This window comes from Pithys albifrons, chromosome 11 (assembly GCF_047495875.1).
Source record: "Pithys albifrons albifrons isolate INPA30051 chromosome 11, PitAlb_v1, whole genome shotgun sequence".
NCBI classification, from domain to species: domain Eukaryota; kingdom Metazoa; phylum Chordata; class Aves; order Passeriformes; family Thamnophilidae; genus Pithys; species Pithys albifrons.
Genome location: NC_092468.1, coordinates 12,681,951 through 12,754,039, shown reverse-complemented (window position 1 = coordinate 12,754,039; position 72,089 = coordinate 12,681,951). Strand labels below are relative to the sequence as shown.

Genomic DNA, 72,089 nt, shown 5'->3' with positions numbered 1-72,089 from the left:
GTCTACCATTTAATATTTAAAATAATGTTGCAAATAGTTACTGAAGCAAATTTAGTGTCATTTCGGTTTGCGGACTAGTTTTTCACATGGCCCAGAAAACTGGACCTAACTTTAGGAAACATACTGTTGACATAGGACTAAGCTGTGCTTCAGAACAAAAGAATGTAGTTTGCTTAATTTTCATTAGAGCAGTTTCCTGATATGTGGCAGGAGCAATTGATTCACTCTCTTGGCTAAAAACCAGAGTGGTGTGTGTGTGTGTGTGTGTGTCTGTGTGTGGTAGATATCTCCCAGCACCATTAAAGCATTGAATTTTTCAGTCAGGTTCAGGAGTTCATGGCTGTGCTACTGAAGAAGGACTTTCTGATAGTCTGATTGCCTTGTGGTACAAACACTTGCATTCAATAATCACATTAATTCAAATAACATAGTCTGAAGCTTTCAAATGGACCTATCCTGAAATGGGTTTGGGAATATTATGAATGACAGCTTTCATGATGTTGTTTTAATTTTATATTAAACAAGGTGAAGTCTGTGGATGAGACGTGTACTGTTGGGAGGATTTCTAAACAGTGGACTGGGTTTGTGAAAGAAGCCTTTACAGATGCAGATAACTTTGGAATCACATTCCCAATGGACCTCGATGTGAAAATGAAAGCTGTCATGATTGGAGCTTGCTTCCTTATTGTAAGTCTGTCATTCACTAATACTTTAATAGGAACTAAGTTTCTCATCTTCTTGTTTAAATTGTGCTGGTAAAGGATTTGATTCTGAGCTCCTTGAAGTGGATGACAGCTTCTGAACTTCTGTGTGTAAAACTGATCACAAAAGGCAACAAAGAATTATTTTAGATACTGTTTGTTTTAGACTAGTGAAGTTCTAATTTTATTTAAGAAGAGCTTTGTATGTAGTATGACTGAAAAAAGTTATAAAGGGAAGACTCCTTACAGACTCATTAGCAGAGGGAAGCAAGTTTATATGGATGGTGAAACCAGAAAAGTACAGATCAGCAATAGCCAAGAAACCCATCCAAAGCCAAAGCAGCCTGCTGAGCTGGTGGACAGCTGGATGGTGCAGCCAGTTCATCCCAGCTCTCTTTGAAAGTATGTGAAGAACTGAGCTGAGCAGGATTAAATGCTCTCAGAGGTGTAATTTCCAAATGGAGTAACTACTGTGGAGTCTAAGCACACTGAACTTCTTGGTGCACTTATCTGTTCTCAGACTCTGCTGTGTCAATAATGCTGTGCAGTTATTTTTGCTTTTTGAAAACAGTGTGCAACACACTTGTGTTTCCACTTACCTGTGCAATTCTGCATCAGTGCAATTTCAAAATGTGCCCTGCTTCTGTGCTGGCAGGGCTGCCAAGGGGGAGGAATAGGGGCATGTGAAGCACCTTGGGTTTGGGAAGGTCTCACCAGTCTCTAACAGCCCCATGGATGAGCCAGGCTTTGTGTGTGTTCCTGTGCATGAAGTACAGTGTTAGCAAGTGTGAGCAGCCCAGAGCTCCACGCACAGAAAATGGGGCCTTCACATGTAAACTAAAGATAATCGTTATTACAATGGACTTGTAATATCGAGGTAAAATGAAAGGGACTTAGATTGAACAAAGCCAGGGCAGGAATCCTGAGTACAGGAAGCACAGCTTTGGCTAGTGATAAATTAAAAGCTTCCATGTTGGTCTTTCACCATCTCTGATCTGTGCGTGTCCCATTCTGAGGGACCAAGGTGATGGGGGCACAGCAAAAGGCACTCCCACCTTCTTATCATTTGAGGTTTCAGAGGGGGAGGTGAACACCTTGCAAAGCAGCCAGCAGATCTCTGAAATAAGAACCACATTAACAAGTATTTGTTTTGTTTGCTTTTTTTTACCCCATAAGGACTTCATGTTTTTTGAGCATGGTGGTGATAGAAACCAGCGAACAGGCGTTTGGTCATGAAATTTAGAAGTTTTGTATAGAAGAGAGAAGAACATGGATCTCCCAAGTTCCCAGTGAATTGCAGAGCTGCAGTAAGAATGTGAGAAATGTACATATTATAGTTACATACATCTATATTCAATTCTAATGTTAGCAGTGAGCCTAATAAAGAGGTGCTTATCTTTTCCTGTGTATCCTTTGGTAGTTTTGCCTTGGTGTTCACATTCTGTGGTTTCTAACTTCTTGTCACATATATCAAATACATACGCTCTAAACAAAGTGATGCATATGAACAGAACAGAAATCACTGTAGAAGTCTATTAATCTAGTGTATTGGGTATGGCTTCATTTTCCTATAGCAGCCCTCCCAGTGCTATGCTTTGCATTGGTATCTGGAAGGATGTTGGTAACACACCAGTGTTTTGGCTACTGCTGAGCAGACCTGGCACAGCATCAGCACTGTCTCTCAACATTCCACCTCCCCCCAACAGGCAGGCCAGCTGACCCAAACTGGTCAAAGAGATATTCAATACCATATGATATCACCTCATATATAAAAGCTAAGAAAAGGAGGAGAAAGAGGGACATTACTTTCGTACAGCATTTGCCTTCTGTACCGATGCTGAAACTGTACTTCCTAGGAAGTGGCCAGACATCATTTGCTGATGGGAAGTAGAGAATAATTTTTTTTATTTTGTGTGCATACAAACATTCAATTTTCCTATAGTAAAGTGCCTTATCTCAACCTTCGTGTCGTTTTTCATCAGATTTTCTCTCCTCTGTCCAGCTGAGAAGGGGGAGTAATAGAGCAGCTTGGTGGGCAACTGGCATCCAGCCAAGGCCAACCCACTGCATTTAGTGATAAATGTGTTGTTAAATATGACTCTTCCTAAGTGTAACTTAATTTCCTGATTTGGATTGGTTTGAAACTTTTATTTTCACCGACTAAAGTTTAGAGGAGGTAGGAAATACAAATGTCTGTGTTTGCTTCTAATAATCCTTTAGTAATTGCTTTGTGCATGAGTGTGTCCAGAGGCAGGGAAAAACTAGTTAGTTACTTTTCAGTTTCCCCACTTCACTTTCTAGTCCATAGTTTTCATGGACTGTAACTCTCTCTGTTGGTGTCAGGGTGCAGGAATAATAAACAGAACAATTTCACTTCAAAAGCAGATGCGTGAGATGGCACATCTATTTCTTAGCATTTGTAGCTTTATTTATATGTCCAAGCAATGGATAAAGTTCCTCTTTCTTACCTCAGCACACAGGCATGTTTATTTAACAGTTCTTGAGATCCAGCTATGGGGAGAAGATCTTGGCAATATTTTCAATTGTATTCTAGTTCTAAAAATTCTTTTAGTTCAATATTTTCAATTTATTGATTGCTCCTGGCCAGTCAAAAAGCTGAGAAAAAGAGAAATACCATTGCTGCTATGTACTTGGACTCTTTGGTGCTGGAAAAATTGTACAGACTTGGGACAAAAATGCAGACTGTTCTGAAAGCCTTTAAAACGTTTATTGTGCTTTTAAAGTCAGCTTCTGCTGCTAAAGTTCCATGTACATGGAGTTGCTGCAGGTGTATTTTTGCTTGATGAACACTTTCATACGGAATGAATTTATTATTATTATTTTGAAAAAATTTTGTACTTTATTGACCAGGTGTTAATGAGGTACCAGAAATTCAATCTTGCTAAAATCAGCAAAACGTTTATGATTGCTTGAGAAAGGAATAGAAGTTACATATATTAGAAACTGAAGTGAAAGACTCAGGACCAGACCTGTGCTCTAGGGATTCATATGGCTAAGTCCACCATTATCACCCCTGCAAGGGGGTGACACACAGCTTAAGTTCTGCCTGTAGCTCTGAAGTCCCAGGCTCAAGCACATTCGATAGCTGACTTCAGCAGGTAGCAGAGTTATTCAAAGAACTATTCCATAAACATTGTTTTGGAGATACTTGAAAATACCTATTTACTTCCATGGCAAGTGCTGCATAGAATTGACAATTTGCATTAGAGTGAGCCCTATGACTGTTTGAGGAATGGATGGAATAATATTTTGCAAGTATGCAAAACAGGGATCCCTTTGCCTTTGGTGGAAAGGATCTTGGCATCATTAATTCATCCACTGACAATAAATTGGGGAGTGTATGCAAATTGAAGTAAGGTGTTAGGACCTTGGGCTCATATGGCATAACCAGGAGACTTTATTTTTATTCCTTCAAGTAATTCAAATGTTTTTGTTCAGTGTAGTTTTTAGGTGTTCACTGTAAGTCCTGGAAGCACATTGTCTCAGCAATCTTGCACTCAAAATTACAAAGAAAAATTCATGTATGTCTCTGTAGAGCAGTAAGGGAAGAATATGAGAACGCAAATGGTTAAGAATGATCAACTTTACATCAAGATGTGTAGGAAAAATTGTTGCAAGTCTTCTGTGTTGAGAATTGCTGTTCTAAGCAGTAACAATTCTGTGAAGTGTAACCAAAGCAAAATATCTGTGCTTACAAACAGGTTTCTCACATACAGTGAAACCCAACAATGAAGCTGGGCTGTTGCCATTTAGATTTTTGGGTTTTATGCTGCTCAAGTCTAGTGGTCAAATTACTACAGTGTATTTCTTTACCACATATTTAGGAAAATTAGTAAATAAGGTGAAGAATTAGATAACCCAAGAGAATAAGTATGTGAATCCAGCTAAGGAGTAAGAAGTGGAAGCTGAGTATCTTATATTTGCCAGAATTGTGGTAAGAACAGGAAAGAAGTTCTGCAACGTCAGATCATAAAATGACAGAGAGAGAATTGGACTAGAGGTACTTTCCATTGATTGGGTAACTGGGTAACTCTGATACTGGTTACACAGCTCACAAATTTTTGTCTTGTGAAACACTTCACAGTCTCTTATGAAGGTAAAACTATTGCATGGGAAGTCCTAACTAAAACTATCAAGGAGTGACTCTTCAGTTAACCAAATGGTATCGTACCACCTTTGTAATCTTACTTATTTCTATTGCTATTTAATTGAAAAAATGCTTAGTCCTTAAATTTTTCAAGAGATTCTGGAGATTTTCTCATTTCTGAAATTGATTGTGCTAAATTCAGAATGAATAATTCTTTGAGCTGTCTTTCTTTATTTTGAGAGAACTCACAACAGCATCCATATTTAATAAATCACCAGGCTAGAAGTCTCCACTCTTCATCCATCAGACTATAAGCAATAAGAGTGATTTACCCCCTTATCCATAAATCCAGGCTTTGGAAAGCTTTAGAAGACTTTCAGCATGCTGCCTGTTATTCAATAGCATCTCAGTGAGATTGAGCTGTTACATAAAACCTTTACAGAGTGAGATTTGCAGATGGAGTTCTCTAGTCCTGTTAATGACCTTTCCATCTGTATCATCCCTGTAAGTTTTTCTTCCAGCTGAACAGGAGATGCAGTCACTTAATGAAACCCTAGGGTCTATATAGCATAGAAAGACATAATTTATATGATGTTTCTCAGTAGAAAAGGAAAGTTAATTCTAGTTTCCAGAAACTAAAATTTTAAGTGTAAAAAAAAAGTGGTTTGCTCCTTTAGTCATAAACAAGATTGTCTTTTTGCTAAGTGAAAAGAGAGAATAATCTTGCTAATTGAAAAAGAAGCATTGTTTTAAAGTACACTGTGTAACAGCTGGCCATTTAAAACCATTTTAATTTATATTTGCAAAGATCATAAAAAGGTCTCTTTGAGCATTTTTGTTGACCCAAAGGCAGCCCTTACATGCCTCATGTACCTCATGTTGGTTTTACTAACAAGAATGTCTTTCACCTGAAGCTGACAGTGGGAGCAGAACTGCACAAAAAAAGATGACTCAGGGAAGAAGAAAGTAGCTGTTTTACCTGAACTGAATTTAGCTCATTTACTGTAGTGTGGTCGTTTTGGCATTAGTTTCAGTCTAGGCCTTATTTAGGCCTCAGTTTTAGCAGGCCTCAAAGGATGGACATAGATTAGAAGGGACAAACATCACCTGACTTAAGCAACCAAAGAGGTATTTCATATGATCTGACATCATCAAGAAGTGTCAAGGGGTATAAAAAGAGAGAGGAGGAATTTCTGTCTCTTTCGGTCTCTGCCTCAGCCCCAGGAAAACGCCTTGCTCTGACTCCTGAGATTAGGCCTTACCACCATCTGCGCTGTTGTTTATCTAGGGAGGTGAACATTTTCTTGTTAATTTCTCTTCTCTCTTGCTGGGAGGTTTCTTGGGAAGAGGGTTTTTTGGAGGTTTTCTGGGGTTTGGGTGGTTGGAATCTGTGTTATTTGGGCGACTTGGTGGAGGTGTTAATTTCTTTTCACATTTGTATATATATGTGTTATATTCTGTTTTAAATTTTCTTTTCTTCTGTATAAATATAAAAACCTTTCCATTTCAAAGCTCCTTTTCTAAGTTTTTTTTCCCCTTTCCCTGAGAGGGGGACTCTTTGATTCTGTATTGGGCATTTGGCATTTTGCCAAGCTAAACCATAACATGTAAGTATAGAGTAACTCGTTGGAATGTGAGTAATAATAAAAATCAAATCTTTGTTCAAGGGAATTTATTGAAAAATAAAGTGTTTCACTACTAATGGGCATTGTGTGGTGTGAATATTTATAATTTGTGATAGGAATACTTACAAAAGTGTTAAATGATAAAGGTAAAAGCATTATACAGGGATGAAGCTGTGGAACCAGAGAAACTTGCAAATAAGGGAACCTCTCATTACGAGGACAAGGAAGAAGCCATGTCAAGCAAAATGCAATTATGTGATTTGATCTTAAAATCAGGAGGTAAAAACAGGTATAAGAGCCCCACTGAAAACAGGAAGAGGTCATAGGGAGAGGACAACAAAGAAAAAAGTGCAGCTCTCCCAGGGTGGGGAGAAGAGCCCAGCTAGTGGAGAACCTGTTGGGTTAGATCAGGGCTCTATATATACTTTCATGATGTATATGCTTTTATGTGTTATGCTTACCTACTGAATCAGATTGCTCTAGGGTTCTAGGAACTCCCTGTCGCCATTCACAGGGAGACTTCCATACATTACTGATTTTGTATTGGAGAGAAGTTATCTCTGTTCTATAGATATATTTCACCTGTCCCTTATTTACATTATTTATCTGATAACACTATGTTATTAAAGACTGCAGTGATGAGAAAGTGTATGTGAGAGCATTGCAGCATACCAGAGGGAGAAGAAATGAAAATGGGGATATACGATGACTGTGTCTTCTGTTTATCAATGGGTGGCAGTGTTAGCACAGAAATTATTTTTTTCACTGCTTAAAACCTGGTCCTGAGATCACAGGCGGTTTGCTTAGATGTCATTCTGATTTTCTCAGTGGAAGAATTTCAGATTACACTATCTCCAAAGTATGTATTCCCTACATGAGTGTGGAAAGCCAAGTGTGTCTTTCCCACCTAAGCAGCAAAATCCTAAGCTTCAAATGCAATTATGCACCACTAGGAAAATTAAAAAATGTGCATGAAAGTATGTTAAACCATGGTTGATTTAGAATACTTAGACAAAATACTGTGTAATGTCCTTAAAGTTGCATTAGACTTGGTAAATGGTATAATTTTGAATTGGACTATGATTTCTGACAGAATTTACTACCGAAAGCAAAAAGTTATTAATATATCACAGCAGGGTACATCAAAGCAAACAGACTGATTTCATTGCTGCTTTAATGCCACTGATTTATATCTGAGGTGCATGTAGCCCCCTAGGCATGAGTTGGGCTCATTGTGCATGGCTGTGACGTGGACCGCCAGCACTGCGGGGCAGGGGAAGAGAGAGCGAGGCAACCTGTGTCAAGGGGTCCTGGGAATCTGCTCCAGGATTCCATTCAGGTTTTGGTTGTGTTTTTCTCCTTTTTTTTTTTTTTTGTGTTTAAATTTAAGCTTACTGCTCATGCCTCAGCTGGTTTAATCTTTAGGTGACCTAGCTATTGACCCAGGACCGCTGGTAGCATCTGTGGAAGTCAATATTTCTCCTTTATTGCTTGCCTTTTACTGAGGAGCAAACAGACACACAGACACTGGTGGGAGGCTGAGCCGCACAGAGGGGAGCTCCCGTGGGTGCTGTATGCACCAGGACCCTCAAAACTCTGGTGTCCCTGCTCCTGATGCACAGCCACTCTGGTGTCCCTGCTCCTGATGCACAGCCACCATCAGTCCCTGAGGGCAAATGCCTGCCACATAAAAGAGGGGAGTGAGCTAGTGGAGTGCAGGTACTGCTGGTCTGGTTGCCTTCTGGCCAGGAGCCTCTTCTTCCTTGATTCAAGTGCTACAGAGAGGGAGTAACATGGAAATGTTCAGCAAGAGGAAAACTCCAGTGCAACTCTACGTCACAACTTCAAGGAGCATGGGTAAAGGTGGATTCCAAAGGTAAGTGTTCAAATATTGCCATGCTGCCATAGCACTGTGTGCAAAGCTGGGAGTCGGCACTGGCACTATGGGGGTGCAGGGAGCTGGCACAGGAGCAGTGGGCAGCAGATGCCGCGTAGAAACTCCTGAGCAACTGCAAGGCTGAGCTTTGTGGTGAAGGCTATAATTAAACCTATTTATAAGAAGAGAAGTATAAACAAAAGCTAACTTGCTAACTTCAGTGACCCAGTCATATGTTTTGACCCTGGAGACACTAAAGACTTTGGGGCTGCCTTGACTTTGCAGCTTACAGCAGTGTTTTGCTGGTATTATGTATGACCTGCACGTCAGTGCAATAGCGTTTTGTAATTGAGGTCCTGGCTGCATGTTTCTTCTCTAAGTCCCTCTTGTGTAAGTGTACAGTTCCTCCTGAATGTTAGGATTTTTTTGGCACAATTTGAACAGCACAACCTCCCAAGGTATCTGAACTTGCACAAGCATTGCTCTGTGCTGGTCCACTTTGTGTTTAGTTATACCCTGCTGTACAACTGAGCTGTCATGTACATCATTGAGGAACTCACTCTAACAGTCTTTACATGCTGTAAATTGTTTCTTCAGTTCTTTATGAATCTTTCACAACCCCAGCTGATATTTCAGTATTTCAGCTCAGGATCTGTCACTGTGGCTCTCTCCAGCCAAGTAGTATTACACAGAGCAACACTTGCCTATGGGAATTGGAACAAAATGAATCCTACTATTGCAAGGGCTGTGTATGTTTGTCAAAGACCTACACATTAGCACGTAAATCCTGTCTTCTTTTACTCCTGCAGCCAATCCTGCTTTGCAACCGGTATAAAACTTTTGGTGTTTTAATCCCATTGAGTATGGCTGTACAATGGAACCAAGGGACACTGCTTTATTGTGTCAGCAAATGTCTCATTTTTCTAAGAGAGAATTTGTGGCTCATGAAAAATACAGGTCTTTCAGCAGACTGAGGCTGAGCTTGCTGACACTCTGTTTATGTCCGTATTCTGCTTATTGCCAGGTTGGGACAGAAAAGAAATAGAAGCAAAGTTGTTCAGCACAGACAAGGGCTCACTGTACCCTGTCCTTTCCACTGGACAAACTTTGGAAAGGCCGTGAGAGGTAGTAAGCTAAAATTAAAATGTGGCAAGAATTAAAGCCAGCTATTGAAATGAATAAGAACGTACCTCTGTATTGCAGAACACTTGGTGGGGGAGGGAAGGGGGGAAGGAAAAGAGCAATTACTTACATGTTCCAGTAGTAGAGAGGAGTGCAAGACAGAGGAAGGTAAAATTTCTTTTGAATTAATCAACTACATTTATATACATTGTTTGTGCTCTATTTATGGTGTTCAACTTCTTAGGCAGTAAGTTTGACTGAAGGAAATACTTGTTCAAAAGTGCATATTAAAGAAAAGGAATGAAAAACAAATTTTAAAAATGTCAGTAGTTATGGTTGCTCTGAGGAAGCTACTACAATGTGGTGCCAGAGTAAAACAGAAACTAGTCAACACCTCTTAAGCTGCAAATATGAAATCTTTCCAGCAAATTGTTTTTCCTAGGGATTTGCACTTCAGTAATTATGTGGTGAAATTTGGCAAAAGCTTTCACTATCAGATAAGCTAAATTTGCAGACAGAAGTATGCACAAGTCAAGTTTTTATCTTTTCAGAAAGATGTAATGAAGTGTAAACATCTATAAAACATGTTCGACTGTAAAATCCTTTGTGCCAAAGCTCAGCAAAGTCAAAGGCAATTAACTACGGGGTCCAGATGGCACCTAACACCACTGATAAACCCCTGCATCTCAGCTTGGATCCAGCCACAGCAGTATTTCTATCCAGGTGCAGATTAGGTGAGTTTTGGTTAATGTACATTTGTGATTAGAATTCGACCATTTGAAAATGTAAATATACCTGCCAACAATGGGAAAAAGCTAAAAATACCAGAGCTTGAGATCTCAGCATAATCAAGCTGCAGCCTGGAGTGACTGGTTAAGAGAGCATGATGAGTGGTTTCCTTTGAGGTGTTTTTTGATGCTGCTTGATTACAGGTAAAATTTGGAAAACTGATGCAATTCCTGAAACGTCATTCCTTTCCTGAGACTACTACCTTCTGTCCCAGATAGCCCCTGAGCCATCTTCCTACAATTCATATTGATTCAGGTGCTTTTTCTTCAGCTAGGAGGAAGAACAAGGTATATCCACCAAGGCCACAACAACTGATGCTGTCTGTCCTTTTGCTGCTGAGGTAAATCTGTATTGATAAAGCATTTGCAAATTCATTCCTACAAACTCCCACAGCAATTCTACTAATAGCTGATGGCTGTTAGCAGGCTGTCAGAATGGTATCAACAGTTTACTCTGCTGAGGACCAAAATGTTTTAATTTAATACATGTTCTTTTTTTATTGTAATGTAAGAGGAATGCAGTGAATGTGACAATCTGGTTAGAACACCTGATCAAGTGTCTCTTCTCATGTTAAAATATAAGAACTGTAATTTTTTTCTCCCTAAAGAAAGAAAAAAAGCAGCCAGGTAGAATGATGATGATTCCTCTGTTAATCTAGTGATTTTATGCTTAAGTTTTTTACATATATCCATATATGATGGAATTCTCTAAATAATCATACTTGAATTAATGATTATATTAGATTTAGTTTGACAGTGCCCTGTTTATTGGAAATTTCTGTGACTGTGGAGCAGTAACTAAGTTCTTCCAAGACTCGTCAATTCCATGCTAACAATGGAGCAGATCACAAGTCAAAAGATTGCTTGAGTTTAAAAGTTTACATATGCAACTCACAACTGAGTTTTGGTGCAAGACTGAGAATTTATTCCATAAATTTAAAGTCTGTAGAAGGCTGGAAATCATTCACAGGAATCATTTCCTTAAAAGTAGTATTCACCTCCTCTATCACCACTGAAAAAGCACAGGGTTCCCTATAGCAGTGCTATGGGGCATGATCTCGGAGCAGGTGGGGCAGACACAGGTGTTGTGCAGAGGAGCTGCAGGTCCTATTGCCAGTGACATGTGCTGTCCCCCAGTGACTTGTTATGAACAGACACCTCAGGCACAGCATATGTGGAGAAACAAAGCATACTTGCTAGTACCTGTTTTCTGAATCTTTGCTTATTGCCAAATATTTTCCAGTGGGTTATGGGGACACCACGTCACAGAGAGATGCTGCTTCCTTGCTGTCATCTGCCCGCCATCTAAATTAGGTGTTTTATAAATGTTTAATCACCCAAGTGTCAAAGCCTTTCTCTGCCCAGTCATGCTCTCTGGTTATGGGACCCCCAAATAATGGGAATCACAGACTCTAGTTTGTGTGGAGTTAGAAGTGGATGGACAAATTCAAAATCAAGCCTTCTCCATAATGAGAGACTGATAAATCACGTCTGCTTTCCTCTGCAATAGAAAGAGGGAAAAAAGCAAAGGGATGACCTAATTTAGTCATGGAGATGAATGGTGTGACAGAAAAGTGTTCCTGAAAATGCACATAAAATGTAAATCCTTTTTTCCTGTGAGTGCCTGGGCAGCAGTTGACTTCTGTGACTCACTTAAGAGAAATTCCATGGGAAAAAGGTTAAGCTTTCTCCGGGATGAAAAGTACTAGAGTAAATGATATAAATGGTAAATGTAAAGCAAATCCCTGCTTAATAGCCCCTGTCTGCACTAGATGAAAAGCAAACACAGACTGTAAAGTTTTAATTGCTGCAGTAGGTTCCCTCTCTTTGAGAGGTGAAGAGTACAGACTCCCACAAACAAGAGCTTGGCTTTGAAAGCCAGCCTGGGAGCGCTGATCCTTTTCAGCAGAGTAAAGAAGTGCATCTCATCAGTGGCTCTTGGCATGCCGACTGAAAACCATGGACATTTAACCAGTAGCTTTTTCCTCACTCCAATTGGTTGTTGGGCTGATGTGGAATAACCTACAGTGGAGTCACAGCCAAAACATCTTCCCCAACTGGCTGCAGGGAGAAGCAGCCACAGTGGAAAGAGTGTGTGGATCGCCTACGTGTTGTTCAGTTCCAATACACAGTGTTTATTTATGGAAGCTTATATTCAGCTGCATCATCAGCTGTCTCAAATAAAGTCCTAGAGCACAGGGGGAATAAAAGGCTAAAACCAAGTTTGAGAACTAGAGGACTGTCTACAATAGTTCAGAACAAATGCATATTTATATACAACAACCTGTACTGCTTATGAGCAGCAGAAGGAAGATACAAAAAGCAGGATTAAATGGCTTGCTCTTACTAAAACAACAAGAATATTCATTCTCTCTGATACTGATTTGGAAAAAGACACATGAAGTATCAAGAACAGAAAGAGGCTTCACTGAGATTTTGCAGAAGTCTGGCTTTAGTGGTGTATGAGTTTTCTCTGGTAAGTTTCCCTTCTTCTTTAGGTACCCTGGAAATAGAGGCTGCCTCCACAGTATATCTGAGGATACTATTAGCTTGACTATTGTAATTTTCATTCTTTTAAACCCTGCAAAAGTGATTTTGGCTACAGGAAAATATACTATACATATTCTCTTGACAGAGCGAAAAATGACTGAGGAAGAGGGAAAGGCTGAAGAAGACAGGGACCCAGGCTTGTCAGCCTGTGATACGCAGTCTATGTGCCATGTTGGCCACATTGTTAATTCTGTTTGGGACTCTATAAACAGCCATTCACACTGTGCTGGAGCACTGCAGGGCTACCGTGACTCCTGCTGTTTATCCATCACAATGTATCTCCCCACTCTGGAGAAGATTGCTGCCTCCTTCCTATATACAAAGTAAGTTTGTTTAGTTTTATTTAAATAGGAAGAAATTTCATTCCATCATATTCCCTAATGTAGAATCAATCTGTATGTTGCCTTGAACAGTACAAGCTTCAGATTATCTGGAAGTGAAGCAGCTAGATCGCTTCTGAAACTACCCTCCTAAAGCCCAGACTGCAGGAGCAAGATGTACTGCCAATGTCAGATTTTGCCAACCTTGACAAGTCATCAGAATTATTTTAGTTAGAGACTTCATCTTCCTGAGCATCCAAGCTAAAGAAGCACAAATTGCAGGCTCCGAGAAATTATTTCAAAGATTCAAAGTAGCCATCCTCCTGGCTTCTGTTGAGTGATGTGCTAAAAAATAATTAAATTTCAAAACCGCTTTGCAAAAGAGTCCTCTTCAGGATCTATTGGAAGTTCTCAGTTTATTCCAGTCATTCCATGAACAGCAGACAGGTGAGGTGTCGTGAATGCAGAATGGATAACATTCATCAAAACTATATGCAATTCAAAGTTTGTCTCCTCTGTGCCCCTTTTGTGTAAGCTGAGAACAGTCAACCTCTCAGCCATAAAAAAAGGCATGTGTGCTTTTACTCACTGGCCTGAAAAATACAATTGAGGGGAATCATCCAGACTGGATCTGTTTCCCTTCCACAGTACACAGCCTGTAACCTAAAACTTGTTCATTGCTTCAGTAACTCCTGGCCATTTTAGTGTTAAAGGTCTGGATTTGTTTTGCTCTCACACTTGCCCTACCAGTCACTGAGTGAGCTATTAAGTACACAATTGTGGTTAATAGATGTGATGCCTGCTCAGCAGAGAAAGTTTTCTAGTAGTGGTCTGAGCCTAACCTCCCTTCATGTCCCCTTTTACCAAATAAAACTATACATACACACAGTGCAAGATGGGAGAAGACAATTAAGGAAAAAACCTCTCAAAGGTGTAAAGCTCCTAAATGTTCCTAAGTTGGAAAGCACATTCTCCTATTGATTCAGTCATGAGATTTTCTTGCTTGCTTGAGTATGCTAAGGATGCTGCTCACAACCTCGGCTTTCCTGGTAACTGTATTCAGCTGTTCATTCAAATATGCTATTTTTACTTTCCATGGCTTGTTTTTATTGGCCACCAGCTTTTTTCCCTGTAAAAGGTTTTTTTGTCAAGAGGCTAAATAGTTAGGTATTGCAAAGCCATATAATATTTTGACCAATGACTAAATTAGGAAAGATCTGTGGTTCTTTGCTTTTCCTCACCTTTTCTGTGCCTGCTGTTTCACACACTGCCTGCTTAAAAGTAGGAGCTGAAAGGCTCTGTGTAAGGGGACTTTGCAGCAGCAAAATAATGGTTAGTCCATCTCCTTTCTTTCTCTTTTGGATCCAGTGCTCCAGAAATACTGCCAGAAGTTGTTTTGGGGCCATCTGGGATTCCTCATTTAGATCATACAGGAAGTATGAAATAAGACTAATTTAATGGCAATTTTGTTATAAATCAAACTAAATTACTAAAAAGACCTACCTGTCAAAACTGGGTTTTGTCAGACAGCAGTTTCTATTTAACTTATGCAAGTCAGCTGGAGAGAATGAGATCATTGTGGATAGACAGAACAGACACAAAACTCCCAGTGCAGGGGCAGGAATAGAAACTTCGACCAAAACCATTCAAGTAACAGAGAATGTGAAATCTCATGTCTTCCTGTAGGGGAATACTTGTGAGACATGCTTTGCTCCAGCAGTTTTCCCAAATTGCCACTCTAGAACTCTCCACCAGGCTTCTGAAATCATGAAAAAGTAGGCTTTAGGGCCACTATTGTAAAACACATACTGACCTCCCCTCCTCTGTCAGTCATACACGTGTGACACACTCCAGCCTGTTCAATACCACAGACATGTTCAGAAGAACACTTTTACATTATGATGGTTTGTTGACAGACACAAAACTTCAGTTGACTCCCAGCTTCAGAAAATTTCTTAAGGCATTTTCCCACTAGCTTCTATGAATCCCATAGTAAATGTTTAAAGTTATTTTTCTTTTTGCCAGTTTTCTTGAATGCCTATTCCTTTTCTATTATATTCTTTTCTGCATTCCCAAACTAACAAAAGAAACGCTTTAAGTCAGTCATTATGATTAATTGTGCATTTCAACAACTCTCATTTGAGGCTCTGGGAAGCATTTTATAGTTTATTGGGTGATGGGAGTGAAATCTTTACAAGATCAACGATCAGCAGCGCTTACTCTGCAGGATTTAATTCTCAGTTTCTTTGCCTATATAAATCACATAAGAATGAATGCAATGAAAGTGAAAAATGGGGATCAGATCTTTGTGTCCACCAGATGCAGTGAGGGAGGCCTAATGCATTTGGTTTAAGGCCAGGCCAGCAGGATTTATTCTCTTATGGTGCTCACTGACTTCTGTAATACAGGATAGGCCTTTGAGGCTGGAGAAATCATGTCATAGTGCCAAAGGATGGACCACAGACAAAAACTTAGCATGGCTTTTCATGAGCGCTCATGTCTTGCTGCTTCCATCTCAGTTAAGGAATGTAACTTTCCTTGTAATTTCAAAGCCACTCGTTCCATCTTTTGAGTAATTATGGGATGACAGCCAATTATACCCTGGAAATGCTTGCTAACACTATTAATCTTTTGCTCATATGGGCCATTTATAGCTATAATTATAAATGGCTAAATAAAATGAAGTAATTTCTGATTGGGTGGTTTGGAGAAGAAAATATGACTATAGCCAAGGGGTTCACTCAGTGCTTAATAGCAAAAGGTGCTGAGCAACCACTGAAATTATCAGGGGCTCAGCATCCCTGAGGAGCACTCGGCACATCTTGGCAATGAGCTGAATCACACCCATAATAACAAGACTCAAAGAAATATTCTTACTGAAGTTGAGAATAAATTATAAGGAGGCAACCAAAGAGAAACTATTTTCAGACAGCGAGACTAAAATTTCAGTGATTCTTTGTAAATAAATTGTCTATGGAAGATTTCTTATTAGGATTGAAGTACTTAAGGGGCCCTTATTACAGTCTCATATACACATTCTAAGTTAAGGAATGTGATGCACATTTTTAATGCCATATTATTGCCAGATGGTCTTTCACTTTCATATTGAGGTTTTTTTTAATTAATTCTAGTTTAATTCTAGTGTTTCATTGGCTTGTGGTCAAATTCAAACAACCTCAGGCATTTAAGCAAAGTATATCTCAAGGAGGGGTTTTGTATAATTGAAAAGGGATTTTTCATTTTTTTATTACTTTAGAATGTCAGTTTCTATTACTATTGATCTATAATAGTAAACATCTATTTTCAGCTACCCCTGACTCATGCAAAAAACCGATACATTGAATTTATAATTCAAAACTAGTATTTTCTTTTTAGAAATTACACAAGTTAAATAATTTAACTGGAAAATAGGTATGATTGGCTAACTCAAAGGTGTTTTACTAATCTGCTTCAAAGATGAAGTCATATAACTACTTTGATTAATAAATTAGATCAATAACCAAAAAAGCCAAAACCTTTTGTTTAATTCTGTATTTTGTATCCACTTGAGCCAGGAAGTGAAATCACAGGGCTATGGAATTATTGCTGTAACACAAAGAAAGGATAAACTTTATGAAACATGAAAGATTTCAGAGGAAAAGCTAGAATAGAAGAGGAGTGAATTTGTTCTTCATAACAAATAACTAATGACTGTTGCTATTGAAAATACATGGGGAATATCTGACTTTTGCCAGACAAAACTTTATTATCTGTTTGAAAATGCTTTATAATCTTTACTGAGCTAAGGGACTTGGGGTCCTTGCATGGAGATTTTTATTCCTGGAATACTCCTGCTGAGGAATTATTGACCATTTCTTCTGCCATGTGGTTTTCCACAGACAAGTCTTGTTATTTTTGTTTTGTTTTAATTACTGCATGAGGAAAAATGTCACCATTATAAGATTAGGAAAGGAAGTTCTTGTGACCAACACTTCCCCATTTTAGCATTTGAGGAAAAGATACTCTAGTGGAGCTCCAGAATAAAAGAATAGCTTTAGAGGCTTAGATGCAAGACGAGGTGTGTTCAATGATAGGGAAAGCACAGCAGGAGCATAGACTGTGTTTTATAAACACAGTAAAGAGTAGTTAAAAGATGTGAAAAAGGTCTCATAAGACGTTTCTGTGATGTAGAAGGCAGCTTCCTCTCTCCCTTTGATTGCAGTGATGGACTGGTCATGCAATGAACTGTCTCTGTTTCCATTCCATGTGGCACCAGCTACAGGCATTTTGAAATATAAAATTGGTGGTAGTTTGGGGCAGATGGAAGTTGCCAACCTCATGATAGTTTCCTACAGACAATTAGGAAAGAGACCTACAGATAGGCAAATACAAACAGGGCGTTACTGAGACTGTAAAAGAACAGTCTGCATATGTGAGAAAGAGGCACTGAAGGAATTGAGATTACAAACAATTCAGGAAGCTGTTGTTTTCTGCAGGGGTCCTGTAGAATTTTGCTCAAATACCTGCTAGGTGAATCATAGATATTATTGCTGATCTGTTGAAAATGCAGTGTTGGAAAAAAAAATAGCAACTAATTATGAGCTTAGAAACTCACTTTTCACAGTTACTTTAGGAAGTGAGGACTGCTTGCAGTTGCTCCTGTTCTTGTTTTCCTCACTGCTGCTGTAGTTTTGGGACAAGAAAACTCCTTGGGCTGCTACATTCAGAGCCCCACAACTAAAACTCTCTTCCCTGCTCCATGCCTACTTAACCAAACTGATTAATTTCTTATGAAGAGATGGCCTTGTTGCAGAGGAAAAGGAAAAAAAAAAACTTTATAAAGGCAAAAGAACAAAAAGTGACAATAGCAAGAATGCGAGCCTGTTTCTTGGGACATCTGTACGATATGTTTCTGGAGTTAACTTCTGTAGCATAACGGGCATACTTGCATGTTATATTACACACTGCCTATGTTATTCTTTAAAATTGTTTTGGTTTGAGGCTAAGTTCCTGCTTAGCAGTTCAAAGAGTTAAATGTTGAGTATGTCATAACAATAATACAGTATTGAAGCAGCTTGCAACAGCATCAGGAGAGCTGAAGACCCTGCTAACTACCAGCTGCCAGTTCAGGCCTTGAATTTGGTATTTGTGGACAAAAGTAGCATTTCTAACCCAAGTGTTAGGCAAGGCGAGACAGAGCCCTTGGGCACTGCATAGCTGGTGGAGCTCAGTTCTGGAGTTTCACAAGCATTTTCCCTTCCATCAGCCAAAGTCCAAGTGAAGCCTCTGTGGGGAGGGAGATGTCTTGACCACATCTGTCACTTTGGAAGCAGTGTCTTGGGTAGCTTTCAGCTCTGTTTTCTCTCTGGGGACAAAGCTTGCATTTTCTAAGAACAGCCAAAAATGAAACTAGTCTTCAAGAGACCAAGGAAAATGACAAGAAATTGTATAAGTTCCTAGCTCAAGTCTGGGCTTGCACTTACAGGTATGAGCTGTGTTTATATCACAGTTCTTTCAACCCATTTTCCTCATTCATTGAAATCTATCTTTTCCAGAGATTTCCTTTCCTTTCATTGTTGCATATTTACAGAGTTCTTTCACCAATTCTTTTCATTCTTCCCTGCTACTGTTTACATGTACATTTTGATAACAAAATGCCTCATAGGATTTCTCGTGGCTGCTCCCTCCTCTTTATGCTTGTTCGTTTCCACCTAACAGTGCTGTTTCAGGACCTGTGTATTTTCTCTGGTGAAAATACCTGCTTATGACAGAGGCAAGTAGCTGGAGTGATATCCCAAGAGCACTGTGTATGTACGTGACAGTCAGCTGCTGGTTTTACTCTCAGTCCTCAGGGCCAAAGGTTCATCTGCTTCCTGTCCCACCCATGGGAGCCGTGATATCATCTCCATGGTATTCTGAAATGTTACCCAACAGTCCTGTCTTTTTTCACTGAGATTTTATTGAAGAAATTGGTCACTTCTTTCAGGGATGATGGAATTAAGTGTGTTCCGCACGTCTTTTGTGATTTAATCCCTTCTCAATGTTTCTTTATATGTTTCAGTTTTGTAATTGCACTTTCTTTATACCTCTCAGTACAAGTGTTATCATTAAGCTGTTCTGGATCTGACGTGAGGTTTGATCTGTTGAGAACCTCTTTTGAAATGCTTCTTTAAACTGTTTTCTACCTTAAAACTAGAGTTGCAATATATTAACTATTTGTTCCATCTTAATTTTTAATAAGCCAAATTTCTTGAAGTTGTTTAAAAAAACCCAAACAAACCAAAGATAGATGTGCTTGCACATCTATGTGAGTAGAATTGCAGAAGTGGTGCTTGTTCTTGGAGGAATGAGCATGGGCTGCTCATGAACATGTGCATAAATGTGGTCATCCTGTCAGCATTCAAAAGATATTTATTCTCTGGTGAATCTCTGTGTACCTGGCAGAGGTGGCAGGAGAAAGTACATAATGAGAATTGGAGGATCTTTTTCATTTCTGCAGTTTGCAGCTGCACCATTGTCCGTGGCATGATTACATTTTCAGTTCCCAAATTGCTCCTCTCATGGGCCTCTGTGTAGTAGGAGCTCCTTCAGACCAAGGACACAGTCTTTTTCGTTGGTTTGCTCTACCTCCTTCCCTACCGTGTGTGCTGCCTGATCCAGAAAGAATGAGCTTTCCCAATTAACCGTAAAGGTATCTTTGTGCATGATGCAGGCTCTGATTTCTGCCCTGGGTTCCAAGTAAAAACACACAGTTCTTGGAGCTGCAGTAGCCTAGGTCAAGTTTTTCCTTCTTTCCCCCTTATTCTTCTTCTGTTGCTCCAAGAAAGAACATCTGTTAAGCCCATAGACACATTTAGGATAAAAAATGAGGTGACTACTTGACGATTATAGAGGTGGATCTCAAATACGTGAAACTTGCTTTCACCATTAATTTTTGTTTTGGATTATGTCTTCAGTCTTCAAATAATATTTCCAAGGTGTAAATCCACACTCATTCTAATAGGTTGACATCTGCTTTTTTAATTTTACATTACTTTTAAACACTTATGGTATTTTTTTGAAAATATTTTGTATCACAATAAGAAAAAGAGTGGAGGTGGGACAGTACACCTCCTTTACCAACACCGTGCTTGCCTTTAGTAATTTTTTAGGTATTTCTTTAGTGTTAAAGTATAATAGATTTCTTTGCTCAGATAGGCTGAATGCTGAGGTGATAGAGTGTTTGACAGATTTACCTTTCACAAGCAGATCAAATGGCAATATGGTCCCGGTGCCATCAGAGCACAAGTGCGAAAGGGTTGCATTCTTTCTGATGGATCATAGAGTAGGGGCTTCAGGTGCTCACAATCTCCCTACCAAATTTAAATTTTAAGAAAGAGGTTTATCGGCATATAACAGCCAATGACAGCACTGAGCAGCTGTCTGGAGGGGCAGGCGAGCGTAATTGTTCACATGGCCAGCGCTGGCAGCCAGCCCGGTCCCGCACCCGGCTGGTACCGACGCGGAGACACAGCGCGGGCCGGGCCGCGTCCCCCCGCGGCAGCTGATGGTCCTGAGCTCCGCTCCATCCCAAACTCGTTCCATCCCTGCAGCTCCCGCACCTCCGGCGGCAGCCCGGGCGGCGGGGCCGAGGCGGGGCTTGGCCGCTCGCCCCTCCCCGGTGACGGTAGCAGGAGCAGCAAGCAGCGGCGGTAGGAGCACCACTAGCACCGTCCGCCGCCAGCGGCTCCTGTTGCACGCCGGTGCCTTCGCTGCCCCGGCCCTCCCACCGCCGTATAAAGCCCAGGGCGGGCGGCAGCGTCCGTCGCTCCTGCCCGCTGCGGAGGAGCAGGAGGAGCAGCAGGAGCGCTATCCCGCCGCGGCGGCGGCCCCAGACACCGTTTTCCCCTCTCGTTTTCAACGCCCGTCTCTTTCCCCCCGCTGTCGGGGGCTGGCGGCGCGGGCAGGCCGGCGGGTGCGGAGGGGGAAGATGGCGTGGAGCGGCGCCCGATCGCCGCGCCTCCTCCTGCGGCTGCTGCTGCTGCTACTGGCCCTGGCGCTGCCGGCGGCGGCGGAGCGGCGCCCCGGCCCCGCAGGTGAGCGCGGCGCGGTGCGGTGCGGGGGTTGGGATGCGATGGCAGCGCCGTGCGGGAGATATGTGCGGGCGGCGGGGATGCTCTGCCGGCCGGGCGGCACCGGCGGCTTTGTGACTCCCGGCTCAGTAACATCTGCCAGGAAGGGAAAGCCCTCCCGCCTGGGTGGAGGCTTAGACTCGCCGCTTTCCCGGCTTATTTGTTTCTATTTCCTCCCCCACTTCGTCCGCCGCCCCGCACAGTAACGCGCCGCTCTGGGCGGCGGAGCTTTCGGCCGTGCGGGAAGGGGTCGCGGCGCCGGCCGAGGCAGCTCCTCCCCACGTTGCTGTCGAGAGGGACTTCTTGGCTTGAAAGTGACTTAACTCGCCCAGGGGGTCATAGATCCAGGGGGTCATAGATGCATAATCCCCCTTGGGGGGGGGGGAAGAGAAAAAAGCAAAAGGATTCCTTAAAGCGTATTGAGTCTCAGACTTCGCCTTGCCCGCCCCCGCCCTTTTTCTTTCCTCTCCCTGAGACAAGGTGTTGATGAACATGTTTTTCCAGGGCTAGGGAGAGCAATAGCGTCAGTCGCTCCTTCTCTGAACCGTAGCAACCACTGCTGAAGTTTCCCACTTCGTGCAAAAGTCATCTGGAGTCTCACTCCAGCGCCCCTTCCCGCCCCACAGTGTCTGCCTTCCCTTTCACTTGTGTTCTCTTTTTGCTCTAATACTTTCTAGGAGTCTGTACTTCTGGTTTCTATTCTAGGCATGCAAAGGTATTTCATCCCACTAGGTTATTACCACATAAAATCCAAAATAGTTTCGTTTTTGGCTTGTTTACTGAAGAGTGTAATCAAGTTATTTTTAATATCTAGCTTAATTGTTTACTGTGCTTAAGGAGGCTTCTTTACTTGAGAAGCAAGTTTTGTCAGCAAGTTCTAACCTTGATGTGAAAACTGCTGACTCAGTTGATAGCTAATGTAAAAGGTTAAAACAGTTTATAAAACCAAAAACTTGTTGAAGAGTACCAGACTCCATTCAATGAACTTCCCATTTACAGTTTCCTTGGTACTTTGCTACTCTTGGTCATTCAGAGGATTTTTCTGAAGGCTGTGGTGTGGTTGCTGTCTGTCAGGGCGATGTGAGCGTTACCATTCAGCCTTTACTGCATCTCGGAGGTGTACCCTACGGAGAAAGTTTGGAGCAAAAAGTTGAGCTCCTGTACCTGTTTTCAGGGCAATGCTTGCAAGTTGATTTCCTTTGGAAATCAGTTTTTGCAAACAGTTGCATTTTCACAAACATTTCTATTCAAATAATGCTTTTTTAAACTATGGGCTTGAAATGTGGGATCTCAGGCTGATAAAAACTAATAGCTGGCATGGTAAGGATTTTTCTTTAATCCTGCTGCTGTTCAAATCTGTGAAAAGCAAAGTGCCTAGTCCAGACAGTACTGTATGATTCAGCAACCCAAAAATAGACTGCTATGCTATATCAATAGTAAAAACGATGCTACATAAATTACAGTGCAAGAAAGCACTGATAGGTTTATATCTAGGTATTCACACAGGAAAACCTTAGTTCTTTTTAGTTGAAACATAAGTAGCCTGAATTATAGAAATCTGCTGAGCTGAAACAACTCTGTGAGTAGTTTCTTGACCCCAGACGCTGCCTGCTGTGTTATGTGTTTTTATTCTAGTTTTAACTCTTAAGTGTTTTGCCTGCGTCTGTGCTGTATTGGTGAAGAGGGGCAGACCTTATGGTGCCTCTACTTCTAGAAATCTGTCTTTTTAATTTCTAGTCTCTTGATATTTTTTACAGTTTGGTGGAAAACAGAAGGCGAAGATGCAATTTGCATGTCAGTTTTTAACACAATCCATCAATGTTTCTTGATACAAAAACTCTAACAAGAGTGTCTGACTGCCAAGCTGCATCTTTATTTCTTAATAAGACTTTATTCAGAAAGTCTTTGGAAAGTAGTGGCAAGAAGAGAGCTGCCTGTTTCACAGCACTGGTTACAGTGAGCAGTTAGTGCGGCCCTGTGGCAAAGAATGTTTGCAGAAATCCCTTCTGCGCTCCTTCCTTGGCCACAGGTTTATGTTTCAGGCAGTTGCAGAGAAGAGCACTGTTGAACTCTGAAACACTGGCTCCTGTGTGGTGAAGATGCAAAGTTTCTGTGTTAAAACTTCAGTGTTTAAATATTTCCATTGCACTGTGACTGCTGCATGCACATCACTGTGACACACAGAAAGCCAGTGGAAATGACATTTCTCATTGCATGAGAGGCAGACGCTGCTCTTGGCAGCAGACTCAAATCATGTTTTCATCTGAAATGTTTTATCAATTGTCTGTTTGCATGGGAAATGAGTTTACTGCCTTTGAGTTGGTTCTCCAGAGTGCTGTGGGGACTGAGCTGGAGCACAGCCTTGCTGAGGCATCACAGCTCAGGGTGTAAAGGTTTTGAGGTGGGTCTCATGGTGTCTGTGTGTCCTTCTGAAGTGGGAGGGGTGCGCTGGGGGGAAGAGGGCTCAAGCAGCGTGGGTGGCTTTCCAGAGCAGCCTGGCTGGGAGGTGGGGCAGCACAGCTGGCTGTGGGAGTGCTCCGAGCGAGTGGGCTTTCCTTCACCTCAGCGTTCCTCAGTGGCTGGTTACAAATTCTTCAAGCAGCAATTGCTGCCTGGTCTAGCTCTGTGAGGACTTACTTGGAGATACAGCCTGTCTGACCACCATTTTTGTTGACTTTTTTGGGCTCAGCCTAAACAGTCTCTGAGTGATAGCGATTGATAGGCCTTTCCTTCTGGGTTGCCTGTGGTGCTCAAACAGGAGAATTTTGTCATTCAACCATTGTGAATACTTTTTAGAAGTACTGACAGACTCAGTCTGCTTAGTGGAGGAGAAGTCATAAATAAAGCACTCTGCCTGCCTCTGTCTCTGTGCCCAATTTTCAGTCTCTTGCTCCTTTAATGATGCTACTTCTGTCCCCCCTTGTCACCAGAGTACCTAAAACTGCCAGTTAAACCTGTGTTGTGGAAAAACCGCCTCTAGGTCTCTTGGGAGTTTGTACCCTTTTTGTGGGGAGTGTATGAAAAAGCTGTCACCTGTCCCTTAGAGGTGAAGGGTAAAAACTGAGTGACAAACCCAGAACTGACCCTGCAGGAGGCAGCACTTGGACTACCTGTGTCTGGGGCACCATTGTGCATTCAGCATCAGTGTGCACCACTTCAGGTGGGAAGTAGCTATTGCATAGGTACCTTTAGCCTCCAGTTTTGAAATAGTGAATGACAAATATAACAGCCTATAGTGATGGGTGTGGATGTTTGGAAATAAGTTAAAAATAACAAACGTGGCTGTGGGGGTGCAAAACAGCAAAGCTGTTCTTTCGTCATGTATTTTTCCTGTGAAAATACTCATCCTTGAAGATGCCCAAAGTTTGCAGTCTGAGTTTTGTGTAGCACTTGGTCTAGAGGCTGCACAATGCCAGTATTTCTGTAAAAAAAAAAAAAAGTAGATGTTTTTGATCCGGCTTTTCTTTCTTTCTATAGGTAGAGGGATTAATGAGGCTGTGGAAGTAGACCACAGGGTTGAATTTGACTTTGCTTCTCTCTGTGATATACAATGGGATTACTGCAACTTTGACTTTAAAATACATTTCTAAATAAAGCAAGAGAAAGTAAAACAGTTGTGACTTTTATAATTAGCTTTAGATGCTGTAAACTGCACTATAAAGCTATAGTGGAATGAACACCATGTTTATCTGAGCCAGGGATATTTTGTGTGAAATGTGTTCCTGTCAGGAATCTAAACTAATATTATTTCTCAAGTTTTTTTTTTTATGTTGGTGGCATATTCTGGAGAGTCATGATTTATGTGCAAATTCTTGGCTTTTCCCCTCACTGTTGCTTACTTAAACAAAAGTGACTCAGTCTCTTCACAGGGAAGTGTTTAGTTTGTCTGTCTGTTGAATTAACACTGTTATGTTGTGTAATCAAAAGCAGTATCTTTCCATTTGTGTAGATTTGCCAGTCTGAATTACAAATTACTTGACATGCTGCTCAAGTGAATTTCCTTGTCATGGAGAGTAAGTATGATTGCAATAAAGGCATTTTTGGTTTCACTTATAATGTTAGGGGGTTTTATTAATTTTTTAGGGACCAGTTGCCAACAAGTTTGAAAGTGAAGAATGTTTTTGATCCCTCTTAGTTTAAACATGAGCAGAGTTCTCTCAAGCTCACAACACAACTTGACCAAACAGATAAGACGTAAACCTGCTACTGATATGTGGGAGTGTTGTAGCTCTAGAGAATAAACAACACTTAATTACCAAGGAATACATGCCTGCAAGCATGGCCTGACACCACAAGTGGCTTTAGGAGTAATGGGACTGCTTCTGGAGTATTTCCTGAAGGTGAATTCTGTTTTAATAATATGGATGGTACTGGCAATGAGGTGACTAAGTATGTAAAGTCACTGTTTTATCCCGGGTATCTATTTTCCAGGAGGTAGAATTCATTTACAATTTGTAGTAAAAGAAAAAACAAACCAATGAACCACTAAAGAAATAAAGTAAATTTTTTATTTGATCATCAGAATGGTCTGGTTTCTTCATGTTTTCAGTGTGTGTGCATTCCTCTCTGCCAGTGTACTGTTTTTTATAGAATATTTTAACACTGGTTCCAAATGAACATCCGCACTGCAGAAACTTGCACACCTACTAATTGTTTAAATTTTTATATTATTGAAAAATTCTACAGTTGACATATTTGAATATTTCATTCTGTTTCTGCATGAACCGAAATTAAAGATACTCTATATTACTGTATAATTTCTTTTAAGACATGACTATTTTTGTAATGGAGCATGAAGTAGTTACAGACCAATTTCCTTAATAGTTTAAAGCTGAACGTTAGAACTCTTCTTTGGCTTAAAACATTACTTTCAAATTTATGTTTTTAAAGCTTCAGTATTTGTCATTAATATTAAAAAATTTTAAGGAAAAAAAAATTAAACACAAATAGATTTGTCATTAAAGTACCAGTCCTCTGAGAGTGAATTCTGTACCTGTGGGTCTTAAGTATTAGTGTTCTGGATGAGCCTGTTGTTGAAATCAGCTATACAGGAACTAATCAGTATCTGATAGAATTGCTTGTGTAACTTTTACTCTTTTTTAAAAGGAAAAATAGATTGCTTAGTGTTGTAGTTCACATACTTTAATACAGTAAAGTATCTTCCTAAGCAGTTTACTAATTGTTTTACTTCACTGTAAAGCAGTTTTACGTGTGTTGGATCAGAGCCAGGCCCACAAACTGAAGTTGCTGTCTGAAGTGTATGATGTTAAAAGCATCTTTACATATGCATCATACATGACATGTCATGGTGTCTTGTGTCAGAGGTAGAACAGAAGTTTTTGGTGCTATTTCATGATTTGAAGAACTTGAGTTGTTCTAAACAGGGCACTGACCTCTATCCCACAAATGTGGAGTTCAAGCTGCTTGTTTGTACAGAAAATGAAAAGTACGGGATGTCCATTCTTTCCAGGGTACTGTAGCCTGTGTTTCTGTATAGAGAATTTTAGATGTCCAGTATTTGGACACAGGGCCAGATGTGAAACTGTAGGGCAGCTTTTTCAAATGAGTTTACTAATCCAGGTGGTGGCATCTGCTTACAACATGAACTGCAGTGTGGGCATGAGGAACAGCCAGACGGCTCCAGTTCCAGCTTAATTTTCTCTCTTTAAGTAAAGACCAGTCTAAGGAGCAACCATTATTGTAAGTCTGAACTGCTGAGTTTCACTGGTGGATTGATTAGCTGTCAAAAAATAGACTTTAACAACACCTGGTACTGTGTGTGACCACTTCTGTTTAAACAGCTGGATTTGCTAAACAACAGCTTAAAAAGAAGCATGCTCCTCTCTAGATACATATTTATGAGAGAGACAGAGAGGGCAAGGCTGCAAAAAGGCAGAAGCTGAGTAAACTTTCTCACTTAGCCAGCTGATGCTAATTGTGTCCTGCTCTCAGCTGCATAGCCCTGATGACAGTTTATAGCAAGGCCATCCAATCAGTGCATTCAAGCAAGACACAGCCTGTGCCATGACTCCATCCATTCTCACTCTTGAGGAGATTTTTGTGGTTTGATTGCTATCTGGGCACCAATAAACAGCTGTAACCTGATCTGTTCCCCATTTGTCAGGAAGTTAGGCAGTTCCGTCATGCATGGCAATGATATAATTTACAAACAGTTGATTTTAATTTTTTTCTCATCTGGGAACTAAGGAACTCGTCTTATCTTTGGTTTACTACAGAATAACTGACTCAGTAAATAGGTTCTCATCCAAGTCCTCTGAAGCTGATGGAAAAACACTTCACTGCTGCTTGTATCTGGCTTTGTTCAACTTATCAAAACAAGGAAATCTTGCATTAGAGTGAGTGCAGGACTGAGCACTGACCAGCGCTGACCCGGGACTGATGTACGTGATTGATGAGTGCACATACAGTTCTTAATGAGCTCTTGTTGAGTGTATATTGAGTACTACTAAATTTAAAAAAAAAAAAAGTTCAGAGCTGAAACATAACCAGCTTTCAACTGTTTCCTGAAATCAGTTATTTGGAGTAACTGCTATTCTTTGAACCTGTGTGTAGGTATGTATGTCCATATATAGAAAAATAGAGTTATAGCCTGTGGGTCATGAGTTTTTATTTAATTGTTTTAGAACAAGCCATGTTCAACTTTTGATCATTTTAATGTGACAATTTTACATGCTGTGTCAATGGAACATCAGAAATGATGCGATAATAGACAGTGGTAAGCAGCTGCTCAGCAGGTTTACTGTTGGAGTCAGTCTGTGTGGGAGAGGGAAATGTGTGTTCACACCCTTGCATGCTGTGAATTAAAGCACAAGGGAATTTCAGTTTGTAGAAAAGAAAAAGGAAAAAAAATGTAGTGTCCTGGCCAGGGGCTGTGTTGCCAAGTGCTAATCGGACATGGATTCTATACTATGAGAAAATTTAGAGCAGCTCTTGTTTGGTGTAAGTACAGGTTTCTGCTAACCAAGCTTCTTTGTTCCTTTAAATATGCGAGAAGTGGGAGAGCCCTGTCTCAGGCAGCATGTGCTGTGGCTGAGGAAGTTGCAACAGTAGCAGCTATTTGAAGGCAACTGAAACTGGGAAATGATACTTTCTATATTTCTCTCCTTAGAGACCTCCTGCCTTTACTGGTTCTGTTCCCTGGCTAGGAACAGTGTTGGCATCTTTGATACCAATAGCTATTGCTCTGTAACTTCAGCAAGGTTTGCAAAGAACCTGGAGGAGCAAAGGAAGGATTATCCACGTTGGCCCATGCATCAAATGATTCTGATAACCATATATGCCAGTTTTGGTCATAAACTACTTGCAGTAGTTTCAAGGTAGAAATCTGGGGGGTTTGGATTTGGTGGATTTTTTTTTTTTTGTTATTTTCTGTGATTTGTTTGTTTTTGTTTTGTTATTAGTTCTGCAATAACTTTATACCATCAAAATAAAGACTTCTACAAGTCTGCTAATAGCTACCTAAGAAGAATCTCATAAGTTTTTGGAAATTACATAAATAATGATTTTGCTGCTCTCTGTATTTTTCAGTAAGACTTGTGTGTGATTTCAGTAAGACGTGTGCAGTGATTAAAGGCAGGCTTGTGATACAGAGGAAGACAGACCAAACTTTCAGAAGAGGTCTGTACAGGAAGATCTGCTTCTTCAAAATCTGGCCTTTCAGAAGTATTTGAAGCATTGGCTCTTGCCCATCTTTTATGAGTTGTTCAAGCATATTTTGTCTCCTGTCCAGGGGTATTTCTTAGCATCAATCCAACTGTGCTATTTAATTGCAGAGAATCAAGTCTTGCAGTGTGATCACGGCAGTGGTTAATGGGACTTTGAAACCAGTCTGCCATTGTGGGAAGCACTAAAATATGGGTTGAGTGGAGGAATGCAGCAGTGTCCTGTGCAGAGCGGAAGTTTGACTGTGTTATATAAAGATCAGATTGAAAAAAATTCAGGACTTTCAAATATGAAGTAGTATTGTTTATGCCTCAGTCAACTTTCCCCCTCCTGCGGTATAATACACATTTATTTCCTGAGAAAAGAAGATGACCATGTTAGCTATTTGAGCATGTTGTTGCCTTTCCAAAGAATCCCAGGGAGAAAATAAACAGCTGTTGGATGGTTCTGTCTTTTCTCTCATTGTGCCAAAATTTTATTTGACTAGAAATTCTTCTGTTAGTTTGCTACTTTCTTTGACTGTATGTACGTCATAAGCTCACACTGAATGATGTATGTGTTTAAAGCTTGTGTTTTTCTAATTGTGTACTTAAGATCTTTGTTTGCTGCTGAATTACATTAACCAAGTATATGTCTGTAGGTATAACTAATAATCATGGTTACATTGTATATCATGGGTTTCTCCTGTCTCCAGCTGTTTGACATCTTTCTACAGTATGTGGATTTCCAAAGGTTTTATTTGATAGAGAATCTTAAGTTTAGGCAAGAATCCTATTTACAGGGGGAAAATCATATTTCTTCTTGAGGAGTCTCATAGTGCCTTTCTGAGTAGTAAGTGGAAGATCATGTTGTGCTAAAAGATCTGGATTTTGAAAGTGCTCTTTGATATTTTAGTTGTCGTAATGGTTTGGAACTTACAGTCTGAGTCCATATATATAGAAAAGTTGCCACTGTCACCATTGATGACTCTCTACCCATCTGCAGAGCTTGAGCTTATCTCGAAAGCATATGGAAGAATTTTGTGATTTTTGAAATGTGACAAGAGGAATCCAGACTGAAAACATTTTCAGTTGTGTTGAGCTTTAGTGCATTTCTCCAATGTCAGGGAATTATGCTCTTACGGTGTGTAAAGGCAAGCTAAATCTGGCATGTGGGTTGCTTGAAGTTGGGTTTTTTCCTTGTTTTGTTTTGTTTGCATCTCCAGAGATGCAAGAGACATAGTAAGCACAATGACATAGCTTAATCAATGGACTTGGACACATTCATGTGCATTTTCCAGGTATCTCTCTCATACATCTTCTTTTCCAGGCACCTGCTCCCCCCCATGCTATAGTACTACTTGACGTTTGTTTGCCAGTGTGTGCTTGTTTTTTTTCCTTCAAATCCATGGAGGTATTCCTAATATGCCCCTGGTTTCCAAGCTTTTTCTGTGATCTCTGACAATTTCCTTATTAGCTTGCTGGAAATTTTTTGTGATTTATTTTTCAATTTTACATAACTTTGCATGTTTATTGGGAAGATTCATACACAGCCATTAGTCTGTTGAGCAGCTTCGCTTGGGGTGTAACATATAGGAAAGTAGATTGTTTTATGTAGACACTAGAACATGGATAAAAATGTAATACAAGTACAAAACATCATTTGTTTACCATTATAAGCCACTAGTTTTAAAGACACAGATAGATTTTAATGTCATAATATGGTACCATGAACAGATGTCCTTTGATCTTCCAGCTTGCTTCTCTTCCAGTGAAGTCCCTGGTACTTGAATCCAAGGACTAAATGTCAGCTTCCTGTGAGCAATATCCTTAGTTCTGGCTGCTCTGAAACTACTATAGTAGCGTCTGCAACCCCTGGTAGAAATTATGTAGTAATCTCTGTCAGTGTTCATTCAAGATAAATAAGAACCATGTGGGTGTGTGAGGAATGACTGCCATTCCTTTCATGCTTCTTTGCCAGGGTACAAGGAGCAGGGTCACTGCTACATAAAACAGTCCTGCCCTGGCAATTCCTGACTGAGACCTTGCCAGGCAATTCACTGAAGACAAAGGCTCTGTTTATTGTTCTTATTTCTGAAAATAAATATTTATGATGCAGTCAGGTCCCTGAAGATGGCAGCACAAAAAAAATGAGTAGAAGAGTGAGATGTTTTGATAAACCTTCACTGGATTTCCTAGTGTGCTGCATGTGCTCTATATGCAGTGTTGTCTTGTACAACTTGAGTGCTAAAGGGTTTCCAAATTTGCCTATAAAAATGAATTCTGTTTGTCACTGGATATACTTTCCTTGGCCAAACCCATGCTCTCTCAGGCTTGTTTTCAAAATAGAACAGCTGTTTTGTGGGTGTAACTATTGGAAATCTGCCTGAAAAAAATTGCATTCTAGTAACTTAAGCACCCTCATACCTGGCACAGAGCTCTGTGAGATTTTTTTTCATGCCTTCCTGTTGAACTTCAGTATAGGGTTTGCATTTCCTTTTTACACAAACTGACTTGACTTGTGGAAATAAGTGCCAGCCTTGGTAATCCCCTCGAGTGACTGCCAAGATGCCTCGGGCAGGCTGTGTGCCAGGGGAGCCCAGCCCTGCCAGGCAGCCTTTACCCTCTGTGGCATCCCGGTGGGAAGGAATGTGAGTGGGGAGGAATGTGACCACCTGCTGTGTTCTTGTTTTCATATATGTTTGCACTTTGAGGATGCTGTTACTATTGGAGGATATTACTGAGAGCATGTATTGATCCCATTGTGTGTAGGGAATAGTCAGACTTAAACTGTAGAGCTCAAGCCTCTGTGTAAGATCGCAGAGCAGAGCTCCTTAGGGTGCCCTCAATGGACAGTGGGGCTTGTACATAGTGGATGATGAAGCAGGAACAATGACTAGCTGCAGCTAGAATTCCTTAGGTTTTTTTGTGCTCTCGCTTTGGAGTATTGGGTCACAGTGGTGGCTTAGGGTCTGTGGAATTGAAACATCTTTCCACTGGTACACCAGGTATTCAATGCACAACTGGAGCCCTGGAGATGGTACAGCAGTGCTGCTGGGGATGCTGAGCTGGTCACTCAGGCTCTCAGTGCAGAAGGGCTCTGGTGCAGCCTTGAACCTTCTGCACTGACAGGACTCCTCATGAGACCAAACCTGCTCTGCACAGCAGGGACACTGTGGGTGGCTGCAGCTGAAACAGGTGTAGCTAAGGACATCCTGAAGTGGAAACAGCACTTGAATAAACTTACTCTCCTGGAAGTGTTGTATTTGCACATTGACACTCCTGTGAGGTCTTGAAAGTCACTTTGGATTCCAGTTGCTAAACACAAATAGAAGTGTTCTGAGAGATTGCTGGATCTAAATGTAGTGAGCAAGGAACAGATTTTTTTACAGTGAATGAAGTTAAAAGGTTAAAAAGAAATTAGCAGAAGTATTTTGCGGTCAGAAGCATGCCACTGAAACAGTGCACGTTGTCACATCTAAATGCTGTCACATCAGCCTATAGGAATTAATGTTTTTCATTAGCTAGAGGAGAATGGTTCTGCTTTCCTTGTTGGTTAATAATATCCTCTATAATGTGCCAAGGTAACTATCATTTAATGCACTTCGTGTTGTCTCTCTATACATCCTATATATAGAATAAAAGCATCTTTCTCTGCTCTTTGGTCAGACACAGCTTTCTTTAAAAACCCAAACAAACCACCACAAAATAAACCCAAACAAAAAAAAATTCCAACAAAAGTACAAAACCTAAGTAATCTATAAGAATCTCTAATTCTAAAGGAACTTTAAATCCTATAATTACACTTCTGCTGCACTTAAAAATTACTTAAGTGCCACATGCATCTAAAAGTCAGTGGTGCAACAAAGACATGAAAATAATGTCTTTTAAACCTTTTAATCTGTAATTTTTAAAAAAAATGTAGGCAAGTATGTTGGAAAGAAAACATTTCCAACATGAATAATAACTTTAAAAATAGCTTTCTTTTGTTCTGTGGCTGTTTGCAAACCTGACTCAGGCAGCCTACTTAGATTGCTTCATTGGCTGCCAGTGCAATACAGGTTTTTTTGCTGTTTCATGTCAATATAAACTACGTAATTTTTCTCCTCAGCTGTCTTCATTTTATTTAGCTCAGCTTGAAATCCCTCATGATTTGGCACATTATTCTCTTTCCTCCTGTTCCACAAAAGTCAAATAACATACCAGGCTCCATAGTGAATCTTGAAATACATGAATAATGTGTATTCCATTAAGAGAGAGAGTAACAATATCCCATAAAGAGCAGTAGATTATTTTTTGCTTGTCAAACTGTACTTGTATGTTACTTTAATACTTTTTTTGACTTAATGACTATGAAGGGAAACTGATGCAGCCCACATTTTGTCATTTGCATCATGTTGTCAAGTACAGATTTTCGAAAAGCCTTGCTGCTAGCATTCCTCGGGAAGGTGTAGGTGTGAAATATGCTTACTCTAAACAAATTCCATAGTTCTAGTCAGTGCTTGACTGGTCACCTAGGAAACTTTTAGTAATGGATTGTCTTGGCTTGATGATGCAGTCTGGTATGATCAGATTTTTCCAGTTCCCTGTAATTTGAAAGTGTAGTGCTTGAACAAAAAGAAGTCATAATTTATTCTGTTCCATAGAGGAAAACCCTATCCTCTGTCTTCAGTTCTGTTTTAGTCATAATCTAAGCTACCATGTTCTTTATTCATTCTGTGGTGACTTCTGTACAATTACTTTAAATTGCATGACCTTTAGAATAAATTATTTTGACGGTATTGAACTGTAATTGCTGTGTTTGTATCTCTGTGAGTCAGTGTGTCTGTGAAGGCCTTGCACTGGAATCCTCTGTGGAGGTTCTCCTGTCCTTTTGAGATGTACTTGTGGTATTGTCTTCCAATTCTTGTCTACGAAAGTCTGCTAGCTCATAAGTGGGAAAAAGATGGAGCAATTTATCTTCCAAATCTGTCTTACCAAAATTTTATGTTTAAGTTGATTGAAGCATTTGAAGTATTTCCAGTTTCTTCTTTGCTGTGTGCTGTATTGCAGGAGTGTCAGTCTGGTTCAGTAGAGTCAGCAGTTAAAATCCTCATTGGGACTGTTGAGAGAAAGGATTGTGTGTCATTCCCCTGCTCCCCCCGCTCCGCCTTCAAAAAAGAGAAATCCACAGAATTGTGCATGGTGGGGAAGACAGGTAGAAATGTAGTCTGTAGATGATGAGCCTGGGCAGTGTCAGATAAAACTGTAGGTACTGGATATGTGGTGGTGTCACTGCTTAAAGGTTGCATCAGTTCAAGGAGTGACTGGGAAAGAGCAAGATCTCAAATCAGATCGAGTGTTTTGGAATGCACAAACATACCGCCTAAGTCAGGAAAACCCTTAGAGACCAGTAGAAAAACCAGAGAAAGCACCATATGTGCTTGTGTTATCCCTGCCTTTCCTTACATATAACATTACAGCTGCTGTTGAGAATGGACTAGCCAAGTGTGCCTGGTTAAGAGTGGTTTTGGAAGTGACCTGTTGAATAGGACTGAATCTAAGCTTTATTTCAGTGGAAACAGTACTGGGGGCTCCTGAGACTAATCTACATTGTTTGACTGCTGTGGCTATTTCAGACAGACTTGAATTTCATTAGAGCAAGGGGTTTCACGTTTCTGTACAGACTATGTGCTCCGGCAGGTGTTTTTGCTTGGCTGAGCAGAGGTACACTTGAGGTACCCTGGTACTTGGCTGCAAAGCATCACATGAGTAACTTGCAAGGTGCATTTCTTCTACAAAGTGGGAAGTGAATCATCATCTTGTGTGTTAATTTTGCTGGTGTCTTGTAGAACAAAATGGCAAATAGTAAATGATTTGAATACACTCAGGATGTCTTGGGGGTGTGAGGGCTGCTCAGCCTTTTGTGGTGGGCAAGGCTGAAGGATTAATAGAAATGTTTTCCACGGCAGCTATTTCTAGCACATGTTACTGGACTGGTGAAGATAAATCCAGAGGATGTTTTTGGGGAAAGTGAAGCAGCAACAGTCACTGTGTCTGGAATGCTCATTATAGATGATTAATTTTATTTTCTTGTAAGGATTTATCTTGTAGGCTCTGCTTAGAGAGCGGCTGTTACTTGAACTTGGACTGAATTTGGGAACTGCAGTGTACTCTGGCATCCCAGCTGGTCTGATCAAATGTTTGATTTTATATAGGGATACTGTCCTCATAGCTTTGAATTACGTAGTCTGATTTTGCAGCATTTTTCATAGGGTTTTAAATGTTGTTCAATAGTTTAACTGGGAAGATGTTTAGTGGGATTTTGTGACCCTATTCAAACTGTGTTAAAAGCTCTGGAATGTGAAGAGGAAATTGGTTGCATGGTCATTTTTTCTGCATCCAGTAAGAAGGAAAAATTAGTACTGTTATAATGTACATAGGCTCTGAATAAAAAACTAACCAAGCAAACCCCTTGCCCTTTTGTCTCTGCCCAAGTACTTAAAAGCACTAAATGGATTCTACTGGGGGACTGATTTCCATGGCTGGGTTTTTTGTCTGGTTTTTATGAAGAGTATGAACCACTGGCTTTCAGGGCTGTTACTGTGGCTGAGTGAATTTTTCTGGGACCATTCAGTCCTGTGATAAGAGTCATAGGATTAGCTCAGACTGAAAACTAGTTTTTTGTTTTGAAGATTCCTTCCTGTCCAGTAGTGTCCTACTAGCTTTGTTTTTGTCTTGAACTAGCTGTTTGCAGAGTAGAGAGATTTATTTGCTTCCTCTCCTTGGGAATAATTTTAAATATAGCACCCTTGTTCAGTTCTTGTTTGGTGATGTCTCAAGCCTATCATGTGATAGTATATTTGCCTTCTCTCTTTGAATGAGATACAGGAAAGTCATAAAGCCGTTTGATCTGATACTGTTCAGTGCATTTTTTGTTATAAACTGTGCCCTGAAAACATATTAATACATATTCCTTCTTTTCCTCCCTCAGATAAGCTACTAGTCTTTACTGTAGCAACTAAAGAAACTGATGGCTTTCACCGTTTCATGCGAACTGCAAAGCACTTCAACTACACAGTGGAGGTATTACATGTTTCATACCAAATAGTCCTACTGTACATGCTGTAAAAGAGAACCAGTAAAAAGTAGAAGAGTAACTGACCTTGCCCCAGCTTCTTTGTGTGGTGGGACAAAGTAAAACAATTTCAGAGCTTGGGGGAGGAAGGCCACTTGCTGCTATCCCTGTTGCTCATGAGCTGGTCCCTCTCTGAACCATGATGGGAGGGAGGAACGTCCAGTACCTTAGTAGCTGCTTTACAGATTTGTAGCTCTTGTGGTCAGCATCCTCAGTCACTCAGAGGTTCTGTCATGGTTTATCATATAGCCTTGTTTTTCAGTGTGCCTGATTTTGTTTGCATGAATGCTTCTGGAAGCTGTACTGCACTCAGAGGGCTTTGGATCTCTCTCCTTAAGCAAGGGTGGGTCACTGCTGTGAGGAAGGAGGGATGGTCACAACTGAAAATTTCACTGTGTGAACCTGTAATTCTCTGAGAAGACCATGCATTTCTGTAATTCTTGCCAGCCTTTTCTGCCTTGCTCCAAGCCTCCATATGTCATGTTCTTAGACTGACCTCTGCGTGACCTTGGGAAGAGGGAGGGCAATAACCTCATAAACTTTCCTCACAAATTGGTTCTGCCAAGAGAAAATCCAGGAATTTAGATCGTGTTAAGAAATTTTTCAGCTTACTTACCACAGTGCCTGCACTATAAATAAGAAATTATTCAGGCTTCTGAAATCTGACTTCTACCACTTAATCTGGAGGACTGAGAGAACCTTTCTGAATATGATGAAGCTGAACTAAAGCATCTGGGAAGCCTGAGCTCTGGATACATCTGTTAGCTTTGCAGATTTGTCCAAAACATCATGCAATGTAGTTCTTCCAGGCTTTATACTTTCCAAAAACATTATGTTCAAAACCCATAGAGAGTTTATATTTTTGGTTTTTTTGACATGTAATCTGTTATAGTGCTTGGCTAGGAAAGGGTCTTTTGTTTAGCTGATTTTTAGAAGTGAGCTGTATATTGGGGAACCTGTTCTTCCCTTTTTCCACAAAAGGAGTGGAGCTTGCAATTTCAATTAGTTATATCCTAATCCACCAAAGTCTCTTGAGCTTCTTATTCCTAATGTGGTTATATTGAATTTTAAAGGTCTCATTCAGAATGTTCTTCTTAATAGAAATTTTGGTACAGTTCTTGGCTTTTTGCTTTTTTCTTTTTAATTTCTGAAGGAGCCACATTGCAATAAATGGCAGTAGCAGGAAATTGTTCGATTCTTATTTGGTTAAGAAATGTTTCTCTCATGTTTTTGCAGTGATGTCATTGTGCTGAATGCTGCTTCAGACATGGAAAACTTATGATGCTGGAAATGCTGGTTTGCTATGCTTTAGTGTGTTGCTTCTGCTTTGACATCTGTTTTCAATAAGGATCTGCTTTAAAAAAGCCTCATGACTTTGGGTACTAGCAAAAAGTACCTTTTTTTTTTCCTATTCCAGGTCCTTGGAAAAGGTGAAGAGTGGAAAGGTGGTGAGCTGCCTAACTCTATTGGTGGAGGGCAGAAAGTTCGACTGCTGAAAGAAGGCATGGAAAGCTATGCTGATCAAGAGGACTTGGTTGTGTTATTTGTTGAATGGTGAGCAAACCTGACTTTTTTTATTTCAGCCTAGGTAGACGTTCAGAAGTGTGATGTGCTGGAATTTGCATGCTGCTTTGCTGTGCTGTTTTGAGAGAGTTTGCTTCCATTTTTCTTCATTCATAAAAATAGTAGATTGCTTTTGGAGCAATCATTACTTTTTTAACAGATTTACAGATGTAAGAGTTGTTCATAGTTCTGCTGCCTCAAGGGGGTAAAAAAATGTTATTGGGAGCTGACAGGCTTTTAGGCAAGTGTTTGTTCTCTCCTTGTTCAGCTGTGGTGAGAGCAGGAAGTGGCTGCAGGCTGGGAGTGTGGATGGGAGGGGGAGCAAAAGCAGCTCCAGAAATAAAGTGGCCAGTAGGGACCAGAGGCGTAATCTTGTTCCATGAAGTTACAGTGATAAGCTGGAAGCTGGAAAATGGGCTTCTGAGGAAAGCATTTACATGTTAGAGAACTGAGACAAGAGACTTGGTGCCAGATGTACCCCTGGTGCCTGTGCTGTCTGTGTGAAGGGAGGATGGAGAGACAGTGCGGCTGTCTGGACGTGCCAGATTACAGCTCATGGCACAGCTATGCCTGAATGTCCTCCCTGGAGGCCAGATAGATTTCTCCCTGTCACAGAAAATACAGAGCTCAAACATGGTCAAATCACACTTTTTCCATTGCTTTCCTCTGCTTTTATTTCTCCTCCTTCTCTTCTTATTTTACTCCTGTGACAACAGCATGATCAGAGTGGCTAAGAATCCAACTTACAGGAGCCCTTCCACACTAAAGTTAACCAGAGCAGGGTCATAGCTCTAAAATCATCTCCGCAAGGAAGGCACAGGACCAAGTTTTGTATCAGGGACAAGAAGCTCCACTTGTGGACAGGCAGCCTTGGAGAGGTTGCTGAGTGCAGGCTTGGAGAGGTGCATGCCTGGATTCACACTGCTGTTCGCAAGTCATGTTGGAATGTCTGTTCCAGAATTGTCTTTCAGCTTTTAACCTGTTCTATTTATTTATTTATTAAAATTTGACAGCAGAAGAATTTTAGGGACGCTTTTTCAAGGCACAGTTTTGGCAGGATTTGTACAGCACACATCATCACAAGACAGAAAGTGACTGGACAATGACATTTTATGGAAAGTTAATTTGTTGTTTTGCTGAAGTTAACACTTCCGGAAGGTTAGAGTAGCCTGTTAGCTGTTAGCAAGTTCAAAGATATTACTCAGTTTTCTGTTCTAATTTTACCTCTTGTGATGAGTTGAAGATAGACCAAGAAAGCCAAAAATATAAATCATCTTCAACAATTTATAAGTAAGCATTATAAGGGAAGTTTATTATGCTAAATTTTTTTTTTGTATGCTTACTTGGCTGTAAAAGTAACATACTTTGGAGGTAGGTATTCAGGTTTTTTGAATCATTTTTCTTCTGATCAATTTTGCATTTGCTACGTGGAAAAAGGATCTTTCTAAAAGTAAATATATTACATGTTTGTTCATAGCATTGTCCTACTAATCATATAATAACTGAAACTTTTAAATATTGATGTGAAAGATTTTTTTCTTTACTAAAGCTCAGGTGAATCAAACATTTCCCCAGTGTTTTCAACCGATATTGAATTTCTTATCCTGATTCATCACTCTTTTCATCCTATATGGTAAAATATACAAATTTATCAGATTGCTATCAGAATATAGCTCAAATTCTTCTCCATCATAATTTATTCTCTTGAGGGGCTGACTGTCTGCTGGCATGAATGAGAGAGTACAGAGAACCATGTGTGTCAAAGTGCAGAGGCCATAATCTTTTTTGCCATGAAAAATTACAGGATTTAAGGTCTCCCAAGTTCTTGAGGTCTGTAATCCTAAGTATGTATTTATTTAAAGCTGATGGAACTGATTCCACATAGGAATAAAACATAGTTTTCTGCTTCTAGCATTGTATTTTAATTTTAATGAGCTTTTTCATTTCCAGAAAGCCTGGTTTGCCTTTTGAAAGTTGATCAGTGTAGCAGTAAGTTTGGAAAAGACAAATGTCATGAACTTCCTTTCTTCTTCAAGTGTTTCCTATTATATTCATTGTGAAGCATTTGGAATATTAATCTTGGGGGTGGGGAAAGGAAATGTCTGGTTTGCTTACTGTAACTAGGCAAATAATTTCTAGGGAACTGTTTACTTAAACTTTTCTTAATTTTTGTGGGTTTGTTTTGTTTGGTTGGTTTTTTAGCAGTTTTTTAAATGACTCAAAATTCTGAAAATAGTTTGAGTTTCTTCTGTGGATAGCTCATGTCTAGGTGTAGATAGCAAAATGCCTGGAACACTATTTAAATGAGGCTTCTTTTTGCTCAAGCTAACTACTGGTTTATTTTGGACCATTTCAGATTGAACTGGCTAATGGACAGTATAGACTGGATAAACTGGATGATGCGGTGACTGTTCATCCAGAACTCCCACAGCCATCTCTTTGTTTCATGAAAGAGTTTTGAAGCATCTCAGTTTGTTGTTTGTTTTGGTGTGTTTTTTTTTTTTTTTTGTTTGGTTGATTTTTTTTTTAAGACTTGTCAGAAACCTAGGGATAATTGTATTTTCTACGTGTCACAAAATGTTTAAGTTGTGATCCTGTTGGGGATACAGTATAAATGACAGAATAGTTGTGTGGCTGCACAGTGCAGCCAAGATGAGATACAGGACCTGAATTGCTAGTCACTAGTAGGCCCTCTCTGACTTGTATTTTGAGCTCTTAACCAGCAGCTCCAATAGTAACAGGTTCTCATTCTGAAAGTTGTGAATGCAAAAATTGCCTGGTCAGTCTTAGGGGACCTGAATCACTGTTGCTGTTTCCCATATTGCTGGGTGCATAGCCAGGATGCTTTGCTGCTGCAAAAGAGGAGGAGGGATGAGTGGATTCCAGGCAAGCAACTGCCATCTGGGAGCTTCAGGAAATGGGATTGGGTTGTGGAAACTTTCTAGGCTTTTTTTCTGGGTTTTTTTTTTTGGTGTCTTCCTTTCAACTTAATTGGAAGGATTTATGAAGAGTGAATAAAAGAATATCTTTGCTTTTCCTGCTTTCCAAGGAAGTCTGCTTTTTCCTGGATGTATCCATATTCTGTCTTGCCTGTCAAATTTTGAAGTCCTGTTTAGAGTAAGTGATGTGCATCACCCTTAATAACAGTATAAACTGTCAAGGATGGTCCTGGGACCTATTTTATGATGGTCTTAGTGATGCAGACCTGAGGCATATTCTCCCTTAGAGTAGCAGTTGAGTGCTGGATAGGCCGAATGCAATCTGACATCGCAGGTAAACAAGACAAACAATACGTTTATAGGTTTTCTGTTGACTCCAGAAGTTTCCCTATTGCTGGGGGAGAAAAGTGGGAGCCTCGTAAATCAGCAGATGGAGATACTGGCCGCAAGAGGTGGAAGGCTGGTGGAGGTCCTGCCCAGGAACAGGTGTGGTGGCAGTAACTCACCTCTTGATAAAACACATGGCCTTGAACATTAATAGAAAATGTAGGTTCATGTTGGATTAATACTCTTGCATAATATCCATTGCAGTTTAGCAGCTCAGTACTGTGCTTTGGATTATAAACTGTGCTGTATTAAGCAGTCTATCCCTTTCACAAACAGAGCCTGTGGCTGGCCCAGCATGTTGCTCAACTTTGGCTTTCTTTTATAGAATGACAGTCCGTGGAAGCAATGTTCCAGGGCTGTTTGGTTCCTTCCTGCAGCTGTACGTCATAGCAGCAGCAGCACTAACCTGATCAAAGAGGAGAAGCACAGCCTGCCATAAGCTATTAAGTTGAAGCCACAGACAAATCTCTTTTTGTCTGCTTTCAACTTGTCTCCTGTTTCTTGCATGTTCTACAGGCTCACTCTGGCATTCAATCAGGCTACAGAAATTGAATGGTAAAGGGAGTGAAGTGTATTCCTGTATATTTGGGCAGAAACAGACATTTTTTGCAAAACTGGAGAAACTCCAAAGCATACAATATTTCTTTCCTGCATTCTTCTGCCAGTTACAGAAAAATATAAGTGAGAGTTTTCAGAAACCCACTTACTTATATAGACTACATAACACACTTCCTCTCTAGGGTTCATATTTTGCTTTGTGGTGAAAAACCAGCAGTTGTTCCTTCTCTTATGCCAATTTCATGAAATCCTCTTTGAAGAAAAGATATCTTGAATAATTTCATAACTGTAATAAAGGAGTAAGTACCATGTTAGTAAGGCTTGATCTGTTGATATTATTACTGAGTAATGCATTTCAATGCAGAAAGTTCTGTGCACTGCAAGGTAAAAGCTATTGCAGCTAAAAGGCTTTGCAAGAAAAAAAGCCTTGGTAAAGGTTAGACCTTGATTTTTGGCACTGTACCATTCCTTTGCCCATTATCAAGGCTGATGATTTTCAATCACTATGGTACATGTGTGGAATAAGAATATACCTGTATTCAGATGAGGAAACTGTGAGACTGAGATGCTGCCATTACATTAAAATATTGTGCTGCTTCAGCCATAGACTAATCTCTGACATGATTCTAATTTTCCTGTGTCATTCTTCATGCCATATAAAGTGAACCTCGAAGTGGGAGGCACTGGCACAAGTTACCCAAAGAAATTGTGGATGCTCCATCTCTGGCAGAGTTCCAGGACAGGCTGGATGGGTCTTTGAGCACACTGGTCTAGTGGCATCCCTGCCTGTGGTGGGGGGATTGAAAATAGATGATCTTTAAGGTCCCTTCCAACCCAAACCATTCTATGAATGATGCTTTTATGTGTGGATCTCAAGTACAAAAAAACTTCCCTTATACTGTGAATGTTTTAATAATTTGTATGTGTTTTGAGGTTATGGTTTGGTTTCTCTGTGTGGTTTTGTCTATTTGGCTTGGTTGGCTGTGCTCTGCCCCTCCTCTCCATGCCACTGATTCAGATATGGTTCAACAACAAGAAACCACTAAGCTTGCGATACCACATTCTTACATGACCTTTGTCAAACCCATGCAGATTTCTTTCTGTTTTGGGGTAGTGTTGACTTTTGGCTGTGGGTAACTGCTGAAGGTGAGCCCTCCACCTTTAGGTCTTTGTGCTCAGCAAGAACTGAGACTCAAATCTGATCAACACACACAGGCAGGTGAAGCTTTTCATTAATAGATGTGACCTATAGGGTGTTTTAAGGTCTTTGGCACATTAAAGAGGTTGAGGGTGAAATCTGTGTATTGTCAGGATGCAACACAGTTTATGTGCAACTAGAGTTTATTGAGATCTAAGTATGTTCTTGATAGTACTTTTCTGAAGAGTCAGTGCAATTGTGTTTTGGAACAAGATCACTTAGAGCTTTCTGGTGACAGGGGCTAAATAATCTTTCAGTCTTGTTCTTTCATCTGTTTTGATTTTTTTATTTGCTGTTCTTAAATATAAACAGTTTTCTAAAAGGAAAATTTTTTTTTTACTCAAAATATTTGAAATAGGAAAATCATTTTCAGGTAGACGAAACATGAAGAAAAAAAGGATGTTCAAAATGTGGAAGTTTAAAAAGCAGAGAGGTAACTGTACTGGATAAATAATGCTGATTGAAATTTTACTCCTAGAACGGTATAGAATTTTTACATGGTTGTAAAACATAATTTAATTGAGTAATTTTTCAGAATAAAAGGGCTGTTTGATTTTTTGAAATTCAAAGGTCCAATGATTTTTTTGTTTTGAACACAAAAGCATTAAAATTAAACTAATCTGATGGTTGTATTTTCTTTACTTTCCAGCTATGATGTTATCTTTGCAGGGGGCCCTGAAGAACTGCTAAAGAAATTTAAGGAAACTAATCATAAGGTGGTATTTGCAGCAGATGGACTAGTTTGGCCAGATAAAAGGCTAGCTGACAAGTATCCTGTTGTCCGGAGTGGAAAACGATTCCTGAACTCAGGAGGCAAGTGTGATCCTCTTGTGAACACATTAAACTCTTGAACTTAAACATGACTGACTTCTGTTATCTGTTTTATGTATTTGTATGTGGAACTGTTCCTGAATTCCCCAAGTATAAAGTTGAGGACTGGGATTTGCTGTCCTCTTCTTCCTCTCTCCTCCCGACTTGAATAGCTGCTCTTCTGTGCTCAAGCATAGTTTTCATTCTCATTTGCATAGAGTTTGTTTGGTAATAATTTCTAAATAGCAGATAAATAAAGTAACAGCATAGCAAGGAACTTTGCATTGCAATGCAATGCTGTGCAGGGATGACCCAATTGCTTCAGAAACAATGGAGTGTTACAAGCCCAATCAAATCAGCACATGTAATTTATAGGTACAATTTAGCTGGGTCACAGAATTTCCTGACTTGGCTGCCTTGCTCTTGTGGATCTCTGCATCCAGGGTAGATGTGCTGGTAGCTCTGCCCAGCCTGTCAGCATGACTTACATAGTTCATTCCAAAAGAAGTTGCTGTTACTCCTATTAATCTCAATGGCAGGTTAAATCTGGAATCCTCCTTTTATTGCCAGATTTGGTAATAATTTTGCCATTGATTAATGTGTGCACTGATACTCCGTGACTCAGAGCACATTATGTCACTTCTAGGTATGTGGTGTTGTGCAGTGTGCAAATCTGGGAGTGTCCCTGTTTCTTTCCCTGCTCCTTTACCTCCTCCATCTGTCCTATTTATTTTTTTATTTTTTTATCTATTTTGTCTGAAAAATAATGTATATTGGTTTTGAGTTGTATTTTTGGCAGTATTATATTCAGGCATCTGCCAGTAAGAATTGATTGATGAAAATCAAAGTTTTTCCACTTTTTTTACCATTTTTCCTTCTTGGGAAAAGTGGTAGTTAATCTCATGCTTTGGTGTTCTGAGGGCCATCCTAAACAGATCTGTTTTATTTTTTCCCTTAAAATACCATTACTATAAAAATAACCATTAATTATGAACTCTTTCAAACAGAATTGTTACATAACACTGTAACAGAACTGAATTCTGAGCCAAGTTGTATGAGTTTCATACTTTTCCTTTGCTGGCACCAGTCAGAATGAAGTCCCTGACTGGTGAACAGCATTGGCAGGGTAGTGCTTTTTATGGAAATAACCTTTGTGTGTGACATTGCAGGATTTATTGGTTATGCTCCATATATAAATCGTATTGTGCAGCAATGGAATCTGCAGGATAATGATGATGACCAACTGTTTTACACCAAAATCTATGTCGACCCATTGGCAAGGGTAGGTAGTGAGGCTTTCTCATTTCTTTCTGCTTGAAGTAACATTCTACTCCTCATAAAACACCAGGAGAGAAAAAGAAAAGGAATGCTGTCTCTTTATTCTAGAGTGCCATATTGAAAGTTGTGTTTGTTCTCCTGAGGTTCCTACTGCAGTAATGATGAACAGGCTTCCAAAGGGTCATGACTTGATATATTCTTTCAGGCTGTCTTCAGATCCAGGCAGGTTGTGCTTCATTGTTAGAAATAATAGCTCTGAGGTATATGATCAGACACATTCATCTCATGAGGGTCCCATGTACTTGGCAGTTTGATAGTCAGAGAATGTGGCATTTTTCCAGGGTGTCACTGAACTACTTGCTGATCCAGTGTTTTATATTTTGGCTTGCTGCCATTTCAGATCCTGCCTTCAGCTTTTTGTGCAAATATGTTCAATAAAGCTGCATCGTAAATTTTTGGTGAAGACCTCTTTGTGCCCTAGCTTAACAAAGTTCTCTGCTGAGTAGGAGCATTAAAGCATGATAGATGTCAGAAGCATGTCCCTGATGCTGGAAAAAGAGGGCTAAGGCAAGTTAACAATGTAATGATGCAAGAAGAGTTGTAAAAGTTGATAAAGCAGAATTTTGAGAATTATTTTGATAATTTGTGTGCTTAAGGCAGATGCAAAGGTTTTGAAATATATACATGTTATTTCTGGCATAACTTAATGGAAAATCATGTCTGTTTGGATACAGGTTCAGAAATAGAATAGAATATTTCTGTTGGCAGGGACCTACAGTGATCATCTAGCCCAACTGGCTGACCAGTATGGGACTGACCAAAAGCTAAAGCATGTTGTTTAAGGGCATTGTGCAAATGCTGCTCAAGCACTTGACAGACTGGAGGCATTGACAACCTCTGCTGGGAGCCTGATCCAGAGTTTGACAACCCTCTTCATAATGAAAGGCTTTCTAATGTCCAGTCTGAAACTCCTCTGGTGCAGCTTTGAACCATTCTCAACAGCTCAGCATGTCTCTCTCCATTTCCCCTCCTCAGGAAGCCATAGAGAGCAGTGAGGTGGCCCCTCAGCCACTTCCTCCTAACGAGACAAACCCAAAGTCCTCAGCTGCTCCACATAGGATGTTCCTTCCAGCTTTTAATGTTTGAACTGATTTCATGAAAGTGAAGTTGGATGCCAGGTACACAATTCAAAAGACAGGGTGTAGAGACATTAAAGCTGACTCTGCACCAAAGGCAGAAGGAATATAATTCATTGTCTAAACAGATTGTCTTCTGCACAAAAGTGTGTATCTCTGTGCAGGGCACTACTGCACAGTGATTCAAAACATCTCCATGGTGCTTATTATACATTACCACTGCTGCTTTGTATAATACCCACTGCTGTAGATTTTGTAAGAAAATTTTAGAAAACCAAAACAAAGTATGCTATTTGTGTTAGGGTTTTTAAGTGTGATTTAGTTATCTTCTTTGATCAATGTTTTTAAAATGACAAAACATGGTACTCAAAGTAAGAATCTAGGTAGGATTAATAATATAACATTAGGAATGTGTTTTAAAACCACTAGTGTTTTCTATTCTGTCATGATAAAGTCTTGGCCAAGATTTGCTAATTTTCGTAGGACACAATTTTCTTTGGCATATACTGCAAAACTGCAATTTCTTTGGAGAGTTATGACCTTTATCCTTCATATTTAAAGTTTCTGCATCTGTAAAGCTGATTTTTTTACAGCTGCACAACTCTGGAATACAGAAAAATTTAACAATATAAAATGAAGAATTACACTCAAGAGCTGAACACGTAGTGTTTTCCCTGATTACTTGCTGCCACTCTGGTATGATTGCAACATTACTGTAAAATATTGGCTTTTAGAATGCCTCAACATCTTTGGTACTTTTATTTCAGGAACACAGTAACATTACTTTGGACCACAAATGTACAATTTTCCAGACCCTAAATGGAGCCGTTGGTAAGTGTATGATTTACACATTGTGTGTTTTATTAACTGTTATTAACACTTTCTTTGCTTAACCATGAATGTAGTTCCCTAAACATATGCTTGTTTTGAAGAAATACTTGGATGGGTAGACCTGATTAAAGATTAGTTACAGCTCTTTTGGGTTGAATAATAATTGATTTTTCCCATTGATAAAATATTTGATTTAAAATAAAAATAATTTTTAATAAGTTAGCAGTAAATGCAGAGTTGTGAATAATTTTTCCGTCTGCCTTTCACAAACTTAGTTACAGGGGTCAGATTGGTAATTAAAATTGCATTTTTGATGTTCTCAAGCAAATGGGTATACATAATGAAATACAATACAGAATAATGTAGAATTTCCTTTATTTAACTGTCATTAATTTAAATGGAAAAATGCATCTGTGCAAACTTCCTTTCTTACATTTAACCTTCAATTATGGAACAATTTTTTATAGTCAGATCATATCTGAAATAACTATGATTTCTCTAGCATTTGCATTTAATTAGAATTATTTCTAAAGCAGATTTTATTTCAATACTAAAGGCTGCTGATAACAAATTCTGAAGTTTTATGTCACTTTCTGTAGCATAAAGAGCTTGCAATTCAAAATCTAGTTAAATAAAATTAACGAAAGCTTCCAAATAACACTGACAATGATAGCAACAGCAATGTATATTGTATCAGCAAGGACCTAAAGAACTCTGAAATTTTATCTTTTATTTATGATCTTATTACTGTACAACTTTGACTTGCAGATGAAGTCCTTTTGAAATTTGAAGAAGGAAAAGTAAGAGCAAGGAATTCATTGTATGACACACTACCAGTCACCATTCATGGAAATGGTCCAACTAAAGTGAGTGGCAGTTTGTTTTTCTTTTCTTGCAAAACCAAAATTTTAATAGAAGCAAAAAAAAAAAAAGTGGTAGAAGAGTCTGAAACATAGTACACCACAACTGCACATTTCCATTTTATGTTATTAGGAATTGCAAGGATAAAAACCCCATTGTAATAGCTCTCTCAATCATGTTACTCTGCTGTCACTGTGACTTGATACTGCTGCTGAAACAACTAGTTCTGCTCCCAAATTCATTGTAGCATGGAATATTAGGAGCAAGTAAGCTTATGTTAATTCAGTCACTAAGAAAAAGCAGTTCTTGAAGCTAGTGATGAATGGCTATCTGGTTATTAAATTGTAATCAGAAAAATAGGTTTTCAGGGAGAGGATGATATAACCAAGTGACGGGCTGGGATACAAAACAATAATACATCTGTTCCTATGGTAGACCTGGGTATGTGTATACAGATGTAGTAAAAAATATATTGTGTATAGACAAAAATAAAATCTGTATCTATGTGTAAGTATGTGTGTATATGTACACACATGTAGCTGGATTTTCTTTTTGTCTTCAGTGTCATTGATCACTCCTACAATGTGCCCATGGCTCATGAGCTTTCAGTTCATGTCTGCCCTGTGAAATAGCTGTTGTGACAGATTCTGTTCATGTGTAAGGATTCAGTGGTCCAGAGAACCTTGCACAGTTCCGCTGAGAGAAATGGCTGCATCTTAGTGATAGAGCAGTTGCATTTTTTTGTTCTATGTCAACAAAGTTTAAAGGTGTGTCATTTAGAGGACAGTGGTGGCTGAAGGATTTAGCATGGCTACTTTCTAAGTTCTACTGAATAAATGTTCCTTATTTTCAGAAAAATGCCTTTCAGGATAATTAAGTAAAGTTTGAAACTCATTAATATCCCAGAGATTGCTGCTCCATAGTTTTTGCCTTGTATTTCATTTTTGTAATTAGAGAATATAACAGTGCCTTTTTCAGTCTGGCTTATAATTACTCACTAGTGGTGAAATATATGACCAATTTCTTCCATATTGCTACAGTTATTTTTGCCTCAAATCCCAAGTTATCTGTCGTCACTGGCTTTGCTGACACATTGACAATGAAAAGTTCTGTATTTTACAGGTGGGCACAAAGTTTAGGATGGAACTTCTTGTACTGATCCATGAGTTATGCTACATTAAACAAAAAAACCTCTGCATGTAGTGAGGTAGCTTTAAAAACAAAGAGGAAACTCTTGCTATGTATCACTTTGCCAATGTGGTTAGATTCTTCTGTTTTAAACTTAGAATAAAGTTGAGAGGACAATAGTATACTAGGACTGGAAAAAGTTTTCATGAGATAGTAAATAAACTAGCATGAAAGGAATTCCCAGAATTAACTCCAAACAGTTAAAAGCTTTTTATTTACAAGATAATTATGCTTTGTATTTAATCTCTCCAATTTTCAGGTTAGTAAATAGCATTGGTTAGAGACACTTTTTGAAATGGATACCAAGTTATCCTCATGTTCGGACTTCTAATACTTTTGTTTTTTACCTCAAGTGCAACGTCATTTTTATCAAATACTCCTTTTTGTAGACTTTATGATACATGTCTAATCTCTGTTTTGTAAATAAAAAGAAAAAGTTTTTACCAGCTATTTTTGTATGTTTGTTTCTTGCCAGTTGCCTCTAGTTACAAGAGATTGAACAAATAAGCCTGAATTGTTTAAAAGAACAGATGACCATTTGTCTGAATGTTTCATTAATCTACATTGTTCATTTATTTACCAGATTCACTTAAATTATTTGGGAAACTATATCCCTAATGCTTGGACACGGGAAACTGGTTGCAATGTCTGTGATTTAGACTTACTAGACCTGTCAACGGTAACGGTAAGAATACCCTTTACTGGAACAACCCCCTTTTGAATACAGTTGATAGGTGTATAGCAATTTCTGAAGCAAAGTGGCTTGTTGTGCAATATTATGTTTTGAAGACAAATCAGGACTTTTTTTTCAGGTACATGGAACTCTAAAGATGAAATTTTAAATTACTGGAATTATCAGTACTTTTAGAAATATTTGTATGCATAGGTCTTAATATAGGCTTGCCCAATGTTACTGAAGATGATCCCATCCCTAAACGCCTTCCAGATCATTACCTCTATTCACTGAGGGTGAATCAGTAATTTTTCAACCATGCAAGGTTCAAGTGAATAATTAGAATTTTGGAGGAGGAAGAAAAACTCTTTAGATATTTCAGATTTTTAGTAACAGACCTACAAACCACTCAATATGCATCAGTTAAACAATTTCTATTACAAATAGAGTTTAATACTTAACTAACATGGTTACAATTCATATTTTCTGAGATACAGTCAAAACTGCCTTACTGTGTAAAGGACAATACAGATATCTGTATTGTATAAGCAAATGTGTTTCTGTAGAAGAAATCTGATGTAATTGAGACTGGATTTCAGTGCAGTCTTCAGAATTCTTGTAGGACAAACATAAACATGTCATGCATGTATATCTGATATTTGGTAAATTTGTATCTTTGTCTCAAAGTATGATGTCTCTAGTGTCTTTATGAATATTTCAGCTTGTACTCAGTAAATTTTAGGCAGAGTAAAAACTAAGCTATACCATGTGGAATTGTAAGGCTTGGACCTAAGAAATTCTGTTTATTCTTAACAGGCTGTTTCATTTCTGTTCTATATTGAAGTTTTGAATGAAAACAGGTTTTAGAAGGTCATGTTGAGGATAGCATGAAAGAATTGGTGGCTTGTTATCTTTGTAATGAAAGGAAAAAGTGAAAGAATTTCTGAACAATAAGTAACTCATGGACTTGGATATAAATTAAAAAGTTACTGCTGGCATTGTAATAACTTTCAGATTTTTAAAATATTTTTAAATTTTATTTTTGCTTTAAAGTACAGCATTTGAACAGTGTTCTAATGAAAGTGTTTGCACTCCCATCATAAAGTCTACCTACAGTAAAGAAGTTGTCTCAGTTTTTTCAAATGGTGTTGGTAATTAAAACATGGTTGGGGAGCAGTTAAATCTTAAAGCCAGTAATGGGGAGTTGCTTGCAATGATTTGCTGGGTAGCTTGCTATGGTTTATGTACATCTACTTGGAATGTGTCTTCTTTACTGTAATGCATACTTTGGACTTCATACCTCACTTCTCTGCCAGCAGAAATAACAAGACTTTTCTTGGCCTCAGTGGAAGTGTTTACTTCAGGCATTTCCAAGTACAAGCAGTATTTCATTTTCTGAGAGTGCTTTCTGTTCAGGCCTGCCTGATTGCTACTTAACAAGAAATTCTCAGTGAAAAGAGCAGTACCCACTCTGGGCCTCTAATAATTTTTCTCATATTGTTTTATTTAATTTTCTGCATTTATACACTTCTGAGTATTTTGCTTGATTTTGGGGTTATGTGCAAAGGACCCGAGAGCCACGTGTGCAGAGTCTTTTGCTCTGTCCTTGTCCACTTCACAGAAGTGGAATCTCCCAGGCTAGATCCAGGTTATGCAGTGACAACTCTATGGTAAGCAAGAGTGTAGACTGATGAACTCTTTGCTTTTAGGAGTTGCAGTTTACAGGAATTTTTGCTATTCCTTTTTTAAACACTATTTAACTTCAGTCACTCTCCTGAGATTTTAATGCAGAGCCATGGTTCACACCTCAGTGTACTGAAGCAGTGTCAGTAATTCCTCATTGTCCCTATAACCTTTACAGGCCCAGCCTGAACCTATAATTAGAATAAGGGGAGAATGACTTTAAATTAAAAAAATTTGCAAAATGCAGGTATTGCAGCAGTTCTTGCATTGGCAGTACATATGTGTGCTCAACTTGGTCTGATGGCACGTGCTTTCCTGGCCATCAGTACTACCAGTTCCTGTGATACCACTCTCAGTGGAGTGGCTACCAGAGAACATCACAGGCACCTTTTTCAAGACACGTCAACATGTCTTCATCAGTTACTTTGAAGCCAGTAGGATCTCTGTGTGAGTGCTTATGAGGTTTGCAGATGAGGTTGTGACTAGGAGGTAGTCAGGGTAAACACTGGTGCCTAATGTTTGTGATCTGGTGCCTTTGCCAGGATGTTTCTGTGTTTCCGATGTAGACAGTGACACTGTAAAATCTCAGCATGCGTTGATGGTTTATCCAGACATTCTTCAAAGGGGTGTTGGAAAGCTAAGGAAAGCGAACTGGCAGCCTTTTATACTCATATAAGGTTTCTCTCTAAGCCTTGTAGAGAATTAGATGTTTATAATTCCATGAGTTTGAGATGGAAATAATTTTTTTTGAATTGCTGTATTTCTTTGTGTAGGAGTTGAGGCCTTGAAAGTTAAATTTCTTTGTCTTGCATAATGTAATAATATACTTTAGGAATACACAAAGGTGCTGTCAATGTTTGTTCTAGTGGTCATGATCTCTATCAAGGACATACAAACCAGGAGTCAACACCATGGCTCAAAAAGATGTGAGTTCACATTAAAATAAGGTGGATAAAAGTTCAGTAACTTTGGATGTGAGGAGAGAAGCTCTAATTAGTTTATCAAAGGTCTTTCTAAAATCAGTGAGCAGGGAAGTAATGGGAAGTCCATGTTAAAAAGATCCAGGGAGAAATAGTGCATACACATTTATAGAAGGATATTGCAGTTTTCATCTTAAAGTACAGATGAGTAAACTATTTTGTATAATTTATTCTTTAACTACTTTTAAAAATCTGGTCTTCCCTATATTTTACTGTAACTTATGTATGTTATTTTCAAAAAATGAATTTGCCATGCCATTCTATAGATATATTTCCTTAAATGCTTCTTTTGGTGTCTTAGTATTTTTTTAAAGTAAGAACTTGAAAAACAATAATCCAGTTTCTGTTACTGAATTCAAAGAGTTTGTAGCAATATTAAATCCATTGTCTTTGCTTTTTTTGAAGCTAGTGAAAATAAACAGCGTGCATGGCACTTTTGAGTCAGTTGCTTTTGTTTGTTTGAAAGCTGTGTGGACTAAGTTTACTATAACATGACATTAATTGCTCTTTAATATAACTAATCTTAGAAAAGAGGCAAATCTTACTGGTTATGTCAAAATATCATTATTTTTTTTAGGAATATCCAAGAGTAAAAATTGGTGTTTTCATTGAACAACCAACTCCTTTCCTAACTAAATTTTTAGACAGACTGTTGACTCTGGACTATCCACGGGAGGCACTCAGTATCTTCATTCATAATAATGTAAGTACAACATTACTATTGTGCAAAACTTCAATTTTGGAAATTACGCACTGAATCAAAGTGTGTGAGGGAATATGTGGATTCTATACAGGACATAGGAACATGCATAGAAAGAGATAATTCTTCAGCATTCATTATGCAGAACTGTGAAAAATGTGCAAATTAAATTAAATTTGGCAGGGCTTACTGAAGTCTATTTGAAGAAAATGCTTAGATTCTTTTACTAATGAAAAATAATGTATTTTGACGTGTGTGCTTCTGTGGCAGGTACTGCTTGACATAAAACAATAGAGTAGAATAAGCATATAGTTCCAGTTGGAAGGGACCTACAACTGTCATCTAGGCCAACTGCCTGACCACTCCAGGACTGACCAAAAATTATACCATGTTATTAATAATGTCGTCTAACAGTTGACATGGGATTTGCTTTTCATCTTGATACCCCAGTGCATTTGTGTTTCTCTTGGCATTCCTTCTGGGACCCATGGGAGAGACTGGTGTGTTCAGATATATGCGATTGGTGCTACAGATAAGTTGTTTTTGAGTCCTTTTTACTAATTACCTAATGACCTGCTGTTGCTGATGCTTCACCAGTGACTTCAGTCAGTTTTGCTATTTTGAGCAGCCTGGTCTAATGGAAGCTGGTGTTGGAAGGAGATGATCCTTAAGGTCCTGTTCAACATAAACATTCTGTTATTCTATGATTTTAATGACTGAGATGTCCAGTGTGTATAATTCTCTTAGAAGAAACTGGGCTGGAAGAGAAATAGAAGTAAAACTTAATTGTACTCTTTTTCACTGTGTATGCATTACTGTTGACATGGTAGCATGAAAGGGGTAAGTAATAAAAGTAGAGCTTATCTTTAAAGCCTTCAGTGTGCTTCCTAAGGGGGTGTTAAGGGTATAAATCTAATATGCACATAGGAATTGTAGACTATTATGTTGCTTCAGCCATAAATCACATGGTATTTGAAATGAATGTAAAGACTGAGTGGTTTCTTATTATAGAGGAGGAAAACCCCTACTCAATCTTAATTATTCTAGTCAGCCAGAAGCTACAAGGAGAGCACTAGTTTGGAGGTATTGCATGTAGCTGAGATTTTGTAGATAGAGGTAGGGTAAATGGAAAGTAAAGAAACAATCAGTGTGACTACATTTTAAAGAAACAGTGATTGTGCTTGCACACTTGGCTACAGGTGGCAGCTCCCTCCTAAAGTGATTTGGGAGTGGCATGAAAAACTGCGTGAGGTTGTAGGATGGGTTTTAAAGATTGTAATATAAATATCCTGAAAAATATTGCTTGGACAGTCTGTGAATCTTGCATCATTGCACAACTTTGATTAATATTGCTGGTGTGTTGGATTATTTTGCTAAAATTTTGGCTAGAAGAGCTTCATTTTAATGACAGATATAGTGGAATATTTTTAAATACTGTGTGGTATCTGTTTCTTTAGGACAGAATACCATGTGTTCTTGGACACTATGTTTATGATTTCATAGAAGTGTACTTTACGTTTGCTATAAACAATTATAACATGATTACAGGAGGTTTACCATGAAAAGCACATCAAGAAATTCTGGGAAAAAGCCAAGAACATTATCAAAAATATAAAAATTGTTGGACCTGAAGAAAATCTGAGTCAAGCAGAAGCCCGAAACATGGGAATGTAAGTTCTAATTTATAAATATGGGTTATTGATGCATACACTAACACTTTTTCATCTTGCATTTATATTATTTGCATCTTAAACATTAACAACTTTGTATCTTCAGATATGACAGTGGGAGCTTTTATGGTAGAAAAGACCTAATCTTAAGATTTGATTTGTTAGTGTTTTATGGTTTTTATATAATCTCATCTTGACTTCTGATGGAGACACAGACAATGCATAAACAATAATATTTTAGTTTGTTTGGTTTTTTTTTAATTAAAAATATTTTCAAGCTAACCTACTGCAGAGTTTTTTTCAAGGAATAGAAGTACCTGTTGCATTGGATATGCTTTTAACAATCCCATTATGGTTGTTCTAGTCCCTACTCATTCTTCTTAAGTGACATTATGTTTAAGTAAACTTAGTTAAAGCACTTGCCAGGGCTAAATCTGAATCTTGGAATTTATATCCTGTGTCAGATCTCCCTGTCAAAAGCTCTCTTTAGTGGCTGCAGGACTGGCTACTGCCACAGAGTTGCTCATGGCTCTCCCAGTACATCAGTCATGTTATAGAGTTTTACAGACTGGGATCCCACCAAAATCAGGGCCACCTTTCTGAAGCGCTTGTGCAGGCTTTATTCTATGATAATTCCTTCATTCTCTCTTCTGACAAATCTTCCATGAATGTCAGAGCAGAGAAGTTAATTTCCAAAGGCCATTTTCGGTTCAGAGGTCAAGAGCATCGCATAGGCTGTTCAGAGCGTCAGCTGAAAGAATGAAGGTCTAGTCTTGAGTTTGTGGTGTTCTTGGAAATCTGTTTGAATGGGGTTTTGTTGTGCTGAAGCCACTGGGAATCTGATCTCTGGCTGAGGTCCAAGCCTCTCCCCTTGCCTTTCTAGGAAATGCTGCAGATGTCCAGTGTTAGTCTGAGCAACTATTCATTTGTTTATAAAAAATTCTTTCTAATTTCCAATAGTTTCTAAAGCAATTGTACCACATTTGCAAACTCTTTTTAGTGTATGTTGTGTGTAACTAAGGTGGAGATTCTGGAGTTGTCCTTTCCTCTTTGTTGTCATATGAACAACATAAGGCAGAATGTTCAGTGTAATCGCTATCTACACTGTTACTAAACCACAGCCAAAGGTCTTCAAACCTGTCATCTTTTGATAGAACCTACCAACTTTTTTGATATATGGTCTTTGCTTTATTTATGGATAAGAAATAATAATTTACATGCATATTTAGCCTGTTAAATAAATAAAAGCCCTGTCCATTTTAGTTGGACGTGATGATCTGAGGTCTTATTTATTTGGTCTTTTCCAACCTAGTTGATTTTATGATATTTGCACAAAATTATTTCAAAATCTGCTTGAAAGGCCTGGAGATAATCATCCGTGTGATGTGCTATCCACTGTGTAATTTGACCCATGTGGCTCCCCTTTTGAAAGGCCCCTCTAATAAAGATTGTCCTAAAGAGATATGTAGTATATAGTGAAATTGTGAGGTATAATGTGTGTGAAATGGGACCATGGCAAAACACTGAATCATCCAAAAAGCATGAGTGTTAGCAGTAGAACCTTTCACGTGAAGAATGTTGATATCGTTCAATCACTCCTTTCAATTTGTCTGAAGCACATTGAGTTAATCTGCTTGCTTTGCACACCTGGTCTTCTTGGCTTCCCTTGTGAACTTCCCTGACTTTGTTGGAATAAACACATTTTACATTTCTTTAAGAAGTCTAGCTTGGTAGTATGGGATGTTTAAGGCAAGGGCAGTTGCTATAAAAAATTATTTGCTTTCAAACCTTTATCTGGCTTTGAACATCATAACCTCATTTATTTCTCACTAATACTGCAACAGGAATCACTTGAAAAGAGTGATTCTTCAAACTTGTTTATTGCTTTGATTTACAGAGACTGATATATTTAGTCTTCTGATTCATTTTATCCTGCCTCTGTCTGCATTATTGACTGATAGTTTTGTTCCATCTGCTTCAAACACTTGCTTTCTCTCCTTTTTCAAATTAACTGCTTTTAATATCTCTGTTAATTTCCAGTAGATTTAGAATTCATTTGTTCTCCTCACTTGTACCTTTCACACAGAGTCTTATTTATTTGAAGAAGCCAAACAGGCTTCAATTAATACAGAGAGGGGGAACTTTAGCATTGAAGGTTTAGTTTGTTTCCAGCAGAATACTTTTGAGTGTATAATGCTGTTGGATCAGTTTTGTCCTTGCCTCTCTTTTTTTTTCATGCTTTTGGCTCAGGAAAAAGTGTGATAAATCACAATCTCAGTAAATTACATTCTCATGTCAGTATAAATGCAAGAAAGTAACATTTGTTCAATTTCACCCATAGCATAATAAAGAATAATTGAATAATTTATTTTCTTGCTGCTTCTTGACATGGAAGGCCCTCTTCTGCACTTTTGAAAGGTGGGTAGGAACCAAAAACTATGAAGTCTTCAAAAACTGATTAGAATTTAACAACACTGGGGAACAGGAATGCACAGCTTTCCTTGTGGGCTGAATCAAAATGGAAAGAAAACAAAGCAGAATAAAGAGAAGGAAAGTTCACATGCATGTTTGCTGAATATTTTCTCTGAATTTGCATCACTTGAGACAGTGAAGTGGCATTTCCATGTCTTTCCTTTTTTTAGGCTTTGTCTAGAAGTGCTTCTTTTTTTCTTTAAGAAAAAGAATCTATGGTTTTGCTTGGTTGCAGATGAGATTTCAGCCAGCTGTTACAGAATTTGTTATGACAGAAAATATAAAATAGCAATAAATTTTGTTCAAGCAATAACAGAAAGTCATGAAATATGGAAATCTGTCTCATGCACTTCTGAGGCTTTATTTATAAAAAGTGTATTTTTCATAATACTTTTTCCCCCAGTACTTACAGACTTCATGTTTTTTTCTCTTAGGAGAATTGATTCTCTTTCTCCCTCCCTCAAAAACATTCGTAACAGAACTGAGTAGGGATTTTCCTGGACTTTTTCAAAAATGTCTTTTACCTCAGCTTTTAGTGGTTATATGCACATTTTAATCAAAGTTTACGCTGAAAGCTTTCAAAAGTTTCAGGAAGAATAGTATATCAGAACCAGTTCATTGACAACATTGATTAATTGCAAACTCAAACTATGTAAAAAAAACCCCCGTGGCTCAATAGCAAAGAAATGGGGTATACCACATGTCTTACTGTTATAAACAACTAATTCTTTGGAATATCTCAGTGGAAAGTATGAGGAAGGGAAGAGCAATGACACTTTCCCATTTTCAGATGAGGTCATTGTTCCAGATGGGCTTGTGGTTTGTAAATGAAATCAAACATCACTCTGATTGCAAAATACTTTAAACTGATCTGCTGAGTTTCAATTCACACTTCCAACAAAACAAATCTTGGCCATCTTCTGAATTTTTGTCAATTACTACACTGAAATTGCTCTATGTACAAGAACATAGCTTTCTTTTCAACATTTGGTCTTAGTTTAGAGGAGGTGGTATGTAAAGCAAGTAGATTGAAGGTTTGAGCCATTGAATTTAGATAAGGAATATATTACTATACATATGAACATTGCTAGAAAGCACTTTGTTCCTTGCAGTGACCTGGATAAACAAAACAAATAGTTTCACATATAATCTGGGATTTGTGCATCTGGAGAGGTTAGCATCTACTGTAAGAATGTAATACTTTAAAGCATGACAATATTCAGGATTAAATTTATTTCCTTGTGAAAGCTATTTGGCAACAATGAAAGCCTAAAGAGAAAATGCATTAATTTCTTGAGTGTATGCTTGTTGTAGTAATTTGGACTGAACCTTTTCACTCTCTTTCTTTGTATCTGAAGCCTGTAGTGTTTTGGGGAGGTTTTTCCTAGTGACCTTAAAGCACAGAGGATCACCAGATGACAAAACTTAATGTTTTAAAGTGTGACTCTTCTAGCATTTTCAGATACACGTCATCATGTCAAATGCAAAGTATAAGTGTTGCATTTGGTGATCCCGATGTTGTCGAAAAAGAAATAGGTGGAAAAAAGAAGTAAGAATAATAACCTTGACATTTCGGGACTGTTTAAGACAGTAATGCTTTTAAAGAGTTCTCAATAGATTACTGAATGAATGAGTGTGACTTAGACCAAAGCTTTTAATTTAGTATTTTGTGGTTTGGATTACTATGTGAATGAAGAGCAGGAGGATTTCTACTAACACCAAGCACATGGGACCAGTTGTAATAGAATTCTCTGGTCCTGGGTTTGAAGGGAAGGGGAAGGGGGAAAAAAAAGGCAAAAGTTCCAACTTCTAACATTTGGATATTTTAAAAATTTGTCTCAAATCATTACTAAATCTTTAGTGATACAGACATGAAGAGGAAGAATTGCTTAAATTTTTGGAATAAAGCTCTGCCTTCTACTGTGATTCCAGTCAAGTCATACCTCTTTAGTCCATTGTGCGGAAGAATGTTTGAACAGAAAGACCCAAAAGATGTTGATAAGTAGTAATCCTTATGGAACATTCAGTGCTAGGTATGGGAAGGGAAAGGAGGAAGAGCAGGCAGGAAGCCATGCCAACTCTTGCCCTGACTGGTATGTAACCTGTCACATCCACCATTTATCAGATCCTCTGAAGTGACAGAGATCTTTTCTTTTGCAGAAAACACTCACGATCTATCAAATCAAGTGGAACTTCAACTAAAACAGTGTTTATAGATCTTTTAGAACAAGAAAGTAAAATAATTTTAGTGTTTCAAGCTGTTATGATGGAATTAAAGTAGGAAAAATGCACAAAATCAATAATACCACCTACATGATATGAAGCTACTGCTGTAGTATTGACTTGAGGAAACTGTTCCACTTTCTCTAAAAGTATGTTTGATTTACTGTAATCTCCTACTATTCTGATGCATGGAGAAGCTGAATTCACTATGCCAGGTCTTGGCCTAGAAAGAGCACCATGACGGAAACATAAAAATGTGATCTGTGTATCCTTTATCTTTACAGTAGAATGTGTTTTCTGCTTGGTTTCTCTTGAAGGCCTGGCAGTCTGCACAGATAGTTTATTCTTCTGAGATCAAAATCTTAACATAGAAATAGTGTGTGGAAAAATTCAATTACTTTTTCTAATTTCCACTGACTACCTGGGCAGTTTGTTTATATTTCCCTTTACCAACTGTGTTCTTGTAAGTCACAACAAAAACAAAAAAAGGTCTTTAAATATTTACTTCTTTATTCTGTTTGTCTTACACCCTCCATAAGGTTTCAATTACTATTCACATCAGCAGATCACATCTGTAAAATCTTTTTCCAAAGACAATACTACATCCACATGCAGTTACTTGCTGGATGAGCTTACTCAATAAAGTCATACTTCACTATTAAGTGACTGTACCAATATCCAGCTGTATACTAGACATTACTTAACCTGGTACTTAGTTTATTAAAAGAAAAATATAAGGTATCTGATCCATGTATTTGAATGTTCTTTTAGATAATCACACTACTATAATTTAAATACACCTTTCTTTACCATGCTGTGACGCAGAAGGCTTTTAATGCAATGAATTAGTGAGTACTCAGTTGTGGTTTGGGTTTTTATCTGTTTCTTTATTTGTTTTGGTTTTTTTTCCTGGACGTGTGGGAATTAATAATTCTTTTCTATCTTTTTAGGGACCTTTGTCGCCAGGATAAAGCATGTGACTATTATTTAAGCATAGATGCAGATGTTGTGCTGACAAACCCGAAAACTTTAAAGATACTGATAGAACAGAACAGGTGTAGTATATACTCTTACTTTCTAGAATTTCCTTTAGCTTGAAAGTATTCTGAGTCCGGTCCAGAGCAAATAAGATTCCCTCTGTTCTTGCACTTAGTTCCTCTTTGCTCACCTGTGGTATCTCATTGCCACAGTTCATAACAGACTTGGAGACCAATAACTCACAAAGCATTTTGTTCTTGTCAAACAGAAGTTCCTGATGTAAATTTCAAATACTTCAGAGTTTCATATTTTCTTGTTCAATATGTCACTTCACAGAAAGATAATTGCTCCACTTGTAACTCGCCATGGGAAGCTTTGGTCCAATTTCTGGGGTGCTTTGAGCCCAGATGGCTATTATGCCCGATCAGAAGATTATGTTGATATTGTCCAAGGGAACAGAGTGTAAGTAACTAAGCTAGTTGTTAACCTGCTATGGTTATTAGCACATATTGCATGAAAATGTAAGAATATGGTATTATTCCTCTACATCTTAGGTTAGTTATATTGTTTGGCATTTTCTATTTTATAGAAATTTATTTGTTATTTTCCATTCACAGCTTGGCAAAAAAAGCAAAGTGTTTAACTTGATTAGCTGGTGTTAGTAGTGGACACTGTCATTACTAGGACCTGTCTGATTGTGTCTGCTTACTCTAGCAGTGCATAATACAGAAAAAAGCAGAACAAATCCAAAACTCTACTCCTGGAACCTCAGTCACAAGGAATGATTTTTGCATTCATCAATTGACTTTGTCATCTCTTTGGGACTAATGCTTAAACAATGGAAAAACTAAAATTTCTTCATGTGTTTCATTCTGTCTGTTGTGTCAGATATATATCAAGGAGCTCTCCAGCAATAGTTTTGTCAAGAATAAACTTTTGAGTTTATCCTTCTCCTAAATAATGTAAGTTGTTCAAAGCTTGATTTTCCCATGTGTTGATGATGCCTTTTCATTGCCCTGAAAGAAAAAATGGCCTGAAACAGACTGACTGCTCAAATAGAACTGGCTTGTTTTCAGCTGTACTGAAAGATGTGGTCATGGCGCTGAGAGGGAGGAAATCTGCAGAGTGAGCATTCTGAAAGCAATGCTTTTGTGTTGATATTGGCCCAAATCACATAAGTACACAGCCTGCTGTGGTCCATGGGTATTTGTGTGAGGAGGTCAGACCAGCCGTGTGAAGTCTCAGTGAAGTCTTTAAACTCATTTAAAAATCTGTTTTGGAATGACTTTCTCCATCTGGTAGTGTAGAATAATATTCTAAGAAAGACTGACTAATTGCCTTACTATGGAAACATGAAGTACATTTGAAACTAAAACTCTATAGAGAATTTGACCTTTCTACATTTTATAACAATAGTTCACAAAACTTGAATTACTGCCTACGCATATGTTTGAGATGTCCAGATGTAGTTTTTCAAGTGTCTTGGGAACCTTTCAGCTCCTTTTCCTTGCAACTTGCTTAGTCTTGTCAGCAAATACAGATATGCTGATTTAATAGAATAGGCAACAAATTATTTTTCATAGCTTTAAACTAATTGTATGTCTTGGGCTTTTTTTTCTTTTGCAACAGAGGAGTATGGAATATCCCTTATATGGCGAATATATACTTAATTAAAGGACAAACTCTCAGATCAGAGATGAAAGAAAAGAACTACTTCATGCGTGATAAGTTGGATCCTGATATGGCACTCTGCAGGAATGCCAGGGAAATGGTAAGGTGTATCCAGAACAGCTTGTTTTCAAATGCACATGTCTTTGTGTTCTGCTATACTTTACTGCTTTACTTGACTGATCTTGGATATTATATTTTATTTCTAATTAAAAGTACTGGCCAATTTTTGGAGCTAGAACACTTTAGGTTTATTTCTTTAAATTTTTGACAACAGAGGTTTTTGCAAAGCCAGTGCACTGGTGGACTGACTTGCATGATGGTTTCTAGTTAAATTCCCTGAAAATTTCTGTTGAGGTTAAAATACCTTTCTCTCTGGTGCTACCTCAACAGATGAGAGAGAGCTCAACTTCTCTGTGGTATTTGACTTCACGATGCATTTGGACCATCTCCATTGCGCACATTTTTATAGAGTGTGGAACTTGTAGCACACTAAGTTGTAATATTTTGCAATTTTTTATTTGAGTAGATTTATATTTAAGCTAATGATAAGCTTTTTACATAACACTGCTTAAGTGATTTATTAAATGGTAGGGATCTTACTAAGGAGCATGAATTATTAATTTTTCTAGATAGATGTGTTACTTGCATTAAGGTGTAAGTACTGAGAGGAAACTTATTTGTACTGTAAAGTGATGAATATGTAAATCCACATTTCTACTGATATTTACACTAGTTTCAGCACAGAAAAAATAAGACCTAAACCAGACCTATTTCCAGACACTATAGCATTGAAAAATAGTTTTGCTGAATTGAACAAGAAAAGTTGGCAAGTATTAATTTTTTTATTCCCTCATAACAAGGCATGATCTCCTTTATTTGTACTGATTCATCAGAACGTCCCTGTCCAATCCTGTTGTATTAAAACCTCAGCATCAGTTACTGCCAACCTGTGCTTTCCATGTGCTCATTAAACTAATCTGACTGGCTCCTCGGAAAATTGCATTCTCTTCTCCTCTCTCTGTCTGTGCTGTAGGATGGTTTGGTATGTGCTTGGTTTTGTATTGGCAGCAGATAAGAAGGGGCTGGTGGAAACAGCTTTGACATGTGTATTAAGAGCTTTGCTTGGAGATGCATGTTGTCTGTAAAGGCATATCAGCTGCAGAGCAAAGGCTGCTATTTACCTGATGTACCTGTGGAAACCTAATAGTCAAAAAAAGAGACAGAGATTTTGTATCAGAAAACTGATGTGATGATTCTCCTTCATTTTAGACTTTACAAAGGGAAAAAGACTCCCCTTCTTCGGAAACATTCCATATGCTCAGACCCCCAAAGGTTTTGCTTTATTTTTTTTATTAATTAGTTATTACATGCAGTATTATTCTACCACAGGAAGATACTTCTCCTCTCTCCACTTACTCTAATGAAATACTGCTCTAGCTTTCTCTTCAGTCTTTTAAGGTCCAAGTTTTGCCAGGGACAGATTCTTCATGAGCAGCACAGAGCATCTTAGAGAAGCTCGTTGTTTCCTCAGGGAGGTTTTGCAGTTCTGTGGAGGTCAAGGTGTGCTGCCTCTGTGCCTCTGGTTAAAACTGATTCAGAAGTCCTAGGAAGGAGTAAAGCTTAAATCACTAGCAGGTCTGCCAGTCCCCCTCAGTGACCACACTGTCACTTTAAGCTGTTTTCCTTGACCCAGGCCCTCCTTATTCTCCCTGCTGCAGCTATTTTGTGATATGCTAAGCGCCCAGAACTGGACATGTTTAACATAATCATTATTTTTTTAACAATTTAACTCTTTTTCAGACAAAAACTTAGACAGAAATGCCAAAGTACCCAAATGGTAATGTTTTCACTTGCTGCAAATTCAAAAGTCACAAGCATTTCAGAAATGAAGTTTTAGTCTGAAAAACTCTAAACTAAAAAAGTCCCACAGAACCTAAGTTTCTTTTTAAAAAAAGTATTTTCTACTTCTATTTCTAATCAAGAGAGTTCTGTTAATATCTTCTGTTAATAGCTTAATAATAAAGCTGGATCCTACCACACTTGATATCTTACACATAATTATGTGACCAGACTTCAGAGTGCTCAGCTGTTTTGTATGCTGATCTTACTGATATTCTTGTATGCTGTATTTGCAAATATCTCTTTATTTCAGGGCAATTCACCAGATGGATCACACAGTGAATACTCTGAAATAAGTTTCTTGTTCTGACTTTCATGAGCCCTTTGATTGTTAGCTTATTCTTTCAGTTTTTAATTGGAAACTAAACCCTAGACATTGGTTTTGTTGTATGAGCACTTTCAGTTTGAGAACAGGTGCTTCCAGTGTGTCTCCTTAGGTTTTTCTGGAAAACAAATCAACCAATCGCTTCTCTGTTTTTTCCTTTCTATAACTGTAAATGGTTTTATGTTCTCAACAATTAAACACATTTCAGTTTAATGTGTTTAGAAAATAAATACAAGCAAATGCTTTTAAACAAAAAATTTTGAACAGTAGCTGGTGATTAAAGTCAACCATTTGAATATTAGGATGCTAAATGATTGGCACGTGTGAAATGTGTGTACAAGTGTGATATATTTTATGAAAGTGCAGTCATAAACAGACTGTTTCAAAACTTGGTATTTGCCAAGATAGACAGTTTTGCTAATTGACACTTTCTCTACTTGGTATAGGGTGTTTTCATGTACATTACCAACAGACATGAATTTGGAAGACTTCTTTCTACAGCCAATTACAATATCTCCCACTACAACAATGACCTCTGGCAGATATTTGAAAATCCTGTGGTATGCATCTAATTATTGATGAAACAGTTTGTTTTGTTTTTTTAAGTAAACTTTATATATTGTAAAAGGTTTAGATTTTAAAGACTTTACATGGAGAACATTTTTTTACTATGCACTAAACATTGATTATGTACTAAAGGGTGTTCTCTACAACCCATCTAAGCAAATGACAATATATCAGTAAGCTAACTGATGACTGGAGTAACAAGTTGGAGATATGGTCTTGATGTAACAGGATTCATGATTTTTGACATGATGAGAACCAGAACAGTTACGGTCATAAAGAAATTGTTTAATTATTTCAGTGCTTTCAGTAGAGCAAATGAATAGAGTATAAATTATTTTTGTCACTTAAATTTATTTTTTTTTGTTGGAATGTTTTAAAATCATGTTTTTTTAGGACTGGAAGGAAACTTACATAAATCCAAACTACTCAAAGATCTTCACTGATAATATAGTAGAACAGGTGGGTATAAGTAGTTTTCTAAAAATGTGTGACCCTAATTGATACTAAATTGACATACAGTAACTGTTTCCATGCAAATGCTGTTTTGGTCTGTGACTGAACAGTTTTTTGACGTTTTGGATCAGAACTGAATGTTTGCTATTTTGGTCCATTTGGTTCAAGCTTTCATGCAGCTGATCTGGTCAGAGCACTTGTGTTGGATGATCAATTCTGTGACAATTAGGGACAGTAACTTAATGAACTTTGTCTCCATAAGAAGCTGGGATAAATTGGGTTTGTGTTTAAAACAATGTTAAGTTTTGAACTGTTCCTCATGTAGCTTGTATTGTAGAAGATCAGGTTTGTTATTTAGAGCCATAAGGCGCAAAATGTGTGGGTACACTTGACACAGCTGTTAGTGCTGGGTCATGGCTTACAAGGGAGCTCGTAGTTTTTGCTTTTGTGAGAATGTACTTGTGGATCAAGTTTTTAAATTTTATTTTTTTTGTAGCCATGTCCAGATGTGTTTTGGTTTCCCATATTTTCTGATGCTGCCTGTGACGAGTTGGTAGAAGAAATGGAACATTTTGGACAATGGTCTGGTGGAAAACACCAAGTAAGTGTCAGCCTCTATAAATGTGACCTTAGTGAGTGCCTTTACAACAATAAGTCACAATGTACTGCAACAAAAAACATCAGAAAAATTGCAATGACCTCTGCTTTATGGTATAAAATGCTTAGTTTAGTCTACTATGTAGCTGCTTATTCAGTAGTAGATTTAGAGATATTCTTCAATTAACCTTGTGGTGGATTGGCCCTGGCTGGACACCAGGCACTCACCAAAGGTGCTCTCATTGCCCTCCACAGCTGAACAGGGGAGAGAAAATACAGTGAAAGGCTCATGAGTTGAGATAAGAAAAAGGAGAGAGAACTCATTGACTGCCATCACAGGCAGAGCTGACTCAGCTTGAAATTAGTTTGCATCCTACTCTGATTTAATTGATGTAAAAACACCTTCGCCCCACTCCTCCCTCCCAGGCTGAAATTTAGTCCTCATTTTATCTACCTCCTCCTCTCCGGCAGCTCATGTAGATGGAAAAATGGGAGATTGTGGTTATTACACATTGTTTCTGCCACTCCTTCCTCCTCTGGAGGATTCCTCACACACTTTCCCTGCACCAGTGTGGATCCCTTACATGGGGTGCAGTCCTTCAGGAACAGGCTGCTCCAGTGTGGGATCCCTGTGGGGTCACAAGTCCTGCCAGAAAACCTTGCTCCAGCTCAGACTTCCCACAGGGTCGTAGTTTTCCTTGGCATCCACCTGCTCTGACATGGGGTCCTCCAGGGGCTGCAAGTGGATCTCTGCTCTGCTATGGGCATCCATGGGCACAGCTGCCTCACTATGGTCTGCACCATGTACTGCAGGGGAATCTCTGCTCCAGTGCCTGGATCACCTTGTCCCCATTCTACACCGGCCCTGTTGTCTGCAGGGCTGTTTCTCTCACATTATTCACATATTCACATATTTTCACTCTCCTCTGCAGCTGCAATTTCTGTTGCACTGGGGTCTTTCCCTCCGCTTCTTAAAGACATGGCCATCACAGAGGTGGTGTCACTGATGGCCTTGGCCTTGGCCAACTGTGGATCTGTCCTGGAGCCAGTTGACATTGGCCCTCTCAGACATAAGGGAAACTTCCAGCAGCTTCTCGCAAAGGCCACCCTTTGTAGCTTCCCTCTCACCCCCACTACCAAAACTGCCACATAATTCCAATATAAACTTTGAATCAGCGAATTAGGCACTAAGGGCAGTGCAGTTGCTGTAGGAGTTACCTCATGGTTACCCTAGGCTGATTTTGGATAGCTGTTGGTAACTGTTCCACAAGTTCTACTCATTTTCCTCTTAAGTACTAGTTTGTCACATTTTTCCTCCTAAGGAGTTACTCACAAATGTTATGAGTTATTGTACCAGTGTTTTCAGAAAATTCAAGGTGTTTATTAACTAGCACTACAATCAGAGGATTTTATTTGTCTTACAAGCATGGTGCCATGGAAATGAGAATAATTGTAGTCACAATTTTACTGCAGGTAAGAGCCTTCAGAAAGGATTTTACCATACTTTTATCTTTAAATTATTTCAATGTTTATTGCCATGTCAAGTTGAGGCCTGTACTCTCTTGATCTGATACAACTTCAGTTGCATCTACAACTCAATAAATAAAACCATTACCCCTATCATCTTTACAGACAACATCGTATTTACAGGCAACATATCCAAATATTGATTTATCCTTTGAAAAATTTCCAATTTTTTGTTCATTAATATCTCAGCATTTTTCCATGACAGCTATGGAATTGCTGTGCAGCAAGCTCACATATGCTCACTGAAGTATTGCTTTGTTGCAGTTCTGTGATTCTACAGATTTCAAATAAATATTTGTAGCAGTGCCAGACACATTCCATGTTCATATTTCAAGGCTGTTTGTGGTGTTTTCATTAGGACAGCCGAATTTCTGGAGGTTATGAAAATGTCCCAACGGATGATATTCATATGAAGCAAATCGGACTGGATAATGAATGGCTGCATTTCATAAGAGAGTTCATTGCACCAGTAACGCTTAAAGTGTTTGCTGGCTATTATACCAAGGTATGGGTTTAACAGTTTTGCAGATAATTACTCCATGACATGACTAAATCTAAGTATTTTACTGGATATACCCTATTTGCCCTTATTTGGGGAGTTTATACATGCCATTGCAATAGTTAAAGGTGAATGTTGCTGATTTTTTAACTAATCTTGAAAAAATCCCAAGAATCCTGTATGTGACTTGGTAGCTCACCAGTTGAAGTCTAACTGTATATATTGTTTCAGGGGTATGCTTTACTGAATTTTGTTGTGAAATACAGCCCTGACAGACAACGGTCGCTCAGACCTCATCATGACTCCTCTACATTCACAATCAACATTGCTCTCAACAAAGTAGGAGAGGACTTTCAAGTAAGTTGACATCTTACTGACTTAAAAATTGTTATGCTTTGAGCATCTAATATTATTTCCAAACTGAAGCCCAAATGTGTATTCTTAGAGACATCACAAATTGGGCTATATAATGATGTAGTGGTTTTTTGACAAGTACTAGATTTGCTCAGATGCAGGGTTCAGGACTGTTTATGTGGTCAGGCTGAACTATCAATCTGGTTTCAGATGGTGGGAGAGAAAGGGCTTGAAAAAAGACTTTGAAGGTGTTAGCCATTTCATTTTTATCATATCTGAAATGCTTTATTCTTGTTCAGGTTTAAATAGGGCCAAGTTGACTCAAATGGCTTCTTTTCTGTAGAATTTTTAATGATTCTCTTTTAGATCAGCCACAGAATGAATTTTTCAACTTTTTTACCTGTTTGGTTTTTTCTGAGCTAAATTATTTTCTATACTGATATTGACTCAAATAAAACAGTCCAGAGTGTGGAGCTAGGCAGGGCAGTGGCAGTATTATCCAACTTCACTAGTAGAGAAGCTTAACCTGTTGTGTTTATAAGCCTGTGTCATTCCCAGTTCCTGTTTCTAGAGTAATAAGTTCTTGACGCACTTATTACTCTAGAAAGTACAGCTTTAATTTGAAAGCAACAGTCAGATTAATTCATTTTTGTTTAAAAGCTATCTTGGATAGAGGTTCAGTCCTGAAACAAGGCCTGTGCACATGATTTGCTTCTCTGTGGTATAATCCACAGTAAAGTTAGTGAAAATGTTTGTCAGAGTTGCTGCTTAAATGGGTTGTTATCCAGTAAATGCTAAAGCAAAGCCAGGGGAAATCTTTGATTGCAAATCCAGGTCTGTTATGTAATGCTCTAAGGATGGTGTCATTTAAACAATGTTGTTAAGAGGTACTAAAAGAAAAAAATTAAGTGTATTAATTATAGCAAAATATTTGAAGTCATGGATATATAAAAAAAAAACTTAGTCTATTAAAGCATAAACTAAATGTGTGTGGGGTTATTTTGTTTGTGTTTTTACTACAGGGAGGTGGATGTAAATTTCTTAGGTATAACTGCTCCATTGAGTCTCCCAGGAAAGGATGGAGTTTCATGCACCCAGGAAGACTTACGCATTTACATGAAGGACTTCCTATCTTGAATGGCACAAGATACATTGCAGTATCATTTATTGATCCTTAATTTTTTTTCCCTCTTCAACATCAGTGTTCTTTACACAAACATTTATTTATAGATTTCTTCTGGAAGATGGTGATAAAAGAAACTTTAAGTTACTGTTCCTACACAACAAAGGTACTTTGGGCTAAAAGAATGAAAGCCAGACAATGTTCTACTATTGTTGAAGATTTCTTGATATCTGCTCTGAGCCTTCAGTCACAAAATAAACATGTCCTGCTTGTTTTTCCATTCTGCTGTCCTAAAGAGTAGGTAAGGAGGGAAAATGAAAAAGCATAGTGAATCAATTTCTTTGTTGGAAAAAAAAACAACCTACAACTCTACATACAATATCATCGGAAAAAATTATTGTGGTCCTCATTATTCAGTGAAGTGACACGGCTAAAGTTTGTGTGGTCTGTATATTTGGTACCAACCCATGAAAAATCTCAACATAAAAGCAGAATGAAATGCATTTTGTTTACAGTTCTTTCCAATAAGCAATAATTGCATTGCTGGTATATACTGAAGGGAAAACATCTCTGTAGCCTGTTTTCTTAATTTTAAATATTGAAATGTAAACGTTTAGAAGAGAAAATAAATTAATTGCAGAGATGAAACAAGGATTAAATCATTTATCTGAGCAAAAATGTTTATCATTTGTTTTGAGAACTCCTCCTGTTCTTCAGCAAGTGACCTTCATTTAAAGTGAGTTATTTTTCTAAGTGTGTAATTGCATCCAATTGATACTGGAAATTTGATGTTTATTTTCAGAACGCTGGTAAATTGTAATAGTGTTTTATAGAGACAATTTTCTACTCTTAAAATTACTTGAATTTTGTATCAGGAAAAGGGACTGGTGGCAGTTTCTCTTTTAAAGCTAAGGGTCTTAACTTGACATTTGTTTTAAAGAAATTGGTTTAAAATATTCCTACTGTATCTACTGTTTGTAATTTAAAGAAACTTGAAGCTAACTATCTCAAAGTCTACCGTGCCAAAATGCACGACATGTTGGAAAAACTTGTGAAAAATAAAGGGTAATTTTAAATTAATGTAACAGCTGTTCCTTGACTGTATTAGGTAGTTTCTATGCATTTGACATAATTTTTACAGAAGCTAGATTTACTGACAAATATGTTCCAATGACCTGTTGATACATTTAGATGGGAGGTTTCTCTAAGTGTCAGATTTTGTTTTATTTACTACTGAAATTATTTCTTATGTCTGTTGGTACCTGTGTACCAAGCCCTGCATTGCACCTTCAGAATAATCCCAGCAGAAGTGATGGTTCTTGGTTTTGTTTTTATATGGAGGTTATTTGATGATCTAAACAGTACATCACTTTTTACCTGTGAATCTCTGCAGAAGCTTTATATCATATTTTCTAAACAGAAACTTTATTTATAGTTGATGGGACTGGGAGAGGGTTTCAAAGATTTTTCTTTTACTGAAAATAAGCAGGTCTGCTTATTTCCCTGCTCTGCACTTTGCTTAGTTATTCTGAAGCAAATACATCAAAGTGAGGTAACCTCAAGGTATGAAAATGGGCTGTCTTAAAAAGGAATGGCTTTTGATGAGAAATTATTTGCTTTCTTTTAACTTCTCTTCACACTGTCAACTTTTCTCCTTTTCAGGCTAATATTTGGAAATGTCTGTGTGTGTGTGTCTCTGTCTGTGTGTGTGTGTCTCTGTCTGTGTGTGTGTGTCTCTGTCTGTGTGTGTGTGTCTCTGTCTGTGTGTGTGTGTCTCTGTCTGTGTGTGTGTGTCTCTGTCTGTGTGTGTGTGTCTCTGTCTGTGTGTGTGTGTCTCTGTCTGTGTGTGTGTGTCTCTTTTGCCTGTGCTTAGACAAGCCTTACAGATAAGAAAATCTTCAGGCATTCAGAATGAAAACAGCCTTTGTTAATCATCTTTTTCTCAGAATTTGCCTGTGGTCTCTTAGGCTGACTTAAAACAGAATAATATTTTTACCATGGGATCAGTTACAGACAGTTTATTGTTATGAGGAACTTCCTTGGAAAAAAATTCATAAAAGTACAATCCTGTAACATGGGGGGAGTTCTTTTGCTGGTTTTTTTTCTTTTAATCTTCCCACAACTTCTGCTTTAATTATGTATTTTGTATTCTCAGTCACATTTCATTTTCTTAATCTATATTTTTCACTAAAAAAACCCGACAGCTTTATTTTCTGTTAAATTTTTGTTTGCAACTATTAATTCACTCTCATGTAGTGACACATAATGCTATGTTCACTGTGCTGCATCTTTTGTTGGAAGGGAAAATGTGTTTACCATGCTCAATTACTATGATTCTAACTTGTTTTTTTCTTTTAATGAAGTATTTGCAAAAGCTGACAGCTGCCTTTCAGGTGGAGAGCAACAGGTACGGAAGTGTTCTCATTAACTTCTTAAAAACAGGCCTATGCCAAGAAAAGAGGTTTGTTCTGAACAGTTCACCTGAATTAGTTTAGAAAGCTTTGCCATACTGCTGAGTACATGAGCTCACACAGGCTAAACAGAGTTGTCACTATTAGAAAATTCTTTTTAAGTTTCATTACTTTTAAAAGCACTTAGACTATAGTGTCTCCTTAACAAAGTTTGTTTCAAGGCATAGAAGATGTATGCATTAGGAGAAAAGCGGCAACCCTAATTCCATCAGTATGTGAGAAACCTCGAGAGTACAGGGATATAAGGGTGCTTGGAAACAGATGAGGCATTTGTAAAATATTTTGTTTGTTCTGCTGTCATCTAGCTTTACTTTTCCCTGTTAAGTACTTGAAGAGACTGTGGGGTGGGTAAGAGCAATATATAGGCAACAGATTTCTAAAGTCTCCTTTTGGCAACAGATTTCTAAAGTCTCCTTTTGGCAACAGATTTCTAAAGTCTCCTTTTGGCAACAGATTTCTAAAGTCTCCTTTTGGCAACAGATTTCTAAAGTCTCCTTTTGGCAACAGATTTCTAAAG

The 72,089-nt window shown here is 38.6% G+C and overlaps 2 protein-coding genes across 3 annotated transcripts in view; both read left to right on the top strand.

The window, feature by feature from the left end:
- Window positions 1-2,110, top strand: part of PLSCR1 (phospholipid scramblase 1) — a 12,691-nt gene extending 10,581 nt beyond the window's left edge. Inside the window, exons 8-9 of the mRNA XM_071566184.1 lie at window positions 526-687; window positions 1,878-2,110. Coding sequence (XP_071422285.1) covers window positions 526-687; window positions 1,878-1,937 — 222 coding nt within the window. The 3' untranslated portion in view covers window positions 1,938-2,110. The remainder of the gene's footprint in view (window positions 1-525; window positions 688-1,877) is intronic.
- Window positions 2,111-20,740: 18,630 nt separating this feature from the next.
- On the top strand, window positions 20,741-70,175 carry PLOD2 (procollagen-lysine,2-oxoglutarate 5-dioxygenase 2). Of its 2 annotated transcripts, XM_071566372.1 has the most exons (20): window positions 20,741-21,144; window positions 35,815-35,906; window positions 37,376-37,512; window positions 43,253-43,416; window positions 44,583-44,695; window positions 46,595-46,658; window positions 47,427-47,524; window positions 49,291-49,392; window positions 52,621-52,746; window positions 54,292-54,413; window positions 60,059-60,163; window positions 60,423-60,548; window positions 61,716-61,857; window positions 63,027-63,089; window positions 64,428-64,541; window positions 64,942-65,007; window positions 65,498-65,602; window positions 67,484-67,630; window positions 67,856-67,981; window positions 69,001-70,175. In XM_071566372.1, exons 1-20 carry the CDS (start codon window positions 21,039-21,041, stop codon window positions 69,154-69,156), a joined length of 2,274 nt encoding a protein of 757 aa, XP_071422473.1. In that variant the 5' UTR covers window positions 20,741-21,038; the 3' UTR covers window positions 69,157-70,175. The 2 variants fall into 2 exon arrangements, with proteins under 2 accessions (XP_071422473.1, XP_071422474.1); XM_071566373.1 differs by lacking the exon at window positions 63,027-63,089.
- The last annotated feature ends 1,914 nt before the right edge of the window (window positions 70,176-72,089 follow it).

What these genes read in the sequence shown, in the direction of transcription:
- PLOD2 (XM_071566372.1), top strand. Translation starts at nt 21,039, where the DNA reads ATGGCGTGGAGCGGCGCCCGATCGCCGCGCCTCCTCCTGCGGCTGCTG. An exon ending in ATATGCTCAGACCCCCAAAG is followed by an intron (nt 63,090 to 64,427) that starts GTTTTGCTTTAT and finishes TACTTGGTATAG; the next exon opens with GGTGTTTTCATGTACATTAC. An exon ending in GGTCTGGTGGAAAACACCAA is followed by an intron (nt 65,603 to 67,483) that starts GTAAGTGTCAGC and finishes TGTTTTCATTAG; the next exon opens with GACAGCCGAATTTCTGGAGG.